The sequence below is a fragment of the Malus sylvestris genome, chromosome 13 (genome assembly GCF_916048215.2).
Source record: "Malus sylvestris chromosome 13, drMalSylv7.2, whole genome shotgun sequence".
Lineage (NCBI taxonomy): Eukaryota > Viridiplantae > Streptophyta > Magnoliopsida > Rosales > Rosaceae > Malus > Malus sylvestris.
The window spans coordinates 23061725-23128060 of NC_062272.1; the positions used below are offsets into that span (position 1 = coordinate 23061725).

At 39.3% G+C, this 66336-nt stretch overlaps 1 protein-coding gene across 1 annotated transcript; it reads right to left on the bottom strand.

Annotated features, from left to right (window-relative positions):
- Positions 1 to 556: 556 nt before the first annotated feature.
- LOC126596841 (uncharacterized) lies at positions 557 to 53347 on the bottom strand. Its single transcript, XM_050263495.1, has 3 exons — positions 53334 to 53347; positions 1067 to 1686; positions 557 to 964 (listed from the first exon to the last, which is right to left on the bottom strand). The coding sequence occupies exons 2-3, from the start codon at positions 1674 to 1676 to the stop codon at positions 768 to 770; spliced, it is 807 nt and encodes a 268-aa protein (XP_050119452.1). The 5' UTR covers positions 1677 to 1686; positions 53334 to 53347; the 3' UTR covers positions 557 to 767.
- Positions 53348 to 66336: the final 12989 nt, after the last annotated feature.

Sequence of the window (66336 nt, forward strand, 5' to 3'; positions counted from 1 at the left end):
AAAAATCTGCTAGGAAAGGGAACATTGGGCAGATTAGTGTTCGAAATCACAACATTTGGAACATTCTTACCTGAGGTGGACGGATGGGATGTCTTAGATGGCTGCGGCATGGGTGATGGTACCCTTGCCGTGGGGTAGGTGTTCTCATCTTCTTCGAGTTGTATCTTCTCATCTTCCTTGTTTCTCACCTCTTTTCCACTTCGTAATGTGATAGCCTTTGCAGATTCGAAGCCACCCTTTGGATTGACCACCGTAGTGCTTGGTAACTTACCATTTTCACGGAATTGCCCCAAAAATTCGGCCATTTGGCCCATTTGCTTCTTCAGCTCATTAACCTCCTTTGCTTGGTTCTGCATTCCCTGCGCCATGGTGGTTAGTAACTGATATGTTTTATCATCATTCATAGACGTACCTGGGTTAGTTTGGGAAGATTGTGCCTGAGGAGGTGGTTGTGGTTCCATTGGCCTTGGAAAGAAACCCGGGGGTTGTCGGAATCCACTTTGTTGGCCATATTGTGGTGCATCTCTCCATCTAAAATTGGGGTGGTCATGCCATCCCGGGTTGTATGTATTGGAGAAAGGATCATTCCTTGGTTGGTTTTGATTCCCATAACCCACAGCATTGGCCGATTCCCATCCTCCATTCTCAATTAATTGAGGGCATTGATCAGATTGGTGTCCTTGAATGGAGCATACACCACAGATTGTAGTTCCTTGCGTTTTGGGGCCTTCAACCAACTGCGATAACATAGACGTAAGGTTAGCCATTTAGGATTGTAACTCAGAAATAGAACTTACCTCATTGACATGATGTGGCCGTGGGGTGTCTCTTTGCCCAACACCTTCATATTGTTGTGCATTGAGTGCTCGATTCGCAATGAGAGTTTTGGCATCCCTAGGTGTCTTATCCACTAGAGCTCCTCCCGCGGAAGCATCCAACATTTGCCGTTCAAGTGGTAAAAGACCTTCGTAAAAGTATTGAAGAAGTAACTCCTCCTTCATTTGATGTTGTGGACAAAAAGCAACAAGTGATTTAAATCGTTCATAATAAGATGGAAAAGATTCACCTTGGCTTTGCTGAATTCCACTTATTTTTTTACGAAGAAGAATGATGCGAGAAGTTGGGAAAAACTTCTCCAGAAACGCCCTCTTCATACTCTCCCAAGATGTAACTGTACCGGGAGCCAACTCGTATAACCAATCCTTGGCTTTGTCCATTAAAGAGAATGGAAAAGCCTTCATCTTTAAAATACTTCCGTCAACGGTAACCGGAGTCATACTTGAGCACACCACTTCAAATTCCTTCAAATGTTTGCTCGGATCCTCCATGGAAAGCCCATGGAACTTTGGAATGTGGTGGAGCAAACTTGACTTTAACTCGAACTCTTCGGTTTTACCTTGAGCAGCCATGGGATATTGGATACACAATGGTGTGGCATTATCCAAACCCGAGGCGGCAAGCTCCTTGAGCGTACGGTTGTCCATGGCTATACCTTGCTCTTCTCCACCCACTTGTGTCGTGGCCTTCTCTTCAACCTCAACTTCTTGCTCTTCTAATTCAGGCTCGGGACTAGGAGGATTAGACTCTTGCAATTTCTTTTTCCTTCTCAAAGTCCTCTCAAAATCACCGTCAAAGTTGGAGATATGCTCACGAACAGGTTGTGAGCTACGGGTCATAAACTAGTACCTAAAAACAAAGAAAACAAAACAAATCAGCAACTTAAACAGAAACTTAAACAAAATACAATAATTCGAAAGAAAACAATCCAAGAGATTAGCAAAGTTGCTAATCCCCGACAACGGCGCCAAAATTTGATGTGAAAAATAAGTTAACACACAAAATTAAACCCTCTTTTTATCAAATGTAGTAAAGTATGTAAGTAGGGATCGTTCTAGGCCGGGGATTAGGAGGGATTGCTAAACACTTGAAAACTGACTTAAAAACATAAAAACAAAATTTAAAACACTAAACTAGACTCAAAGAATGCAAAACTATACTTTAAAATACTTAAACAAACATAAAACTCAAAACAGCAACCTAATGACTCAAAACTACCTAAAAACCACTTTCTGGGCAGTTTTGAGAACCTAACAAGAACTTGGACGAAGTTGGATGAAAACTTGAATCAAAACACGTAGAAACACAAATCAAAACACTTTCTAACTAATCTAAGACTTCAAAATAAAGGGGGATTTGTTTTGGACGAAAATTGAAAACAAAACAGAAACTTTAAAACAAAACAGATTGTAAAACGTTTTTGGATGAAAAGGATGGATAAAAGGCTAGTTAGGAGGTTCTTCTCCACACATGACACACTTGCAAACAAAATGATTTTCAGTTGTTCTTTCAATAAATTATGAAACTCAACACCCCAAGTTAATTAGATACGCTTAAATTAACCTTCAAGTTCTCCTTAAGTTAATGAATTGGATGGAAAAGCGCATACAACAATTCAAAGCATTCCTCAAAGGTTCCTTACGTGATGAGCACAATAAAGATACAATCAAGAATCATGAAGCACAATGAGAACTATAAGTGTTGACGAGGCATTCGTTACTATGATGAGCATGAAACTAGTGCCAAGAATTCATTCAACGCGATCGTTTTCAAGCGACCTTCACTACTTGTGATTATAAGATTGTAACTATTAGGTGAAACTCCCTCATAATCTAGCATCATATTCATGCATGAAAACTAAGCGTGCACTCTCAATCAACATACACAAATAAGTTATCAATCAAGTAGATGAACGAATTGAATCCGCAACTTATGAAATAACAACTGAATGTAATCAAATCATATTGCAAGCATGTACATGGTTTCGAATCACCCCCCAACTAAGGGGGTTTAGTTCCTCATTCTTGCAATACAAAGATACATAAAATTAGACATTAAAATCAAAGGAAAGAAAACACCTAAAATGCTCCAACTTGGAAAGCAAGTGCATCAATGGATCTCCCTTCCTCCTTGTTGCGGCATGAAGCTTGTGGACAGATTTTTGGGTGGATTTATGGTGTAGAATGGATGGGGAATGATATGGAGGGGTTTAGGGTGAGTGTGGAAGAGTGTTTGATGGTTGGAAGGTGGTGGAGAACTAGGCAAAGAGGGTGGAAGAAGGTGGAGTGGCTGTTATGTTTTCTAGGCACTAGAATGGTGTTTTTGGGGTGTTTTGCTTCCTAGGGTGTGTATAGACGAATTTCTGTGATAAAATGATGAATATGGGGGATTGTCCTTTGGCCAAGGGGTGTAAACATGTATTTATAGGCCCTAAAAACCTTAGAAAATCAGGTTAGGCTAGGGATGAAATGCATGGCAAGTTGGTGTGTGTGGTGTGCAATGGTCCAAGGGTGAAAATGAAGTGATGATGCAAAGTGTGAAGGGTAAAATGGAGTGGTGTTGCAGCTAGGGAGCATGAATGATTGTGTACATTGCATAGAGATGGAAAGGGAGGTGAAATGTGTCAACAAATGGGTCAAAGGTGCAACAACATGTGTGACACATGCCCTTGGATTCCAAATGTGAATGATGGAGCATCAATTGGTGCATGTAATGGATGTAAAGGTTGTCTAAAATCTAATGGGTGAAGGGAACAAGAGGTATCAAGCAATTGAGTGAAATAATTAAATGAATTAAAGCATGAAATCAGAAATTATGTAGGGGACAAGAGTGATCAAGCATGGCATGGGAATCCAAAGGGAATTCTATGTGTTTTGCATGGCAAGGAGTGTGCAACTTGGAGTGACAAATTTTTGGGCTGAATTCTTTATCTTTTGGACACTAATTCTTCACATTCTTGGCCTCTTTAGTTCTCAAATTCGTCCATCCACTTTGGCCCATGCATTTGCTATCCATTCCAAGCCCGAAACATGCTCCAAAGGCCTCCAAAATGCATCTTCTTGCATACTTTGTACTTGAGTCTTTCACTTTGCATGTGGGCTTCTTTGCATGTGTATGATTTGTCATTGTTTATCCTTGCAATTACACACACACACTTGCACACACATATGCCCAAAACGTCCATCCTCATGCATGCAATCCATTTGAGCCCAATATTGATCCAACATGCACCAAAATGCACTTTTCTTGCCAAGGTTGTTATTAAGACCTACAAACAAATTAAAATGGCTTTAAACACTAAAATAACTAAAGAAACACAACGTAAACGCACAAGAACAAGCCAATTAAGTCGCATAAATATGCTCCTATCACGCCCAATAGGAGAAACACGCCTTAATATGCTTAAACGCGTAACTAAAATCAATCACCATCCCTAGACCGAGATTCAACACTAGGCTCGTGTTGGATCTAATAAAAGGTTCATAGTCATCCTAAGGCCCTAAGGCAACTATATAGTCCATCAATGAATGCAAACCTTATGTTAGTAGTACCATATACTCTTGCTTTAAAAACCGTTTTACAAGCTTAGTGGGAGTATTATATACTACTAAGTCAATCACATGGACCAATAGTTGTAATAGGACCAAATTGTTTTAATAAGATTAAAATGTATATTTATATGTGATGAGACCTAAAACCCTCAACCAAACCATTATTAAGTTGATAAGCGTGAGAGTGCTTTGAACACTCTTTCGTGGCCTTCCACCGTGGTAGACTCCGATCGTTTGTGACTCGTACACCGACTTCACCCTATCATGGGGGAGTACAAAGTGCGTGCTTACACTCAGGAGGAGTTCTATATGCATACATGATGTTGTGAAGGTAGGCAACGAGAATAGCCAACATCATATCATTGTGAGGTTGTTCTTGAACCTCTACTCGAACTTGCATGGTGGGAATGACTTAACTAAGTGCAATGGAGCCAACATCATATCATTGTGAGGCTTCATTCTTTAGAGGCCAAATAAGATGGGTACTTGCAAGAGATGCAAATGAGTAAGTGTACTCTCTCATTATTATTGATGCTAGCCAACATCATATCATTGTGAGGTGGGCTTGGTAATGGTGAGTCTCCCATACCCTACTAAGAGTTTCCTCCAAAACTCTCGAATTCCAATGAGGGATATGGAATTTGCCAAAAATAGTGGGTGGTGCTATTTGATTTAAAGACCCGGATCAAATGGCTTAAAATCAATCAATTTATATTTTTATATATTTGCAAACGCTATCCAAAACTTGACAAAGAAAAGCCAAATGCTTTAGTTTCCGGACTTGGTACCACAATCCCAAAGATTGTCTTAAATGGATTGTATATGTACCTAAGTAGTCTAATCCTCACAATCTTCCTATTGATAATGTATCATTGGAAGAACATGTTAGATAAGTCTATCATAAAGAGGACAACACTTTTAATGTCATAGTTCTTCACTTACAAATCGTTGTATGAAGAAATAAGAGTTGCTTTGAACAACCCTTAGTTAATGCAAACACTAGTGCTTGTTTCTTTGTTAAATGAACGAAGAACTTGAGAAGAAAGCACAAGGGCATGGACACTTTATGTGCCATGATTCTTCACTTACAAATTGTTGTATGAAGAAATGAGAGTTGCCTTGAACAACTCTTGAAAGTTTGTAATTATGTTTAGAACATAATGGTTGGTTGACAAAAATAGTCCATCAACATGGACTTATGATGATTTTGAATCATAGAGTGTTGAAGTGTTAAACCACTTCTAGAACGGAAACTAGGCAAGGACTTCACCTTTGTGTCCCTATCCAAAAGGTTTACTAAGTTTATTGTAAACTCTATAGTGAACATTAACCACACGCTCTCCAAATCGTTTGATGTGTATAACACAATTGAAATAAGTTTCAAGAGAGATAGTGGGAGTTTAGGGACCATGACTATTGTAGTCAAAGGAGAAGTCAAATGAAGAAAGCGAAATAACTCCAAGGGAACAAACTTTCTTTATGAAAGGATGGACATTGGAAGGGGTATTTGCAAGAAATGTCTTGCAAGTGTCAAGAACACACCTTTCAAAGGTGATGTAAATTGTTCTTGAATAGTTCAAAACAGTTGGTTCTTCTACTTGAATGCTTGATTCCGTATTAGTAACTATGTTTTACAATCGTTGTAAAAGTGTGGCTAATAAGAAGTAGAAGATTAATGAGAGAAGAGAAAGTACTTCACATTCGAAACGTGAATCAAATGTAGATCTCTGCGAAAGTAGATGGTACTTACTTCCTTATATGAACTACCAAAGAAATTGGAAAAACTAAAGATTGTCTTTACATTCCAATTTTAAGGAACTTAATTCCGTCACTATAAGAGATGGATGAATGTTTTGTTTGACAAAACATTGTTCTTTATTAATGAATGATTAGATTATTGTAATCTAATTGATTGTCTCTATAGTAGAGATGATATGGTAGTGTTAACTGTTTAGAATATAACGATGCTTAAAACCCAAAAAGGTTGCAAGGTAGTGACTAATCCCAACTGAGTTGTGATACCTCTAAAACATAAATTACGAGTTGGTCATAGATGGATGCTTTGGATCGTTAGATCCGGATCCAATGCCTTCTTGTTAAAATTGTATGGAGGCAAAATGTTTGAATCTTTATTCTTTTGGAAAGTAAGAAAGAATCACAAAGTTGTTGAGGTTAATTCACTTAGATGTTAGTGGCACTTGTCCACAACATAATACTACTCATGTTGTATGACATTCACCGAAGATCGCTCTCGGTTGGACTATCATTTATTTTGAATAAACACAAGTCCGAATACTTTGCAAAAGGTTTCAAAGAATTCAAGAAATGTAAGTTGATGAGTAAGACGTCTAAAGTATTTACCTCCTTAGATTTGATCCAAGGAAAGGTAACACTTTAAAAACAGTTTCCTTGAAAGATGTCAAGGAAAGAAGCATCATATGATAATGGATTTCTCCATTAAGAGAAGAACGAACTCGAATAAGATTTAGTTCGTTGGATGTTATCAATTGCCCATATATAGGATATATACTTCTAAGACAGTATGATTGTCAATTAGAAGATCTTCCAAAATTTTCATGACTCCATAGGATGTAGTTGGAAAGAAAGACAAATCTTAATCATGTTAAGATTTGGGGTTGTGTGCTAATAAGCAATATTTGTTTGAGAATTATCTTGTGGATATCCTTAAATTAACCTTTGGATATCACTTCTATAAACCAACTAACAAATGTTGTTTTGTTGGGTCGTTCATTGTAATCCTACAATATGATTTGTCTAAGCGCAAATGAACGAGAGATAGAACTCAAAGAATGGGTTCTTTGAGAGACAAGATGATAATCAACAAATATAACAACCTAGTTCCTACACCACAAGCTCCAAGGTAGTCGAGAAGGATTTATAAACTGTCTCAGTTGAATGGTTTGAACTTTATGACTATGTCATAGAGTTACACCTCTTAATTCGAAAGAAATAAGAATGAAAATCCTTATGACTACATTGAGTGTATATACGATATATACTCAAGGAAATGGTAAAGTACCATTTGACCCGAAATAATGAAACCTTTATAGCTAATTGGTAGCTTAAGGTGACTACAATCAAAGAGATTGGTTGACTTTGAAGAAACCATCTTTGATGTAGTCTTGTTTTCAATTAATTCGAAGATTGCTAGCTACAACTAAATGGTGATTCAATGCTTGGACATAATATGGGTTTCCGAAACCATTATTAAGATAGTCTTGATAATATATGTCTAAAACTATGAATCACAAGACATGTAAGTTGTAGAGATCCATCCATCATGGATCTTAGCAAGCTAGTGGGAGCTATAAACGTCTTATGAGAGAAAGATCAAATGGTTTGATTTCTCATAAAGATGTAAATGAATCTTTTGTTTACTAGGTTTACAAAAGATTAGTGGGAGTTAATCATGTTCCTAAATTTGAATATATATATATATATATATACAAATATATGATATATTAATTTTGGAAATGAAAAGAATACTTCTTCGTTAAAGTTATGACTTTAAACATTCTATAACGATAGAATGTATATGGGAGACATAGTCTATAAACATGGGATGTAAATCTATAATGATAGATTTCAGGATATAATTGGATTATATCAAGCCCTAATGATAGACAAAAGATGCTAGGAAGTTTCTCATATGATGATAAACTTCAATCAGAAGAACAACTCTAGTAAGACTAGGAGGTAGCTCTTCTCAAAGGGAACATACCTTTTGACTCCCAAAGAAATAATGCGTATATAGAATCCTTTATGCATACGCAGAAAAGTGATTTATGTATTTCATATTATATGAAAACATTGATATGAGTTGTATCTAGAATGGTACAAGACGATATCAGTGCAAGCCCAGGATCAGAACCATGGCAATTGTCAAGTGAGTCCTTCAGTATTTAAGAAATACTAAAGGATAGATTCCTCAAACAATGAGGAATAATTAGAGTAACATAATGGAAGCGTAAATGTATTAGATTATGAATCCAATCCATCATTGGATGTTTCTTCATTATGAATGAAGAGATAATCAGATATCTCTTTATTATGACTAAAGAGATATTTGGATGGAAACATTAAAAGTAATGACTTTAGTGTGTTCCATTATGCATGCAAGATATATTGCCTTATAGAAGCTTACAACAATGTTGTTTGGATGAGAAAGTTCATTCATGAACTCTCTATTCGGTTCCAACCAGAAAGTGTCTCTAGTGTACCGACACTATGACACTAATGGGGCGATAGCTCAAGCCAAGGAATCAAGGTCTCATCAAGATCCGAATTCAAATGAGAGACTGAACCACATGATTGAGAATCATGTATAATGGTGACGTCGTTATTCTCAAGGTTGCTTCTACGGATAACATATAGATATCCATTGTCCAGGCTTACTACTTAGCCATTTTTGAAATGACTAAATAAGAGGTATCATCACTGATGACCAAGCTGATTGGCTCTAGTGCAAGTGGGAGATTGTTGGAAATGTGCCCTAAAACCAATCATGTGATGATACTTTACGGACATTTCACATGTTAAACTAATCTAGTTTAATATCAAGGGCAAAGATTATTGTTTTAAGCCCTCTCATATAAATGTTATATGCTTAAACAATAAGTCCAAGGAATATGTATTTAGGGGAATGTAATTTAAACAAGTTAGATTTATGAGACCATTCTCTTTCTTATACATATCCTAAACGTTCCTGATCATAGGATTGCCAATTGGGCATTGATAGTCCGTTAAGATCAGTATGTGCTATGTCTTCTCTCATAGAGAGTGACTGGTCTCGAGTCATTGGTGTAATTGACACCAAGACAAGCATGTAGGTGCTCAATAGCGAATGAGTCCACTGAACACGATCAACGAGGAGTTCTCATACTCATGTCACATGAGAACTCATGGTTGGGATAATGCAAAGTAGTCATTTGACCTGAGGCATCATAGTTGTCTTGTGGTTAAGTCCTTGATCTTTGACTATGTCAAAGTCACTCCATTCGAGGGTGTCCACGACATAGTTGGGGTTAAGCCACTTAGCCATGGAGCCAAGTGAATGCGCAACAAGGGATCTCTAACCTTCAAACCGTTTGAGGGAGAATACTCTTTGATATGATTAAGAATCTCTGGCGAGAGTATGAATAAGATTTAGGAAGTCATTCCAAATCACATTCAAGGTAATCATATAAGTAAATGAATCACATTGGATAGTAGACATGAATAAACTATCAAACCAAACAATGTGGTCAAGAGTATTGTATTAGAGAAAGACCGTATTGCATTGTAATCCTAAACTGAATAGGTTCTCCACCTCTTCTGATTTGCTTGGGTAACCATGACATACTGCTAGGTGTCACTCATGGTTTGTGGAAGCCCTAAACGTGTATAATCACTAAAGGGAGAATTGAAAGTAAGTTTAAATTCACAATCGATTTGAAAGAGTTCTAATCGCCCACTGCATCGCTAAAAGGAACCTAATGGATTGTACACCGTGTAAGGCAGAGATTGAAGAAACAACGGAGATGAGTAAGGATAATTAAATGGTTTAATTATTTATGGCAAGGATTAATTAATATGTTAATTAATCAAACGAATAAAGTTCATTAAAGACCTCGGGTTAGTTTTGGGCCTCAAGGCCCAATGGATTTCGAACGTCAAGCCCATTGACTTAAGTTGTATGACAACTTAATGACTAAATGTTCACAAAGGCCCAAATAGCCCAATAACACCCTATGGCCGGCCATATTGATAAAGGAGTGGGTTTTGGACTTATTACAAGTTTGCCATTCCAATGAAGGTAGGTATAAATATGACTTTATAGCCTTTTCTTCATTAGGGTTTCTTTTGGAGAAAAGATGAGAACACAAACTCTCTTTTCTCTCTAAGAGGCCGGCCACCCTAGAGGAACATAGCTAGCAATCTTACTTCCTCTAGGTCACTCATTTCTTCATCAATCTTTCCTTGGTGTGGAGACTTAAAGGTTCTCAACTTTGAGAACTTGGAGAAACCAATTCTTCCATCCAAATCCATGGAGCTAAGAAGCAAGGAATGAAGGCCCTATCTCTTGGGTGATTATCCTTCGCTTATGCAAAGAGGAATCAACAAAGGTATAATTTCTCAACTCACTTTGTTTTGAGTTGAGTCTTGGTTCACCTAACTACTAGGCTTTGAATTTAATGGGTAATGTTTTGGTTTGAGTGCACGCAAGCATGATTCCGCCTTTAATTTGTTAATTGCATGCTATAGATGTTGCTCAAATGAACATGTTTTTCACAAAATTTCCTTCAACTCTAATATCATTTGGCAACTTGCCACTCATGCCACCAACCAGGTGATGAAATGTATGACCCGTACTCTCCTTCATGCCACCAACTAGGTGATGAAATGTACAACCCGTACTCTAATATCATTTGGCAACTTGCCACTCATGCCACCAACCAGGTGAAGAAGGAACTCATCTTCATGCCACCAACCAGGTGATGAAATGTACAACCCGTACTCTCTTTCATGCCACAAACCAGGTGATGAAATGTACAACCCGTACTCTAATATCATTTGGCAACATGCCATTCATGCCACCAACCAGGTGATGAAATGTACAACCCGTACTCTAATATCATTTGGAAACTTGCCACTCATGCCACCAACCAGGTGATGAAATGTACAACCCGTACTCTAATATCATTTGACAACTTGCCATTCATGCCACCAACCAGGTGATGAAATATACAACTCGTACTCTAATATCATTTGGCAACTTGCCACTCATGCCACCAACCAGGCGAAGAAGGAACTCATCTTCATGCCACCAACCAGGTGATGAAATGTACAACCCGTACTCTAATATCATTTGGCAACTTGCCACTCATGCCACCAACCAGGGGAAGAAGGAATTTATCCTCGTGCCACCAACCAGGTGATGAAATGTGATGAAAGGTGATGAAGGAACTCACCTTCGTACCACCAACCAAGTGATGAAAGCAACTTACCATTCATTCCACATACTAGAAGACGAGTGGTACAACTTGTACATATGAACTCCTAGCATTCACAAATAATAAAAAACCATTAAGCTTGACAACTCAACTAGGGGAGCACTTATGCCCAACAAGAGTTATAGTCACCAACAAAGTCTTATTGCAAGCCAACAACAACTTCAGTGCATGGCATACGAAGATCAAGCTATTCAGCCCTCTTGCATCTGCTTCAAACATTTCCCCTCTATAACAATGCAAACACTACAACTTGTAGAAAGCTTCACACAATCTTGATCAAGACAGTGTGAAGCAAAACCAATTTATGGTGTCAACAAGAGCTTCATCAAAGGAGTTCAATCACAATTCTCAAAAGCTTCACACACTCTTGATCAAGACAATGTAAAGCAAAACCAATTTATGGTGCCAACAAGAGCTTCATCAATGGAGGGCAACCATAATTCTCAAAAGCTTCACACACTCTTGATCAAGAAAGTGTGAAGCAAAACCAATTTATGGTGCCAACAAGAGCTTCATCAATGGAGGGCAACCACAATTCTCAAAAGCTTCACACACTTTTGATCAAGACAGTGTGAAGCAAAACCAATTTATGGTGCCAAGAAGAGCTTCATCAAAGGAGTTCAACCACAATTCTCAAAAGCTTTAACTCCAAAGCTTCACCAACAAAAGCTTCATCAATGGAGGACAACTACAAATTCTCAAAAGCTTTACACTATCTTGATCAAGATAGTGTGAAGCAAAATCAATTCATGGTACCCAACAAAAGCTTCAACTCCAAAGCTTCACCTACAAAGCTTCAACTCCAAAGCTTCACCCACAAAAGCTTCAACACAAAAGCTTCACCCACAAAAGTTTCAACACAAAATCTTCACCCACAAAAGCTTCACCCACAAAACCTTCACCTACAAAAGCTTAACCCATAAAAGCTTGACCCACAAAAGTTTGACCTACAAAAGCTTCACCTACAAAAGCTTGACCCACAAAAACTTGACCCACAAAAACTTGACCCACAAAAACTTGACCCACAAAAGCTTCACCTACAAAAGCTTGACCCACAAAAGCTTGACCCACAAAAACTTGACCCACAAAAGCTTGACCCACAAAAGCTTGACCCACAAAAGCTTCACCCATAAAAGCTTCACCTACAAAGCTTCAACACAGAAGCTTCACCTATAAAAGCTTCACACTATCTTGATCAAGATAGTGTGAAGCAAAATCAATTCATGGTGCCCAACAAAGCTTCAACCTCAAAGCTTCACCTCCAAAGCTTCAACACTAAAGCTTCACCTACAAAGCTTAAATATATATATATATTTTTTTTCTTTCAGAAATTTGAAAATTAAAAAATTCGAAAATTCGAAAAAAAAAAAATTGCCTAGGCCTCCTCTTTTTTGGGCCTAACAACTTTTATAACAAATATATATGAATGATGAGTTTTAGGCTACCACTTAGAAAGGAAATGCCTCATTCGTCAACTCCTTCGACCGGAGACTTGGGGGACACCTACCATATGCTACTGCACCTTGATACTCAGAAGTCTCACGACTACTCAATGACTTGGATTTTTCAAGTCTCCAATCGAGAAGTTTTCCTCACTCGTGAAATTAAGGGAGCACTACCTCAACATACATGCTTCACTCTCAAAGCTTCAACATACAAGCTTCAACAAAAGAAAAAATTCAAATAACTTAGTGAAGAAGGCCTTGGTGTATTTAACACAATACGTTGAAATGAAGCAAAGCTTGTTTATTGATATCTCCGATAAGTTACAAATATGTACATATACATGAATCAAAATAACAAACAAGAGGGAGCCTTCACAAAGGTTGCTTATGAAAGGTCTCAGCAGTCGGCAGAGACCCAGAAAGAGTAGGCACCGAATGGTGATCATTTGGACCCTTAGTACTGGGCAGAACCCCAGAAGGAGAAGGTACCGAAGGTTGATCATTCAGAGCTTTATTACGCGGTACAGCCCTAGAAGACGAAGGCAATAAATGCCTTTGGAACAAACCCATAAACCTCTGATGATCAAGCAAAATCTGACCATCAGATTCCTGCAGCTGGTCAAGCTTCATTTTCATGTTTGTAGCATAGTCATGTACGAGCATATGCAACTGTTTATTCTCATGCTTGAGCCCTCTGATCTCTTATTTGAGACTTATCACTTCAGCCGCCAATGATTCAACTTAACAGGTTCGAGCAAATAGGCGTTGGGCCATATTAGACACAGAACCTGCACACTGAACACTGAGAGCCAGAGAATCCTTAACAGCCAATTCATCAGACCGTTTGGAAAGTAGTCTGTTATCTTTGGCAGTGAGAAGGTTCCTGGCCACCACCGCAGTGGTCATATCATTCTTCATCACAAAGCCCCCAACGGTAAGAGGACCAGTAGGGGATAAGAAGGATGGGTGCCATACGTTGTCTTGAGCAGGCATGGCTGCCTCTTCACCAAAGTTCAAGTCAAAACGACGGTCGGATGGGCCAGACATTCTTAGAAATGATGAAGGAGAAATGAGGTGCAATAAATCTCTGAAGTAAGGAGAAAATTCCTACAAGCAATAACTTTATGAATGTACTTCTTGCACATAATTGGTGCCCTTATAAATGAAAGGGCAGCATGGTCGTTGGTTCAAAAATCGAAGAGGCACCACTCTCCGGATTCCGAAGAGGCACCATTTTCCACACGCAACATCAGCTCTTCGGGTACCACAGATAACTTTGCCAAAGATCTCTGACAAAGTTTCGACACATAAATTTTGAAGGTCCAACTACCCTACTATTACCCACAAGGGTAAAGGAAAAACACCACTGCTTGATAACTAGAAAATCCCAATGTGTGTCAACCTCCGTGCTCCATGACAAGGCAGGCTGGCAAAAATGCCCAACCTTTACTCATATTCGAGAAAACACTCCCAACAAGATTGCTTGCTAAAAAATCGAAGAGGCACCGCCCTCCGAATCTCGAGAGCCAGACTCCCAACAGGATTACTTTCTCAAAAATCGAAGAGACACTGCTCTCCGAATCTCAAGAGTCAGACTCCCAACAGGATTGCTTTCTCAAAAATCGAAGAGGCACCACTATCCAAATCTCGAGAGTCAGACTCCCAATAGGATTGCTTTCTCAAAAATTGAAGAGGCACCGCTCTCCGAATCTCGAGAGCTTGACTCCCAACAGGATTACGTGCTCAAAAATCGAAGAAGCATCGCCCTCCGAATCTCGAGAGCCAGACTCCCAACAGGATTACTTTCTTAAAAATCAAAGAGATACTGCTCTCTGAATCTCGAGAGCCAGACTTCCAACAAGATTGTTTTCTCAAAAATCGAAGATGCACAGTTCTCTGAATCTCGAGAGCCAACTTCCCGACAGGATTGCTTATTCGAAAACCGAAGAGGCATCGCTCTCCGAACTTCGAGAGCCAGATTTCCTTGGATAAAGCTTATCTGCAATCTTCACATGCAACATCAGCTTTCCAGATACCACAGACCACTTTTTCAAAGTACTCTGACAAAGTTAAAACACGTGAAGCTTGCAGCTCCCACTACATTGCTATAACCAAGAAGGGTAAAGGAATAACACTACTACTTGTTGTTAGGGAGACTCCTATATATGTCGACCTCCATCTTCCACAGCCAGGCAAACGTGCAAATAAAAAAAATGCTCAACTTTTCTTCACATCCGAGAGGGCACTCTCAGTAAAGTCTCTCGAAATACTCAGCTTCTTTTCCTCCCTATAATACCTCTGCAAACAAGCCACACCAGAGAAAGAGTATCTCATATCATCAGGGTTAAAAGCAAGAGTATCCCATATCATGCTTTTTCCCTGTCTTTTCCTTTGGCCTTGTTCTTACCTGCAAGACAAGGAGAAAGAAAGCAATCAGTCAGCACTTGGAATCAAGTTTCCAGTCAGGAACTAACTGCCTGGAACCCCTTGCCTTATTACTTACCTAACATTGCTCTCGAGTACTCATCTTCAACATCTTATGCTTCCAGAGAAGATACCACATCTGCCTGAGGAATAGGTAGGGCAAGTGAGAAAGATACAAGGAAGCATGTGGAGACAAGCGTAATAGAACACATGCCGATACATCCACTACTTTGTCAACAGCAAAAGTATCCCATATCATCAGGGTCGAACGTACTCTAGATTTGATGGACATGTTTTGACCCTTAAATTCTTGAGTCGGCTTTATACTTTAGAGGAAACCAGAAAACCCTCCAGCCCAGTTCAAGAATAAGCCTGTGGAAAGTTACTTCTTCAAAAGCAAAAGTATCTCATATCATCTCTTCTCCATTTGCTTCTCCTTATCCTTGGTGCTATTTACGACACTAGGAGAAGGAGAACAATCAACCGAAAGCCGAAGTCGAACCTCTAATCTAGGTTGCTTGCTTGGAAGTTTGATTGCTTACCTTGTCTGTTACCTCCTTCGACAAATCTCCTAACTCGGCGACTTGGGGGACTCCTACTATAGGGTTTGTATCGCACTTGACCAAGCCCGAAACTACAAGTAAGCTTCAAGTGAAATTGATACATTACCTTGTGCATCTTCATCGGTTAAAGAGACCACCCCTGGATGGAGGAAAAGTACTTCCAAAGAAGATGCCACATCTACATATGAGACAGATAAGGCAAGTGAAAATGATTCCACACTTCGGTACTTAGAAGTTTTGTGATTACTCAATGGCTTGGATCTTGCAAGTCCCCAACCGAGGAGCTTCCCTCACTCGGGAACTTAAGGGAGCACTGTTTGTACCATACTTAACCAATCCCGAAACTACTGAACACCGGTCAACGTTATACCGTCAAGGACCCAGAAGAGTTTCCCTTCAACCAGGAGGCCAATCAAAGTGCGACACGTGTCGACATCAAAAGCCAATCATAGCACGACACGTGTTAACATCTGAAGCCAATCACAACACGACACGTGTCAATGTTAGAATGAAACTAGAAACTCTCTTCTATAAATAGAGATCATTCTCTCACAATATTTCCTAATGTCATTTGTACTAAATCATTCACTTGTACTCACTAAACGAGAGCTTGAACCTATGTACTTATGTAAACCCTTCACAATTAATGAGAACTCCTCTACTCCGTGGACGTAGCCAATCTGGGTGAACCACGTACATCTTGTGTTTGCTTCCCTATCTCTATCCATTTACATACTTATCCATACTAGTGACCGGAGCAATCTAGCAAATGTCACAAACTTAACACTTTCTGTTGTACCAAAGTCCTCACTGATTTTGTGCATCAACAACTTTCATTTACACCACTAATGTAACTATTCAAATTTGCTTATGGGTTTCCACAAAAAATAAAATAAAATAAAATAAAAAACTTATGGGTCCATTCTAGATTTTTTTCTATTTTTCTATTTTTTATAATATGAGTACATTTATATAATAAAATTTGAGCACATTTTACATATAAAAAATTGGTAGATTTATATAAAAATGTATATACATTTCACATACAAAAATTGGTACATTTTATACAAAACAGGGGCACGTTTTATATAAATTAAATTAGTACATTTTATATAAAAAACAAGAGGTACATTTTATATATAAAAAAAAACAATGGGTACATTTTAGATTAAAAAAAAAGATTGTACATTAAAAAAATGGGTACATTTTACATAAAAGGAATGGTACTTATAAAACAAAAACAAATTGGTACATTTTGCATGTAACAAAGTGGTACATTTTTAAATAAAAATGGATACATTAGAAATAACTTATGGGTACAAATAAAAGGTTAAAAAATTAGTACAAATAAAAGTTTAAAAAAAATGGGCACAAAAAGAAATTAATATATGGTTACAAATTAAAACTAAAAAGAAAATTGGTACAATTTATAAAAAGGGTTGCAAATTAAAAAATTGGTAGAAACTAAAAATAGAAATATATGATACAAAGTTTGGTCATAACTATAAATATACCAAATGTAAAGTTTCTAACACTAAATGAATATATTTTACTAAATGATTAAAACCTTATTTTTTTTCAATTTTTGATCAAGTTTAGATTTTAATAAATGTCATTAATTATTTGAATAATAAAATATTTTTTATTTTTAAATATATTCATCATTTAGTGTTAGAAACGTTACATTTGGTATATTTCTATTTATGGCTAATTTTTTATCATATATTTTTATTTTTAGTTTGTACCCATTTTTTTATTTGCAACCATTTTTTTAATTTATACCAATTTTCTTTTCAGTTTTAATTTGTACCCATATATTAATTTCTTTTTGTGCCCATATTTTTTTAAACTTTTATTTGCATTTGTACCCATATTTTTAAATTTATTTGTTCCCATTTTTAATTTTGCTAAATGTACCCATGCTAATTATATGTATTTATTTTATTTTTAAAATATGTTAATAATTAAGTGGATACATTATTCTTTTGTTATAGTTTTTGTGAAGAACAATAATACTCTAAAATTGATTTTTAGTATTTATTACATTTTAAAAATATAGTTTGAATTTGTTTAAATTTCATAACTGGTGGGACATTAAATGCATAAATGCATGAGTTAAATCTCTTAAATGAGGCTAAGAACCCCAATCAAAATATTTAAACAAATAAGGTTTCAATCTAACAATTAACTTGATTAGAGACTGGAACCAAAATGACCATTCTCCCTTTATATTATCATATTCTCAATCTAAATCAAGACCTTTTGTTTGGATTTTAATTTCAACAATATAAAAAATTTTCTCCAACCAAATAATGAGGAGTTTTCCAAATAATGCATGCCCAAAATGTAGATAATCCAATCTAATATTTAGTGTATGGGATAACTAATCCCATTACTTTGACCTCATAACTTCAACTTCTATGTGTAAACACAAATCACATGATGTACTATTTCTTCTATTATAAAAAGTTGGATGGCATGGTACTTGTGGAGACAAAAATAACCTCAAAAAATTGTGGAGGTAACACGTGGATTTTTGGACAAGAATGACAAAATTACTGACACACCCCGATCCTAGAATCAAGGCGTGTTGGCCGTCACGTGGGCGTGACGTAACCAAAAGTGCGACGCGAAAGCAATAGATAAAAGAAATACGAACGAATAAAAACCAACTACTAGCAATAATATCCAAGTAACATGCTAGAGTGAGTTTAAGTGTGAAACACACATATTCAAAGCATAAGTACTAGATACAATCAAGTAGGACCATAACTAAATTACAACACCCGAAGGTGAGTCCTACATTTATGTAGTCTGTCAGAAAGCCGTGGGAATTCTTGTGAGCCACCACACCACTAATTAGAACTTGGAGGGACGCAAAACAAAATTGAGTGGGTCAGTAAAACAAAGCTTTTTGAAAACATTTCATTTAACAACATTTCTAACCCCTCACTGTAAAACCTGTATACTTTCCCAGAAAATAACATAATTTGCATATAATTCTTCAAATATCTCAAATCACCAATCTTTATCAAAAACCAGAAAGTATGCCATGCTATAAGCGTCAAAAACAGAATAAGGATGCAACATTATAACAGGTGAAATAATGAATCAACTGGAGACCCTATAGTTAGTCCTGTACGGTTAGTTCTATAGGTCAATATCTAATCCAACCGGAGTTATCGCAGTGACCTGTACGGCGCTACTCTGCACATAAATCGGAACTACCTAAAGTAGTCTGTACGACAATAATGGTGTAAGAATACGCTCTAGTGCTTCTCTCATCAACAACTGTATAATAATCTAAAATCACCTACAAGTCGGAACCACCTTTCATGGTTTGTAGGACATGTCAGAACCCTCTAATGGTCTGTATGACATGCACCTACTTGGATCCAAGGTGAGTGTGTGGTGCGGGGTGAATAATATAAGCACTAACACCAGGGGTGCAAGTTTGAGCTTTCAATACAATTCACATCATAATAAATCACATGATTAACATAAAACTCACCTGTGCGTCCACAGCACCATTTCACATATATATATGCATCAATTACTAACTCAAATATTTCATAATATGCATGCATGGCATTTTAAAACATACTTTCATTTAAATTCAATTTCTGGGAAAAATCAATAGTATATAGGTAAAAACAGAAAATAACTGCCCACTCACTGGTATGTTGAAGGGTCGTAACCCCCGTGACGCCTTTGAACGCGCTCGTCCTCGGGATAGATCACTTATATGCGAAACAACTATAAAAACGCTATTTAAAGCACATAATCGACAATATGTAATAACTTCTCACACGAAGCTCAAATTGGGTATATGAATATACCACAGTGACCTACTCGACGTCACAGACGTCGAGGTATTTTCAGAAAAAATTTCCAATGCTGCACGTGCCCCCACGCGTGTCATTTTCTACCTCCAGTCGTCGGACTAGTTTCGCCGATACTGGAAAACTGGAGAGTTTTCAATCTCCTTGTTCTCCGTCATTTCTCAACCATTTCTTACGAATTTTATATCAAAATGAAGCCCTAAGCATGTAGAATCACGTTGTACTAGTTTAAGGTTCTAAAAATTATGAAATCTCACCAGAGAAACTCCAAGAAAACCGGCCAAGTTCGAACCCTACGATCCCGACGTCCAAAACCTTCAAACTAAGTACTCCGAACTTCCTTGGGACCTCACTAAGCTCACTGTGAGCTTGAAATTCCCTGAAAAACATTTCACGTGTGCATGAACAGTGCACATTTTTGGGGTTATGGTTTCACGATGATATCGAAGGCTTCCAATTCTAAAAATGGTACCATTCAACTCAAGAGGTTGTAAGGATGAAGAAACTGACCTTTTTGGCGTCGATCCGTGGAGATTTGAGGGATTTGGTGCCTTGTCTGTACGATTTCGAGAGAAAGAGAGGGAGAAGCTGAGAGGGAAGAGAGAGAGAGCACGGGATGAATGTTTGTCCCGTGTGTGTGTGGTACATCCAAAACAGTCCAATTCCTTAAGTCCCTAGCCACACAAATTGAATACCAATTTTTTTTTTAATCCAACTCTCATTTTCCAAAAACTTAGGAGTGTATGAATTAATCAATTTAAGGTCACACGTACCTTATCAACCGTCAAGGGCAGTTTTGTTAACGAATATGAAATTCCGGAATGGGCTATGACAATATTCCTCCCTTCTAGAATTTCGTCCTTGAAATTCATACAACCAATCAATCCACTTAATACTCATAAAACAACCTTGGATACATCTCTCTCATTCGATCTTCCGTCTCCCAAGTAGCTTCTTCCACTGAGTGGTTCCTCCACAGTACTTTTACCAAGCTCACTGTCTTATTCCTTAGAACCTTGTCTTTCCAATCCAAGATAGTCACTGGTTCCTCATCATACGTCGAATTCGGATTAATCTCCAAATGTTGAAAAGGAATCACATGTTAAGGATCTGAAACATAATGTTGAAGCATTGAGACATGAAATACATTATGTACCTTAGATAACTCTGGTGGCAACTCCAATCTGTAAGCAACTTCACCAATCATTTCAGTGATCTCATAAGGTCCTATGTACCTAGGACTTAACTTGTCTTTCTTTCCAAACCGCACTACACCTCTCCAAGGTGACAATTTCAAGAATACCAAATTACCCACATCATATACTCGATCAGTAGCATGTCTATTTGCTAAACTTTTTTGTCAATCCTGGGCTGCTTTCAGGTTAGACTTAATCACCTAAACATTTTGAGTAGTTTCATCCACAATCTCTGGACCCTCTAGCACTCTTTCGCCAACCTCTGACCAACACAATGGCGTATAACAAGCTCTACCATAAAGTGCCTCAAATGGTGACATACCAATGCTCGAATGAAAACTATTATTGTAGGCAAATTCCATCAAGTCTAGGCGATCATGCCAAGAATCCCCAAACTGTAACACTGAAGATCTCAGCATAACCTCTAACGTCTGAATAGTCCTCTCTAATTGTCTATCAGTCTGAGGATGATAAGCAGTGCTGTAATGCAGTTTCGTACCAAGAGCTTCCTGAAAAGCTATCCAAAACTTAGAAGTAAATCTTGGATCTCGATCAGAAATAATATTCACTGGAACTCCATGATACTTCACAATCTTCGTGATGAACAACTTAGCCAATTTATTCAGGGGATACTTTTCCCTCACTGGAATGAAGTGTGCTGACTTGGTAAGTCGATCTACAATCACCAAACACCATCAAATCCATTATGTGTACGTGGAAGCTTATACACAAAATCCATAGTTATATTTTCCCATTTCCACTGAGGAACTGGGAATGGTTGCATCCGCCCAAAAGGCTTCTTTCTTTCTGCTTTGACTTGCTGACAAACAATACACCTACTTACATATTCTGCAATTTCCCTTTTCATACCCGGCTAATAATAAAATGGTCGAATGGTATGGTACATCTTAGTCCCTCCTGGATGCATCGCATAAGCTGAACAATGTGCTTCATCCAAAATTTCCTTCTTTAATTCCTCATTATTCGGTACATACATTATGTTCTCCTGCATAAGCATGCCATCTAATTCTCGAATCCTGAGGTCTTTCTTTTTCCCTTAATTTCTTAATTGGATCATCTCTTGGATCTCTTCATCAACCATCTGAGCTTCAAGTACATGATCGACCAAAACTGGTCTGACTTGGAAACTAGCAAGAAAAGCTTATCTTCGTTCTTCTAACTCCAACTTTACTCCAGTAGCTCTCAAATCTACAAGAAGAGGAACACGACAAGCATACAAAGCATTAAGTCGACCTTGAGGTTTCCTACTCAGTGCATCAGCTACCACATTTGCACGACCCGGATGATACTCGATAGTGCAGTTATAATCACTTAGTAACTCCATCCACCTTCGTTGACGAAAATTAAGATCATGCTGAGTAAAAAGATACTGAAGACTCTTATGATCTGTGAAGATCTTACATTTCTCACCATAGAGATAATTTCTCCAAATCTTCAAAGCAAAGACAATGGCTGCCAACTCAAGATCGTGAGTAGGATAATTCTTTTCATGAATCTTCAACTGTCGAGAAGTATAGGCGATCACTCTATTATGCTGCATCAAGACACATCCCAAACCATTCAAGGAAGCGTCACTGTAAATCTCAAAGTTACCGCCGCTATCATCAGGAAGTACCAATACTGGAGCATGTGTGAGGTAATATTTCAGCTGCTGGAAACTTTGCACACAATTCTCGTCCCACTCGAACTTAACATCCTTCCTGGTTAACTTCATTAGTGGTAAAGCAATCATAGAAAAATCTTGAACAAACTGTCGATAATAACCTGCTAGACCAAGAAAATTCCACACCTCAGTGACGGTTCGTGGTTGTTCCCAATTCTCCACTGCTGTAATCTTTTGAGAATCTACTTGAATTCTTTGTGCCGATACTACATGTCCCAAAAACGCCACTTGTTTCAACCAAAACTGGCATTTGCTAAACTTGGCATACAATTGATGCTCCCTCAATTTCTTTAATACCAAGTTAAGATGTCGAATATGATCTGCTTTTGACTTAGAGTATACCAGAATATCATTGATAAAACCAATGACAAACCTATCAAGATATTGCTGGAATAGTTCATTCATTAGCCTCATGAAAGTTGCAGGTGCATTAGTCAATCCAAATGGCATCACCAAAAACTCATAATGTCCATAACGGGTCCTGAAAGCCGTTTTAGGTACATCTTCATCTTTAATCTTCAACTGATAATAGCCAGATCTCAAATCAATCTTAGAGAACACACACGCACCTTTAAGCAGATCAAATAAATTATCGATATGAGGCAATGGATAACGATTTTTAATCGTTACCCGATTCAATTGCCTGTAATCAATACATAATCTCAAAGTTCCATCTTTCTTTCTTAGAAATAACACTGGAGCTCCCCAAGGTGAAGTACTAGGTTGAATGAAACCTTTATCAGTTAATTCTTGTAACTGAATTTTCAACTCTCTTAGTTCAGCTGGAGCCATCCTATATGGAGTCAAAGATATATGATCCGTACCTGGAAGCAAATCAATCAAAAACTCCACATCTCTGTCTGGCGGCAATCCAGGCAAATCATCTGGGAATACATCAGGATAGTGCCTGACTACTCCAACTTCCTCCACACTGTTAGGAACAACATCATTTAACACCACATGTGTTAAGTATCCTTGACAACCTTTCGATAACAACTTCTTTACTCTCGTGGCAGAAATAACACCATGTCTCACCCCACTTCTTTCACCCACAAAAGTAACCTCTGGTAGTCCAAGACGATGAAAAGTAACTGATTTCCCGTAATAATCTATATGGGCACGACCCTAAAATCACATCAAAATTGACAATATCTAACGGAATAAGATTAGCTGGCATAACTACACCATCTACCATCACTGGACACCCTGGATAAACACTATCAACATAAAATTTGTCCCCTCTAGGCATAGCAAACTCTAAATCAAATCCTAGAGGTGTAGGGTGAGGTTGAGTCATTTAAGCAAACGTATGAGAAATCACAGAATGGGTAGCACCACAATCAATCAAAACTTTAGCAAAGTGACCAAGAATATTTAACGTACCCATAATCAAGTCCGGATGATTCTGAGCATCTTGCAGTGAGATATGATTAACACGTCCCTGAGCTTGTTTTCGTCCACCACGACCTCTATTACCTTGATTACCTCGCCCCTAAAGAGTACGTCCCTGTCTTGTCCGGCTAGACTCCCTGTTGGGGCTGGCCTCCCTAATACCACTAAGATCCCCTAGCTGGCATGGAAGGATATAAAGTATAACCTCCAGGATCTTGGGAATACCCAGTCTGAAAATAAGGATCCTGGGAATACTGATTCTGTTCGAAAGCATCACCCTGATAGTGGTAAGCACCATCACGAACCGTCTGACCATAACTGACTGATCCAAAATTCTGCTGAATCGGCGCTGGTGGTGGCATAGCAAACTGCTGAGACCTCTGCTGACTCTAGGGACACTGAGCAGCTTTATGTCCCATCTGTCCACAAGTGTAGCAACCACCACCACTTCTCCTACACTCTCCATGATATCTGAAATTACAACGGCGGCACAACGGAGCACCAGAACCACCAGCACCACTAAAGTCTCTCTGCCTCTGAAACCTGGGTCCGCCAGTAAATCTTCCACTTCTCCTTGGGCATGTGACACTAAATCCTCTGCTGGAAGAACTCGAGCTCGCTCCACTTTTCTTGAAATTATGTGTCTTACTGGGTCCTTGAGTGGAGATACCTTTACCCCTGTCATCTTTCCTTTGATTATCATTCTTATCTTCATCTTCCTCACTATTACTAGGGAGGTTGCCGGAATCCTCCATCCGAACCAAGATCTCAGAAAACTCATGATAAGTAGTGCAAGGAATCGCACTACCAAATGTCCACCATTTCCTCTTAGTTCCCAACTTAAAACGGCGAAGCATCTGTACCTGATTACCAGCTGTATCAGGATTATAGCGAGATAAGTCTGTAAACTTCCTGTAATACTCATGCGCCGACATATTCTTTTGCTTCAATTGTGTGAACTCCTGCTTCTTACGATCAATGTACTTCGGGGGAACAAATCTTTTCTTAAAATTCTCTTTGAATACTTCCCAATTGGCTGCCATCTCAGGTGACATAAACTGAGTTTGATTTACCCACCAAGCTGCTGGCTCTCGCCCTAAAAACCAAGTAGTGGTCTCAACCCATCTATTAGTAGGAAGATTCCATTGACTCTGCATCACCTGAAAAGTCTTCTCAACATGGTCTAACCATTTTTCTGCCCCTTCATGACCCTCATTACCTATGAAGCGGTCTAATTTCAGATTATACATAGTCTCCAGGGGTGTTCTCTAAGGAGGAGGAGGACGGATTGCATTCTGAAAGGCATGGGCCATCGCTTCCCCTAATTGGGTTATATCAGGGAAATTAGGCTCAAAAGAACGACGTGATTCCCTACGAAGCGGCATAGTTCTGACAGAAGACATCAAAAAATCATTAGAGTAATAACAATTTATACAGGACTGCAAACTTAGGCTCTGATACCAAACTAACACACCCCGATCCTAAAATCAAGGCGTGTTGGTCGTCACGTGGGCGTGACGTAACCAAAAGTGCAACGCGGAACCAATAGATAAGAGAAATACGAAGGAATAAAAACCAACTACTAGCAATAATATCCAAGTAACATGCTAAAGTGAGTTTAAGTGTGAAACACACATATTCAAAGCATAAGTACTAGGTGCAATCAAGTAGGACCATAACTAAATTACAACACCCGGAGGTGAGTCCTACATTTATGTAGTCTGTCAAAACGTCGTGGGAATCCTCGTGAGCCACCACACCGCTAACTAGAACCTGGAGGGGCGCAAAACAAAATTAAGTGGGTCAGTAAAACAAAGCTTTTCGAAAACATTTTATTTAACAACATTTCTAACCCCTCACTGTAAAACCTGTATACTTTCCCAGAAAATAACATAATATTCATATAATTCTTCAAATATCTCAAATCACCAATCTTTATAAAAAACCAGAAAGTATGCCATGCTATAAGCGTCAATAATAGAATAAGGATGCAACATTATAACAGGTGAAATAATGAATTAACCAGAGACCCTACAGTTGGTCCTGTACGGTTAGTTCTATAGCTCAATATCCAATCCAATCAGAGTCACCACAGTGACCTGTACGGCGCTACTCTACACATAAATCGGAACTACCTGAAGTAGTCTGTACGACAAGAATGGTGTAAGAATACGCTCTAGTGCTTCTCTCATCAACAACTGTATAATAATCTAAAATCACCTACAAGTCGAAACCACTTCTCATGGTCTATACGACATGTCGGAACCCTTTAATGGTCTATACGACATACACCTACTTGGATCCAAGGTGAGCGTGTGGTGCGGGGTGAATAATATAAGCACTAACACCAGAGGTGCAGGTTTGATCTTTCAATACAATTCACATCACAATAAATCACATGATTAACATAAAACTCACATGATACTCACCTGTGCGTCCACAGCACCATTTCACATATATATATGCATCAATTACTAACTCAAATATTTCATAATATGCATGCATGGCATTTTAAAACATACTTTCATTTAAATTCAATTTCTGGGAAAAATCAATAGTATATGATAGGAGCATATTTATGCGCCTTAGTTTAGCTTGTTCTTGTGCATTTATAGTGTTTTTCCTTAGTAAAGTAGTCTTTTAAGCTAGTTTTATGTGTTTTCAGGTTCTAAGGGCAAAGTATGCAAAAGGAAGCATTTTGGAGCCTTTTGGAGCAAAGAGGATGGAAAAGGAAGCTAGTTTTATGTGTTTTCAGGTTCTAAGAGCTTGGAATGGACATCATATGCTTGGAGCCAAGAGGATGGACGAAATTGAAGATTTGAAGATGATGTTTCCTACTTGAAAAAGGTTTCCTAGTCGAAGTGGGAAAACGCCTAATTAAAAGATGAAATCCTAATCAACAAAGGATTCCTAATTGAAGAAGGATTCCTAATCTACGAGGGATTCCTAGTTGAAGATGGATTCCTAGAAGAATGAAGATTCCTACTCAAACAAGGTTTCCTACTCGAAGTAGGAAAGTTAAATCCAAATGGCATCAAGTTGCAGCTACAAAGAAGATTTCCAAGTCCAAGAAGGAAAGGTTTCCAAGATGAAGTAGGAGAAGAATTCCAAGTCAAGAGAGGATTAAGACATGTTTTCCTAATGCTAGAAGGACTCCTAAGTGTTGTAGGACACAAATGAGAAGTTTCTAGAAAGTTTCCATCCTTGCCGTGGGTTTCATGCCATTCCTATCAGTTTTGGGGCTTTCTAGAAGCCCTATCCTTAATCCCTACTTTGGTGCCGCACCCTAGCTTCTAGATACCCTAATTCCTTGCCTTGCAAGGCATTCTAGAAACCTTATCACCTTATCCCTTTTCCTTGCAAAATCTGATTGTTTAGACCTATTTCCTTGTGGATTTGGGTTATCCAAGTCCATATCTGATTACCCTAGGGTTTTAAGTGCCTATATATACTCATATTAACCCCTAAATCAGATCACCACTCACCACAATTCACAATTCACTCCAGAAATTCGTCCAACCCTCTCCACACTCTTGCCGCAGCCACCAAACACCATTCCCCCTAGTTCTAAGTTCTTGCCGCACCATTCCCATCCCCTAAACACTACTACATCCATCCATAACCATGCATCCATACACCTAAGGTCCTAAACCTGTCCCTAGACCCTTTGCCGCACCAAGGAGGAGGAGAAGGAAGCTTGGAAGTTCATGCAATTCAAGTTCGCGTCGCTGGAATTTCTAGGTGTTTCTTTTCCTTTGATTTCAATGTTTAAATTCAATTCTCTTTGTTTTGTGCGTATGAGGAACTAAACCCCCCCTTGGCTAGGGGGGGATTCGAAATACATGTTTATGCTTGTGATATGATTTGATTACTTCTAATTGCGTTTCATAAGTTGTGAATTCAATTTACTTATCTATGTGAATTACATTGATTTATGTGTGCTGGTTGAGAGTGCACGTTTAATTATCATGCATAAATTGAATGCTAGGATATAAGGAAATTTCACCTAATCGTTATGGAATTATATTCACAAGTAGTAAAGGTTGATGATCTCAATCGCGTTAAGTAAATTCTTGGCATAAGTTTCATGCAATCATAGTAACAAGTGCTTCGTCAATGCTTATGGTTTTCATAGAACTTAATGATTCTTGCTTGTATCTCTATTATGCAATCATGTAGGGGACTTGTGGGGAATGTTTTGGGTTGTCGTATGCAATCATCCAATTCAATAACGTTAAGAAAATCTGAAGGTTAATTTAAGCGGACCTAATTAACTTGGGGCATTGAGAATTCATGGTTTATTGAAAAGCAATTGGAAATCGTTTTATATGCAAGTATAACATGTGTGGAGATGAACCCCTTAGCTAGCCTTCCATTCACCCATTTAAATCACATTCGTTTTTACAATCTGTTCTAATTTACAAAGTTTGTTTTGTTTTTAAATTCGTCCAAAACCAATCCCCCTTTGTTTTAAAGTGTCAAAATTAGTTAGTAAGTGTTTAGTTTGTGTTTTTAAGTGTCTTAGGTCAAGTTAAAACCAATTTTCGTCCAATTTTGTGTCTAGTGTTCAAAACTGCCCATATTGTGTTTTTAAGGCAGTTTTGAGTGTTTTGGGGCTGTTTTGAGTCTTTTGGTTTGTTTTGGTGTTTTAGAGTTTAGTTTTGCATTCTTTGAGTCTAGTTTAGTATTTTAAACTTGTTTTTACGTATTTGAGTCAATTCCAAGTGATTTTGCAATCCCTCCTAATCCCCGGTCTAGAACGATCCCTACTTACATACATTGCTACAATTGATAAAAAGAGGGTTTAATTTGAGTGCTAGTTAATACCATATCAAATTTTGGTGCCGTTGTCGGGGATTAGCAACTTTGCTAATCCCTTGGATTGTTATTTTCGTTTTTCTTATTAGATCATATTCTTATGTTATTTTGTTTCTTGTTTTAGGTACTTGTTTATGACTCCACGCGTCGGGAGGGGCACGGACCCACGCGTCCTCACGCGCGTCATCTTCTTCCTCCAGTCGCCGGACTAGTTTCACCGGCGGCTGAAAACTGAAGATTTTTCAATCTGCTTGTTCTTCGTCATTTCTCAACCATTTCTTACGAATTTTATATCAAAATGAAGCCCTAAGCATGTAGAATCATGTTGTACTAGTTTAAGGTTCTAAAAATTACGAAATCTCACCGGAGAAACTCCAAGAAAACCAGCCAAGTTCGAACCCTACGATCCCGACGTCCAAAACCTTCAAACTAAGTACTCTGTGCTTCCTTGTACCTCACTAAGCTCACTGTGAGCTTGAAATTCCCTAAAAATCAACATTTCACGTGTGCATGAACAGTGCACATTTTTGGGGTTATGGTTTCACGATGATATCGAAGGCTTCCAGTTCTAAAAATGGTACCATTCAACTTAAGAGGTTGTAAGGATGAAGAAACTCACCTTTTTGGCGTCGATTCGTGGAGATTTGACGGATTTGGTGCCTTGTCCGTGCGATTTCGAGAGGAAGAGAGAGAGAGAAACTGAGAGGGAAGAGAGAGAGTGCACGGGATAAATGTTTGTCCCGTGTGTGTGGTCCATCCAAAACAGTCCAATTAGTTAAGTCCCTAGCCACACAAATTGAATTCCAATTTTTTTTAATCCAACTCTCATTTACCAAAAACTTAGGAGTGTATGAATTAATCAATTTAAGGTCACACGTACCTTATCAACCGTCAAAGGCAGTTCTGTCATTTCATATCAATGAATATGAAATTCCGGAATGGGCTGTGACAATTACCCTCGAGGCACACCGGGATTCCTATGAGCATGCAACGAACAATAACGACTCAATCAAGGAAGCGTCAAAGGTGATCAATATGGTATTTATTCATATCCCTTATGTCACATAATATCTTGCAATTATTCTTCAATTACCACCATATATGGCCAACCACTCCTTACCCTAAAGGCCAGCCACTCCCCTGTAAATAGCCCTATTATCCCACTAAAAAGTTAAGCCATTTGCTACCCACAAACTCCTAAACACATTCTTTTCATAATTCTAACTTTGGCATCGGAGATTTTTTGGCCAAAGCCCCCCATTCATCGTGGGTGCGTGAGGATTTTGGCCTTAATCTTAGGTGTTATTATTTTACAGGTGCATTTTCGTCAAAGGAGAAAATGGTGGAAATTTGCATCCACAAATTGGTGCTTTCATTGAAAGTTTGATTCACACGCTCGAAGAAGACTCTCACATTCAATGTTTCTCATTTCTCGTTCGTTGATAAATTTTTTCATACTTTCTTATTCCTAGATTTTTTTAATTCTTTGAATAGAGGTAAGAGAAAAATACAATGACAGGAAATTTGAAAACCAAGATGAACGGAACTTCCTACGTTCAAAGATCCAGATCAAATGATGGAGCATGAGACGTAGCCCTATCACTACAATCCACAAGGCTTAATGTAATGGCAAGATGAGTAACTTTGACACCACGAAGCACCACCACTATGGCAGCCACATGGACCACCGTGGCAGTGGGGAGTGGGCTAGCTCCATGGCATCAAGCTTACAAATAGCAGGGAGCAGCTGCTCTAACAGCCCAGGAGGTTGCCCAAACGGCCCATGCTGCAAGGCAGCAGAGCCAGGCCCGTCACGAGCTAGCCCAAGTCGTTACCCCAGCAACGTAGGCCTAAGGTGCATCACAGGCCCAAGTCGCACCAACAATCCTTTCAGCCCAGGCCACAGCCTCAACGACGCAGATCCAATGAGCTCTTAGCGTCGCATCGCGCCTATGCACCCTACACATGACTCAGCCCATTTTCACAGCCCAACTTGCTCCTGTGGGTTACTTGGTGATCCCTACCGGTCTAAGACCAGTTCAACCATCCCGTCTTTAGATTTATGGATTGACGAATGAACCAAGGGCATTTTCACCCTGAGTTTCTATGGATTTAACTATCCTGGCTCAAAATTTTGCACATGGAGTCCACTACACTTCTACCACCTATGGAGAAACCTACCATCCAAATTCTTCAATCTCGCATGGTGAACAACACTTATCCCAACAAGTCATAGAGTTAACAAGCGCCCTAGCGCATTAGACGACTTTGGTGAATCATCTTTTGCAGGGTATCGAGATACAGCATGCCCTAGATGAGGTGTCTTAAAATAGGACAAAGGTAGACGATGAACCTCTTTAGCAGCGTCCCGGTAAGCAGCCCTTTAACCAGCCATGAACAGAGCGTTTTGGCAGTGTACACTCTTGCCTGGGTCTTGGGGATAACGTATACTCTCGTCTTAGTGAGCGAAGAAACGTGCACTCTCGATTAAGCCCACAAATGAGCATATATTCATGGTTGAGGCCATACTCTGATTATTAACATGGACAATCTTCTAGGTGAAGTGTTCATTCGAGGTTAGGCTCGGAAAGAGCATCATCCACCTTACATTAGAGTAGGCAGCACAACCGACAAAGAAAAGCAATCACTCAATTCGGCTCAAGTTTAACTAGCAGCTTACGAGTAACCCGTTCGACTGCCAATAACGTACCATAAGCACCGCAGTTGCGGCATTGACGAGACGAATACAGGGAAGAGTAGACTAGACCAACAGGTAAATTTAGAAAGAAGTTGAGAGATTCCCAACCAAACAATTATGCGATTTCCAGCACAACAAAGCTACTGAGGATGCGCTCCGACGAGACATGACCAACATAAGTAGGTCACATTTCATTGACTGAGCAAACGAAACCATCCCACATATACTGGTAGATACAAAGATTACTTTTGTTTTGAAAAATGAAGCAACTTAGCGTAATGGCCCGTCGGGGCAAACAAGTACCAGAAGGACACATCAGCCTAACCATATAGAACCAAGGGCAGGTTTTATTTTCCTTACTCAAGACGATTCAATACTGGAGCAACACATCACCAGTAGCGGAGTAACACAGATTTAGTGATCCAATTCCTCTTACTACACACAACCTAGCCCAAGTTGACCCTTGACTCCACTATTCCTGGCCGCCTTCAATCTGTCACCATGGCTCATAGCTGTGTCGATCTAGCACCACGGCTCCCAACCGTGCCTATCTTACCTTGAACCTCTTAACCGCACCGACCAAGCCCACGATACTTGAAACTTCAAAGCATCTAATGATGGAGTAGAATACGAGGCTTTACTAGCAACCCCTGCTAGCGAAAGACTTAGTGATGAAGAAGTTTGCAATCCATTCATATTCTTAGTTGACCACCAACCAAGCCTCAGAAGAACACATCAAAGTCTTAAGCAGATCGCCAAACAAGACATCTAAGGATTATTTCAATTATCTAGCCATCTAGCTTTCCTCAGCTGCGCTCACGAAAACGACTTCCATGCTCTCTAGTGTGAAAGGATAAACCAATCCTCTGACATCCATCTGGGTAAACTCTCCAGTGTGAGAGGGTAAAGCAATTCCCCGACACCCATCTGGTTCATTGTCCAGTGTGAGAGGATAAACTAATTGCTCTGCAGTGCGAGAGGGTAAACTAATTCCTCGACACCCATCTGGGTCTACTATCCAGTGCGAGAGGATAAACTAATTGTTCTCCAGTGCAAGAGGGTAAATTAATTATTTGACACCCATCTGGGTCTGTTATCTAGTATGAGGGGATAAACCATCTCTTCAGTGTGAGATGATAAACTAATTGCTCTCCAATACGAGAGGGTAAACTAATTCCCTAACACCCATCTGGGTCAGCTCTCTAGTGTGAGAGGAGAAACTAATTTATTTCCAGTACGAGAGGGTAAACTAATTCTCTAATAGACATCTGGGTTTGCTCTCCAATGTGAGAGGGTAAACTAATTTCCCAACACCCATCTGGGTAAGCTTTTCAGTATGAGATGGTAAACTAATTCTCCGACGCCCATCTAGGTCTACTCTTCAATGGAAGGGAGTAAACTGCCAATGATTTTCCACACAACTACTCATTTTGATGTGATTAGTTAACGATTTTCATATTCCATAGATCTTTACCATGTTGTTATGTAGGCCACATAACTTAAAAGATCAAATACTCGAAGACCAGCTAAGCAGCAAATGACTAGGGGGCATCAGCCACTTTGCATTCAACGGTTTGCTCATCTGATATTTCATCTTCAGCAACTTTGATCTTGGTAGCTCCATCCTCGATTGCTCCATCTACAGTAGCTGAGAAATCAAACTCAAGCAGCTTCGTCATTCTTGGCAAGCAGCACAGACGTGGTAGCCCAAATCGTGGCCCATGCCATACCACTTCCTCAGGCCTATGTCAAGCTAGCCTTTGGCTCCAGTCAAGCAAAGCAGCACAAGCCGTGGCCCTCGCCACACCACCTCCTCGGGTTATGCCGAGCAGACTCTTGGCTCTGCCAGCCGACGTGCTGCATCACCCCGAAGGCTGCCCCGCTGTAGCACCACCCAAGAAGGAGACAAAGCAAATTAAGTTTTTCTTACCTTGATGCGGTGTGGAGAAGACAAAGAAATCAACAGAAGACGATTCTTTGCACGAGCAAGCAAAGAAGAATGCTAGGGGGGAACAAATATCCTCTAGTTTTCTTTCTTTCTTGTAAGGATAAATAGGCTTAAATAGGCTTTGGTGGTGATTTATTTTCTTTCCTAGAAGAATCTAATTCCAAGTCCAAGTGGGAATCTACATCAAAGTTGGAGATCTCTACACCTATTGCCCTTTCTTACGAGCAGCCTAACAGGTGTGGGGGAATTTGTTGAGACAAAAATAATCCCAAAAATCATGGAGGTGACACGTGGATTTTTGGACAAGAAGGACAAAATTATCCTCGAGGAACACTAGGATTCCTACGCGCATGCAACGGACAATAACAGCTCAATCAAGGAAGAGTCAAAGATGATCAATATGGTATTTATTCAAATCCCTCATATCACTTTTCATCAATCCTTTATTGATTTTATTCAAAATGTAACTCCCAAAACTTCCTATTTAATTTAGGAATAATTGCCATGTTAATTGCAAAATATTATGTCACATAATATTGCAACTATTCTTCAATTACCACCATACATGGCCGGCCACTCCTCACCCTAAGGGTCGGCCACTCCCCTATAAATAGCCCTATTATCCCACTAAAAAGCTAAGCCATTTGCTACTCACAAACTCCTAAACACATTCTTTTTAGAATTCTAACTTTGGCATCGGAGATTCTTCGGCCAAAGCCCCCCCATTCATCGTGGGCGCCTGAGGCTTTTGACCTTAATCTTAGGTGTTATTACTTTGTAGGTGCATTTTCGTCAAAGGAGAAGATGGAGGAAATTTGCATCCACAGTAATACGCCATCCTTCTAGGATATAATAATAGAAAAAAAAAATTCAACATGCTAACAATGTGAGTGATATTGTAATGTCACGTGAACATGTTTTAAGTATATTGGTAAATTGTTTGGATTCAAGACTTATTTATTCATCCATATTCAAGACCTCAAGTCTCGAAGCATGGGAGCTTGACACAGTATAGGAAAAGACAAATAATAATCATCACATAACCTTTTTTTTTCCTCATACACACGAATGTTTAATCGTTTAGGTTGTTTTTACTGATTTATTCATATTAGTTGACAAAAGTAGTGTGTATGAGAAAAAAAAATGTTTGGAGTTACCTCTTTCCTGTGAAAACTCTACAAAAAATAACCGTAATGTTGCAGTCCTATTAGATTAGGAATGTGATTGTGAAAATCATAGTATATCTTGGAATATCTCTTATATTCCTATTTGGAGTAGATTACCTATTAAATGTTGTAATCCTAAAAGGAAAGGAATTAACCCTTCCTACTACTATAAATAAAGGCACAATGGGGTGAAATAGCACACACCCACAATTACACATCTCTCTCTTCTTCTCTCTATGCCGCGCCTTCCCTCTCTCTCTGGCCTCCATAATTGTTCAGTAAATTATGCCTACAACACGTTATCAGCACGTTCTTGACGCTGCACTAAAGAAAGTTTATTCTTCAATCAGGGGAGTATTACGTTTTAATCATTCTTTTTGTGATTAATTTATTATTTTGAATTGATCTACATGCTATTAATTCAATTTAATTTTTCTATGTTGAAAGTGATACAACGCATTGGAGATGCAATTCCGGCTTTCTGAGAAAGAACTTCTACAAATCAGGCTTTTATGGTCTCCAGGCCATGTTCTTGGATTCAAGTTTGGTGTATGTTTTACTTATGGATAATCTTATTGATATTGTCCTCGAATATGAGTTAATTGAATCTTGTTTCTTAATACATGTGACCCAATTCAATTAACCATGTGATTAGGTAGGAATGTGGGAAAGTTAGTTGTCTAGATGAATGCGTACTACACACACTAACTTTACACCTAAATCACATCTCTAACAACGACTTTAAGTCTATCCAACCTAATTAAGAGCATTGGCACGCTCCTCGTTGTATGAATGGTACTGAATCACCATTTAAGGGACCTTAAATTCTCCCTGACGTTGAGTTTTTAAGGATATTCGAGATGACAATGATCATAAATGAAACCATTGAAGAAAATAGAGTGAATATCTTTGCACCACCTCCAAAAATGATCTTGAAGCTTTGATTTGGGGCCAATGGGTTGGCTCCTAATTGGAAACATGCCACATGTGGCTGGCTTAGAGTCGGGTGATTAAGCAGTTTACTTGTTTTGGCACGACCTTTTTGGACACTTAGGTCGAACAATGATGTTACAACGCATCTCTTTACCCGAAGTAAAGATGTTGTGCCTACAAGCACACTTTGCCAAGCTTGCTCATTAGGGAAATTGATTTTCTAAATCATCCCTCGCAAAGATACGAAATCATTCTTTTTCATAAGTGGATTCAAGGGAATATATGTGGACTAATCCAACCAAAACGCGGACCATATAAATACTTATGGTTTTGGTTGATGAATCGACAAACTGGTCACATTTTTGTCCACACACATTACTGCTAAACCTCTTGGCCGATTAAAGGCTCACCACCATACTTATCCCTTAAGGTCCAGGAAACTGGATAATGCCGGAGAGTTTATATCGATGGTTTTCGATAAAGTATTGCATGTCATTTTGGGTTTATAATTGAACATCGAATTCCCATGATTCACCCCAAATAGCCTCGCCTAGTGATCATAAAGCACAATTTAAATGATCACCCAAATTTTCGTAAACGTACCAAGTTTTCGGTTTTTGCCTAGTGCTATGCAATCCTTGTACGCAGTTATGTTGGTTTGCCTTGAGGCCCATTGCCACCCAACCTATATGACGTTATAGTTAGTTACTGGGTACGAACCTGATGATTTTCGTATTTACGCATTTGGGTGTGCATTCCATCTGCCAAGTTGAGCCGCTGCAACGTACCACCATGGGTCCTCAAAGAAGGATGTGTATCTTTTGTCGATCATGATTCTCCTTTACACTAGCTCTCTTCGAGCCCTTGCACACAATCTCTTTATCGCTCATTTGCGGGTTGTCACTTTAATGAGACAGTCTTCTCGCCGTTAGGGGGAGATAAGAACGCCAATGTTCCTGGAGAACGGTACGAATTTGCATGGACGTTGCCCACTATGTCTCATCTCGATCCCCATACCGCACATGTGTGATAAGTAAGTACGATGACTTCTATATTTCAGAATGTTGCTCCAGACGCATTCCTCTGATCTAGCTAAAGTGACGAGATCATATACCAGTTGCAAATATGTCTGTAAGGATAGACGTACTTAACGGACGTCGAGTCAACATCCCTGGAGGGTGTGCCACCTCTGTTGGACGGTTTGGACACCTTTGTACGGTCCAGTACACTGGCGGATAGCCAATCAATCTGTCTTGGCCTGGAGCACGACAAATCATTCGGTTCGTAAGATTTACTTCCCTGGAGAGGAAGACATGACACAATAATGAATCTAAACTTGATCACTGTCTCAAATCATTTCCATCTCATGAGATTAATCGGAATTACTCCCGACACTTAAAGTTCTTGGTCCAGTATACTAGTTTGGATGAGCTAAATGGAATTGAAATGAGATTATCATCAATGATGTTTTCACTTATATGGTAGCTACCGACATAAATGAAAAGCGACGATATCGAACCGTGTTCCGTTGATTAAGTGACAACATAGAACTGATTGGACAACTAAAGTTACAATCCAGGTAAAATTCCTTACCAAAATGTGTATTGGACCTGTTGTTCCTACACTGCCCAAGGTAACCATGTTGTGTTACAAATGGAAAAATAAGTGTTATGAGATGAATGAAATAGTGTGATATGATGCACGCTTTACGGCGCAAGGTTTCTCTCAAAACGTCATGTGATTGATAGTAGCATCATGAAATGTGGTTAGTGTTTTCTCCATGGGGATATAGATACGGAGATTTACATGTAAGTTCTCGAAGAATTACATGGACTGGTTCAAATAGTTCCAAAACCACGGAATACCCTCTTAACGTGTTTTGAGGCGTTCACTACAATCTAACGGATGTGGTATACCCATCTGCGTGATTATTTGATCAGTTAGGGATATGAATTATGCCCTTGCTTGTTAAACTATGAAGTTTTATTCCAAATTGCTAGAGTTACAGTTTATGTCGTTAACACGAATCTTATTAAGACTCTGGAAGAGCTTAAGAAAACTGCCTCGTACTTGAAGTTGGAATTTGAGATGAAAGATCTTGGGAAAACTCGTTTATGCTTTGACCTGAAGTTCAAGTGTTGTTCTGACGATATTTTGGTCTACCAGTCGAACTACACCCTGAATGTGTTACCTTTGAGTATACCTATGATCATCCATACGTTATATGCAAATGAGACCCTTGAAGAGGTTATGGAATCCGAAATTCCATATCTAAGTTCAACTTTGTGCTTTGTTGTACTTAGCTCATTGTATTTAGACAGGACATCTTCTTCACTGTTGATCTTGGTAAAAATGCAGCACCGCACCTACATGCAACCACTGAATTGGTATTAAAGACGTACCTTGAAGGTACTACATGGGCAAATCCCAGCGCATCTCAGCGGATCCAACCCCCTTGATCATCAGAATGATGCTTGCCTTGTTCTTATGCTGACGCAGGTTACTTATCAAACCCGCACAAGGCAAAATCTCCAAATGGTTATGTCTTTACTATTAGGGATGTCGTAATATCTTGGAGGTCCATGATATGACCTTACTTGTGAAATCTTCGAATCGTTCCAAGACTCACCTCACTTCACTATGCCATAAGTGAGACATGGTTTGAAGTTCTTGTTGAGCATATTCGAAGTACTTGCTGTGTTTTCATCCATCGTTAAGTCCTAATGACGATCCATGAAGATTATGCTGCATGTATCCACCCGACTAAACCATGATACATCAACAAAGTCAACACCAAGACATATTGCGTCTACATCTACATCAGCAAAGCATCAGGAGATTGAAGTCATGCAAACTGATCCCAAACAACCTTGCCGACTTTACTTGACGTCACTGCCGATGTCAACCTTCCAGAAGCTTGTCTGAGGAATTGGTATGCCTAACTATCATATGCAAATGCTTGTAGTTCTCATTTGGAAGTTATGTTAAACTCAAGGGGAGTATCTAGAAGTATACTCACTTGATCTTAATGTACTCTTTTTCCTTACGATTATAAGCATTTTTCCCATTGGGTTTTTGCTACCTAACTAGGTTTTAACGAGGCACCCATCCTGGGCTGATCATACCCTTGTGAGCTCTTCTACTTGCGTCCAAAGGGCGTATAGTTTTGACTTAATGCAACTTCTCACTTTTCTCCTTAAACTATGGGTTTTTCTCCCACTTTGAGTTTTACCATAGCAAGGTTTTGTGAGTTTTACTTTTTATGCATTCTTCTGTTGATCTGAGACTTGCATTCGCTCATTATGCCGACGACTTCATCAACTATACTTGCTTCATCACTGAAGACTTGATGCGCCATTTACTTGGGTATTTACACACTCAAGGGGGAGTGTTGCAGTCCTATTAGATTAGGAATGTGATTGTGTAAATCCTAGTATATCTTGGAATATCTCTTATATTCCTATTTGGAGTAGATTACCTATTAAATGTTGTAATCCTAAAGGGAAAGGAATTAACCCTTCCTACTACTATAAATAAAGGCGCAATGGGGTGAAATAACACACACCCACAATTACACATCTCTCTCTTCTTCTCTCTATGCCGCACCTTCCCTCTCTTTCTAACCTCCATAATTGTTCGGTAAATTATGCCTACAATACGTAACTTTAATTCTTTTTTTATTTTTGGGAATTGTTATTGACACTCCAAAAATCTCATTCTATACTCCAAACTTTCTATATTTGGAAAGAAAAATACACTTGTGAGGAGTATAGAATGAGACTTTTAGAGTGAATAACATTTCCTTTTTTTTTTTTGTTTTTGTTATAAGCGATTCCATACTAATCTACACTAATTCCTCATTCGCAGTTCAGTGTTTTAATCCTTCTATCCTTTATTACGTACATGCTACTAAAATTATTTTATCCGAATCAAATCATACAAATCAAGTGAGGTAGCCAATGAAAGGTTTGCAATCAACAACAACAACAAAAACAAAGCCTTTTCCCACTAAGTGGGGTCGGCTATATGAATCCTAGACCGCCATTGCGCTCGGTTTTGTGTCATGTCCTCCGTTAGATCCAAGTACTCTAAGTCTTTTCTTAGGGTCTCTTCCAAAGTTTTCCTAGGTCTTCCTCTACCCCTTCGACCCTGAACCTCTGTCCCGTGGTCACATCTTCGAACCGGAGCCTCAGTAGGCCTTCTTTGCACATGTCCAAACCACCGTAACCGATTTTCTCTCCTCTTTCCTTCAATTTCGGCTACTCCTACTTTACCTCGAATATCCTCATTCCTAATCTTATCCTTTCTCGTGTGACCACACATCTAACGAAGCATCCTCATCTCCACTACACCTACGTGTTGATGCTTCATCGTCCAACATTCTATGCCATACAGCATTGTCGGCCTTATTGCCGTCCTATAAAATTTTTTCTTGAGCTTCAGTGGCCTACGACGGTCACACAACACGCCGGATGCACTCTTCCACTTCATCCATCCAGCTTGTATTCTATGGGTGAGATCTCCATCAAATTCTCCGTTCTTTTGCAAGATAGATCCTAGGCAGCGAAAACGGTCGCTCTTTGGTATTTCCTGATCTCCGATCCTCACCCCTAACTTATTTTGGCCTCCGTATGCACTAAACTTGCACTCCATATATTCTGTCTTTGATCGGCTTAGGCGAGGACCTTTAGATTCCAACACTTCTCTCCAAAGGTTAATCTTCGCGTTTACCCCTTCCTGCGTTTTAATCTATCAACACTATATCGTTTGCGAAAAGCATACACCAAAGAATATTATCTTAAATATTAGGTTTGTGATCTTCGCTAGATTGCTCCGGTCATTAGTGTGGATAAGTATGTAAATGGATAGAGACAGGAAGCAAACACAAGATGTATGTGGTTCACCCAGATTGGCTACGTCCACGGAGTAAAGGAGTTCTCATTAATTGTGAAGGGTTTACACAATATATAGGTTCAAGCTCTCCTTTAGTGAGTACAAGTGAATGATTTAGTACAAATGACATTAGGAAATATTGTGGAAGAATGATCTCGTAATCACGAAACTTTTAAGTACCGAAGTGTGGTATCGTCTTCACTTGCCTTATCTGTCTCATAGGTAGATGTGGCATCTTATTTGGAAGTACTCTTCCTCCCTCCAGGGGTGGTATCTTTAACTGGTAGAGATGCACAAGGTAATGTATCAATTTCACTTGACGCTTACTTGTAGTTTCAGGCTTGGTCAAGCGCGATACAAACCATGTAGTATGAGTCCCCCAAGTCGACGAGCTAGGGGATCTGCTGAAAGAGGTGACAGACAAGGTAAGCAATCAGAGCTCCAAGCAATCAGTCCCAGATCAGAAGTTTGATTTCGAGTTCCAGCTGATTGTTATCCTTCTCCTTATCTTGCAGGTAGCATGAAGGATAAAGAGAAGAAAAGGAGAAAATGTGATATGAGATACTTTTGCTTTTGAAGAAGTAACTTTCCACAGGCTTATTCTTGAACTGGGCTGGAGGGTTTTCTTGTTTCCGCCAGAGTATAAGGCTTACTGAAGAATTTGAGGGTCAAAACAAGTCCATCAAATCTAGAGTAAGTTCGACCCTGCTGATATGGGATACTTTTGCTGTTGACAAAGTAGTGGATGTATCGGCATGTGTTCTGTTGCGCTTGTCTCCACATGCTTCCTTGTATCCTTCTCACTTGCCCTATTTTGTTCCTCAGGCAGATGTGGTATCTTCTCGGGAAACATAAGATGTTGAAGATGAGTACTCGAGAGCAATGGGGTTCTAGGCAGTCAGTTCCGGACTAGAAGCTTGATTCCAAGTGCTGACTGATTGCTCTCTTTCTCCTTGTCTTGCAGGTAAGAACAAGGCCAAAGGAAAAGACAGGGAAAAAACATGATATGGGATACTCTTGCTTTTAACCCTGATGATATGAGATATTCTTGCTCTAGTGTAGCTTGTTTGCAGAGGTATTCTCGGGGGGAAAGAAAGCTGAGTATTTCGAGAGGCTTCGTTGGGAGTGCCTTCTCAGATATGAGGAAGGGTTGAGCATTTTTGCAGGTCTGCCTGTCCGTTGAGGATGGAGGTCAACATATATAGGAGTCTCCCTAATAGGAGTAATACTATTCTTTTACCCTGCTTGGTCATAGCACAGTAGTGGGAGCTGCCAGCTTCACGTGTTTTAACTCTGTCAGAGCACTTTGAAAAAGTGGTCTGTGGTATCTGGAAAGCTGATGTTACGTGTGAAGATTACAGACAAGCTTTATCCAAGGAGATCTAGCTCTCGAAGTTGAGAAAGCGGTGTGAGGATTACAGACAAGCTTTATCTAAGGGGCTCTCGAAGTTGAGAAAGCGTACCTCTTCGGTTTTCGAACAAGCAATCCTGTCGGGGATCTGTCTCTCGAGATTCGGAGAACGGTGCCTCTTCGATTTTTGAGAAAGCAATCCTGCTAGGAGTCTGGCTCTCGAGATTCGGAGAGCGGTGTCTCGTCGTTTTTTAAGAAAGTAATCATGTTGGGAGTCTGGCTCTCGAGATTCGGAGGACGGTGCCTCTTCGATCTTGAAGCAAGCAATCTTGTTGGGAGTGTTTTCTCGAATGTGAGTAAAGGTTAGGCCTGTTTGCTAGTCTACCTTGCCACGGAGCACAGAGGTTGACCCACAGGGACTTTCCAATTATCCAGCAATTGTCCTATTCCTTTACCCTTGTGGGTAATAATATGGTAGCTAGACCTTCAAAATTTATGTGTCTAAACTTTGTTAGTGCTGTTTCTTTGTTATTCTTTTACCCTTCTTGGTCATAGCGATGTAATGGGAGCTGCAAGCTTCACATGTCTAAACTTTGTCAGAGATTTTTGGCAAAGTTATCTGTGGTACCCGTGAGCTGATGTTGCGTGTGGAAAGTGAATGATTAAACAGTAACATTCACGTGCTTTCTACTTCACTAGAAATCTTCGACAGAATGCCCGTAATTTCCGCAAAGTTGAGTGTGCATGTGACAGGTGCTGACAAGGCTGAAAAAGCAGGTGCCTCTTCGAATTCTGAGATCGGCCCTCGTGGTCTCTGAGCAACCCAGCTTTTGAGAAAGCAAGCGCCTCTTCGATTTCTGCGATCGACCTTCGTGGTCTTTGAGCCGCCCAGCTTTTGAGAAAGCAAACGCCTCTTCGATTCCTGAGATCGGCCCTCGTGGTTTCTAAGCAGCCCAGCTTTTGAGAGAGCAAACACCTTTTTGATTTCTGAGCAAGCGCCTCTTCGATTTCTGAAGCTCCATCGAGTGCGGATTTTTATAGAGGCTGGTATTAAGTTTCAAAGCACACTTGAATCTCCACCAGTAGAAGCTCCCTTCTTGCATTTCTAAGATCTTGATTTGTCCGACCTCTTTTCTCTTCAACACCTTTGAAAATGTCTGGCCCCTCCGACCGTCGTTTTGACTTGAACCTTGTTGAAGAGGCAGCCACGCCTTCTCCAGACAACATATGGCGCCCATCCTTCTTATCCCCTACTGGTCCTCTTACCGTTGGGGATTCCGTGATGAAGAATTATATGACCGCTGCGGTGGTGGCCACGAACCTTCTCACTCCCAAAGATAACAGACTACTTTCCAAACGGTCTGATGAGTTGGCTGTTAAGGATTCTCTGGCTCTAAGTGTTCAGTGTGCAGGTTCTGTGTCTAATATGGCCCAACGCCTATTTGCTCGAACCCGCCAAGTTGAATCATTAGCGGCTGAAGTGATGAGTCTCAAACAGGAGATTAGAAGGCTCAAGCATGAGAATAAATAGTTGCACCGGCTCGCTCATGACTATGCTACAAACATGAAGAGGAAGCTTGACCAGATGAAGGAATCTGATGGTCAGATTTTACATGATCATCAGAGGTTTGTGGGTTTGTTCCAAAGGCATTTATTGCCTTCGTCTTCTGGGGCTGTACCGCGTAATGAAGCTCCAAATGATCAACCTCCGATGCCTCCTCCTTCTAGGGTGATGTCCAGTACTGAGGCTCCGAATGATCCCCCTCCAGTGCCTTCTCTTTTTGGGGCTCTACCGACTGCTGAGACTTCTCCTAAGCAACCTTTGTGAAGGCTCCCTCTTGTTTGTTTATTTTGCCTCGTGTATATGTACATATTTGTAACTTCTTAAAGATATCAATAAATAAGCTTTGTTTCATTTCAACGTATTGTGTTAAATACACCAAAGCCTTCTTCACTAAGTTCTTTGAATTTTTCTTTTGTTGAAGCTTGTATGTTGAAGCTTTGTGAGTGGAGCATGTAGGTTGAGGTAGTGTTCCCTTAATTTCCCGAGTGGGGAAAACTTCTCGATTGGAGACTTGAAAAATCTAAGTCACTGAGTCGGGTCAGCTATATGAATCTTAGAACGCCATTGTGCTCGATCCTGTGTCATGTCCTCCGTTAGATCCAAGTACTCTAAGTCTTTTCTTAGAGTCTCTTCCAAAGTTTTCCTAGGTCTTCCTCTACCCCTTCGGCCCTGAACCTCTGTCCCGTAGTCGCATCTTCTAACCGAAACGTCAGTAGGCCTTCTTTGCACATGTCCAAACCACCGTAACCGATTTTCTCTCAGTTTTCCTTCAATTTCGGCTACTCCTACTTTACCTCGGATATCCTCATTCCTAATCTTATCCTTTCTCGTGTGCCCACACATCCAACGAAGCATCCTCATCTCCGCTACACCCATTTTGTGTACGTGTTGGTGCTTCACCGCCCAACATTCTGTGCCATACAGCATCGCCGGCCTTATTGCCGTCCTATAAAATTTTCCCTTAAGTTTCTGTGGCATACGACGATCACACAACACGCCAGATGCACTCTTCCACTTCATCCATCCAGCTTGTATTCTATGGTTGAGATCTCCATCTAATTCTCCGTTCTTTTGCAAGATAGATCCTAGGTAGCGAAAACGGTCGCTCTTTGGTATTTCCTGATCTTCGATCCTCACCCCTAACTCATTTTGGCCTCCATTTGCACTGAACTTGCACTCCATATATTCTGTCTTTGATCGGCTTAGGCGAAGACCTTTAGATTCCAACACTTCTCTCCAAAGGTTAAGCTTCGCATTTACCCCTTCCTGAGTTTCATCTATCAACACTATATCGTCTGCGAAAAGCATACACCAAGGAATATCATCTTGAATATGTCCTGTTAACTCATCCATTACCAACGTAAAAAGGTAAGGACTTAAGGATGAGCCTTGATGTAATCCTACAGTTATGGGGAAGCTTTCGGTTTGTCCTTCATGAGTTCTTACGGCAGTCTTTGCTCCTTCATACATATCTTTTATAGCTTGGATATATGCTACTCGTACTCCTTTCTTCTCTAAAATCCTCCAAAGAATGTCTCTTGGGACCCTATCATACGCTTTTTCCAAATCTATAAAGACCATGTGTAAATCCTTTTTCCCATCTCTATATCTTTCCATCAATCTTCGTAAAAGATAGATTGCCTCCATGGTTGAGCGCCCTGGCATGAATCCGAATTGGTTGTCCGAAACCCGTGTCTCTTGCCTCAATCTATGCTCAATGACTCTCTCCCAGAGCTTCATTATATGACTCATTAGCTTAATACCCCTATAGTTCATGCAATTTTGTACGTCGCCCTTATTCTTGTAACTAGGCACCAAGGTGCTCTTTCGCCACTCGTTTGGCATCTTCTTCGTTTTCAAAATCCTATTGAAAAGGTCAGTGAGCCATGCTATACCTGTCTCTCCCAAGGCTTTCCACACTTCAATCGGTATATCGTCTGGGCCCACTGCTTTTCTATGCTTCATCTTCTTCAAAGCTACAACCACTTCTTCCTTCTTGATTCGACGATAAAAGGAGTAGTTTCTACACTCTTCTGAGTTACTCAACTCCCCTAAAGGAGTACTCCTTTCATGTCCTTCATTGAAAAGATTATGAAAATAACCTCTCCATCTGTCTTTGACCGCGTTCTCTGTAGCAAGAACCTTTCCATCCTCATCCTTGATGCACCTCACTTGGTTTAGGTCCCTTGTCTTCTTTTCCCTTGCTCTAGCTAGTTTATAGATATCCAACTCTCCTTCTTTGGTATCTAGTCGCTTATACATATCGTCATAAGCCACTAACTTAGCTTCTCTCACAGCTTTCTTCGCCTCTTGCTTCGCTCTTCTATACCTTTCACCATTTTCATCGGTCCTATCCTTGTATAAGGCTTTACAACATTCCTTCTTAGCCTTCACCTTTGTTTGTACCTCCTCATTCCACCACCAAGATTCCTTTTGGTGTGGAGCAAAGCCCTTGGACTTTCCTAATACCTCTTTTGCTACTTTTCGGATACAGCTAGCCATGGAATCCCACATTTGGCTAGCTTCCCCCTCTCTATCCCACACACACTGGGTGATTACTTGCTCTTTGAAAATGACTTGTTTTTCTCCTTTTAGATTCCACCATCTAGTCTTTGGGCACTTCCAAGTCTTGTTCTTTTTTTCTCACTCTTTTGATATGTACATCCATCACCAACAAGCGATGTTGATTAGCCAAGCTCTCCCCCGGTATAACTTTGCAATCCTTACAAGTTATACGATCCCCTTTCCTCATTAGAAGAAAATCTATTTGTGTTTTTGACGACCCACTCTTGTAGGTGATCACATGTTCTTCTCTCTTCTTAAAGAAAGTGTTGGCTAAGAAGAGATCATATGCCATTGCAAAATCCAAGATAGCTTCCCCATCCTCATTTCTCTCCCCAATACCATGGCCACCATGAAAACCTCCATAGTTGCCTGTCTCCCTGCCCACGTGTCCATTTAAATCTCCTCCTATAAATAACTTCTCCGTCTGAGCAATTCCTTGCACCAAGTCTCCAAGGTCTTCCCAAAATTTCTCCTTCGAACTCGTATCCAACCCTACTTGAGGTGCGTACGCACTAATCACATTGATGAGTTCTTGTCCTATTACAATCTTGATTGCCATGACTCTATCTCCTACCCTCTTGACATCTACAACATCTTGTGTCAAGGTCTTGTCCACAATGATGCCAACACCGTTTCTCGTTCTATTTGTGCCCGAATACCAAAGCTTAAACCCTGAGTTTTCTAGATCCTTTGCCTTAAGACCAACCCACTTAGTTTCTTGTAGGAACATAATATTTATCCTTCTCCTCACCATAACTTCCACTACTTCCATAGATTTTCCCGTTAAGGTTCCTATATTCCACGTTCCTAAACGCATTCTACTCTCTTGAACTCTACCCTTCTGTCCTAGCTTCTTCACCATCCCCCGTCTAATAGGATCAAAGTACTTCTTCCAATAGAAAACTTTCCGAAAAGGTATATAATTGTACTATTAGGTGTACAATTTCCACTTGTAGAATATAGAGTTTTTACTAATGCTGAAACACTTCCCTTATTTATTTTTCCTCCCTCCCCTATAAATGCAGTGGTAATGCTAACCAATTTTCGATAAGTATTCCAATCGAAGTTGAAGCTTGAAACTACTGAATAAACAAGAACACCAACCTGTCCCCATGGCCATCTCTTGCATTCGGTTTGCTCTCCTTGTTTTTGCATCAGGTATATTAATATCTTGTTGACATTCATATAGGACTCGTCGATGTTTCTGTTAGGACTCATATTTAATACCTCTAATTGTCGACACATTTTGTAACGACGTTAATGTGTGCATGCATGCAGTTGCAATATTGGGAATGTTGGTGAAAGCGGAAGTAAAATTGCAGGCGAAGAATATCGGTTCATGTGACAACATGGATTGCAAGACAAACATTCTAGCTGAAAAGACATGCAATGCGGGTTTGGGTCGTTGCACTGAGAGTTGCAATAACGATTGTTGTAATTCAAATTGTGCAAAACAACATTCTGGAGGTGTGGGATATTGTGATGATAGTCTTGGCGGTTCAAATTCATTGTGCCAATGCAACCATCCGTGTTAGAATTTCACGTTAATTTCTAATTAATTGCATATTTTGCAAGAATATAAAGAATAAGAGTATTCAGTCACATTTATCTATAATAAAAGGGAAACCTCCTAGATCACTAATAAGAATTATATGATTAGTGAGCATTGTGTTCCAAATTGAATTGTTCAATTACTAAGCACTTGCTACTTCCTTTATAATTGTGGAGTTTATGCATGTAAATGATACACAATAGAAGTTCGAAAAACGTGTGGCGGTATCATGATTTCGCATAGAATTCAATTAATCCTTCAAATATTATTGCCGAAATTATAATATTTATTTTTTGGTTCACAACGGGAGTTTGATTATGTTGGTTTTCATTTAATTTATTTAATTCGATTGATACAAATAAAAAGAAGTGTGTATGAGAAGAAATAAATGTTTGTAGTTATCAATTTCCTATGAAAATTCTACACAAAATAACCGTAATTATAATTCTTTTTTTTTATTTTTTGTCATAAGCTAATCTACACTAATCCACCATTTGCAGTTTAGTTTTAATCCTTTACTAGAAGACAAAAGCTTATGTTATTTCCCACATACGATGGAGCATGTTATTTCCTTACCATTGTCGACGACTTCACGCGATGTAAGTGGGTTTACTTGATGAACCACAAATTTAACACATATCACCACCTTACCAATTTCATAAACCTTGTGGAAACACAATACTCAACAAAAATCAAGGTCATTCGCAGCGACAAAACGGCCCTAAATTCACCATGTCCAAATACTATTCCAATAAAGGTATTATTCATCAAACTAGTTGTGTTGCCACCTCCCAACAAAACAGAGTTATGGAAAGAAAACATCGCCACTTGCTCAATACTGCTAGAGCACTCCTCTTTCAAGCTCATCTTCTTAAACATATTTGGGGGGACGCTATTTTGACAGCCACATACCTCATCAACCACACACCCACACCTTTGCTTCAAGGAAAAACACCATATGAACTTCTTTACAACAAACAGCCAGCCTATGATCATTTACGAGTTTTCGGTTGCCTATGTTTTGCATCCACAAACGATAAACAATCCACCAAATTTGATGCCCATGCCTCGAAATGCATTTTCCTTGGATACCCTCACGGTCGAAAATGGTATCGTCTATATGATATGTAAGCTGGGAAAACATTTGTTTCCCGAGATGTCACCTTCCGTGAGCATCTTTTCCCTTCCACTCCATCTCCCTTAGACACATTCATTGTTTTACCAAATACCACCACTTCCGTTGAACCAAATAACACCACTTCCCCTGAAAAAAAAAAAATTAATCTGGAAACAGCAACTAACACAACTCCACCTTCCCCCGTTGAACCCACCTTAACCCAGCCATTGCCACGCACCCCAGTTGACAACCACCTCACTACTGGCAACCGAGACGTCCTTTCCCACACCCAATTCCGCCCATGAACCTGCTGCCACCACAAGCACTCAAACAAATGTGCGCTCACTGCGAAACTTATAAGCACCTCCTCGCTTCAAAGATTACCATACTGAGGTACCTTTTCCTTCTCGTTCCTCTCATTCATCAACCCCAGCAAAGGTCCCCACAGCAGGTAGTCCATATCTTTTGGCTAATGTAATTTCCTATGACAAGTTATCACCTCACCATCGTGCGTTCACTAAATCCATGTCCATGGAAGTCAGAACCTCGATCTTTTTCGTAGGCTATGCAGCATTTTCATTGTCGACTTGCCATGCGTCAAGAAATTGATGCTCTCGAAGCTAACCACTCATGGACCATCCAATGGTTACCCCCCGACAAAAAGCCTGTCGGTTGCAAGTTGGTGTACAAGGTCAAGTTTAAACATGATGGTTCCGTGGAACGTTACAAGGTCCGTTAGTGGCCAAAGGGTGCAATCATATCGAAGGCTTGGACTACAAAGAGACCTTTGCCTTCATTGCCAAGCTCGTTACCGTCCGCCTCTTACTTGCCTATGCTACTAGGCAACGTTAGCATCTTCACCAACTTGATGTCAACCACGCCTTCCTCCATGGCGACCTTAACAAAGATGTATGTATGACTCTCCCACCTGGGTTCGGACGAAAGGGGGAGACCCGTGTTTGCAAACTACACAAGTCCTTGTATGGCCTTAAGCAATACTCTAGGCTATGGTTCATCAAGCTCTCGGTTGCGTTCAAACACATGGGATTCAAGCAATCTAAGGCTGACTATTCATCATTCGTCCGCACCCAAGGTAATCTAATCACTATTATGTTAGTTTATGCGGATGACATCATTCTAGCGTGAAATAATCTAAAAGAAATTGAAGCCACTAAATCCCTGCTCAAGCAACAATTCAAATTGAAGGACATTGGGGCCATTGAAATGTTTCTTAGGCATCGAGGTGGCTCGATCAAATAAGAGTATTACGATTTCAGAAAGGAAATAAGCGTTGGAAATACTTAAAGATGCCTGGCATCTTGGACCTAAGCCAACATCATGTCCTATAGAAGAAAATTTATCCCTCAACAAGAATGAAGGAGGATACATTCCCAATCCTTCTACATATCGACAACTTGTGGGTAGGTTGATTTATTTGATCATTACACGACCTGACTTGGTATATCCGGTTCATATATTAATTAGGTTCCTGGACAAGCCTTGATCAATATCACACATGAAAACAGCCTATCATGTTCAACGCTATGTAAAGAAAATGCCAGGGCAAGGCTTATTTCTTCCTGCAAGCAACTCCATTCAATTAAATGCTTATTGTGACGCATATTGGGCGAGGTGCCCCGATACTTGACGATCTGTTAATGGGTACTGCATATTCCTTGGAAACTCAATAGTCTCTTGGAAAACCATGAAACAAGCCACCGTGTCACGATCACGTGTAGAAGCTAAATATCAATCCATGGCTGCATCATGCTGTAAAATAACTTGGTTAAAGGCTATCTTGCATTACTTGGGCATTTCACATTTACAACCTGTTGCTTTATATTGTGATAGCCAAGCCGCACTTCACTTCGCATCAAACCCGGTGTTCCATGAACGAACTAAGCACATAGAAATTGCTTGCCACCATGTCCGAGGGAAAGTTCAAAATGGAACAGTTAAGACAGCTCATGTGTCCACTCAAAGACAACTTGCTGATATGTTCACGAAACCGCTTGGCCTCTCACAGTTCTCAACTTTACTTGGCAAGTTGGGAATCATCAATATACATTCCAACTTGAAGGGGAATGTTAAGGAAAGTAAAGTAGATTTGTAATCAAGGGTTGTGATAGTCTGCCTTTTGTGTTTTTATCACAATCCCTAAACTATAGGACTGTAGAAAAATGTAATATTATGTATAGCCTTGATTATTGGATCTAGATTGATCCTCAAGCTGTATATAACCTATGTATCACTTCATGGTTTACATAATACAATTCAATCTTTTCCAACACCAAAAAGAGGCAAGAGCTTCATCGAAATAAACACGATAAACTCACGTAAGTCAGTCCATCATCCACAATATGTAACATTTTTAAAGAACGTTTCTTCCCAAACTAACCCACACCCACCATTGTGTACAAACATTTATAAATATTCAAAGGGGCCAAATGTGATGGGTCAAATGAGTTTTGTCCTTATAGCTAAGCAATGTTATTAGATTTTTTTTTGGTTAAACTACAAATTGTGAAGCCTTTTTTATTATTTTTTTCAAAAAAAAAAAAATTGTATGCAAGAGAATAGTATTATTATAAAATATTGTACAAATTGTTATAAACATTGTATTAAAGTGTGATTGTGTAAATCTTAGATTAGATTTGATATTAGTTATTCTTCCCTATTATGATATGAATTCCTTGAAGGAGAATAATTATTCCCTCCCTTATTACTATAAATAAAGGCACTGTGCAGAGGGAAAAATACATCCTCACTACACACCCTACAAACACATCTGTCTCTCTACTCTCTCTCTCTCTCTGCCGCACCCCCTTCTCTCCCATGTCAGATTAAATAAGCCACAACACATTATCAGCACGCTCCTACCACTGCGCTTAAGAATCTGACTTGGAATTTTCTGCATCAAACCAGTTCATCAATATCATCACACAATCAGGTTCTTCCGAAACAACGGTTTTTATCTCGATATTTTTTAACCTTGATAACATTCACCATAATGCATGATCCAACTTTACATTTTACGAATTTTAGATTCTACATAAATTGTGTATGCATTATATTCATTATTGTTGAATTATGTGAATTGATATTGCAATGAATTGTATCAAATATATGTTCATGCATTGAATTATTTGTCAAATATGCACGTTTAATAATCTGGAATTGAATTAAAACCGAAAAAAAATTATTAGGGATTTTCGTGAAACCTTAGTGAGCCGCAGCTGTCCAGTCGCTGTGCCCAGCCTGCCAGGCCAGCAGCCTATGTCGCTGGAGATGAGCCCACACGCGAGCTTTTGAGCTATGATGCACTGGAGCCCAGCTCGGTGCTCCATCTGAGAATACGATCATTTTTTGCATTAAACTCATGAACCCCAGCGCAGTCTGCAATCGATTATCGCCTCACCATTTTTTTTCCTGGGAAACCATTACCTGTTGTCGTGTTTTGGGACCTAACCATCGTCGGTGATGATGGATTTCTCAAAAAATCTAATGCATATCATTGAATTTTCAAAGGATTCTTTGAATCCTTATGTTTTCTTAGACCCCTGACGTCGAAACCTTGCTTTCCGTCCAAAAAATAAGGTTCCAGCTAAACCCCTGTGCATCACTGTGCCATGACTGACTGAAGGAAGCCTTCTGAAACGGCGCCAGAGATTTTTCTTGTTCGATACCCACACCTAACACCACTGGGGTGTCATGGGTTCTCTACCTGAGCCTCAGTGGGCCCTAGATCTGATGTGAAAATTAACTTGACACACAAATTAAACCCTATTGATGACAATTGTAGTAATGATGCAAGTAGGGATCGTTCTAGACCGGGGATTAACTAGGGATGCTAATCAACAAATATAAGATTCAATAAACACTAAACTAGACTCTATAAACTCAAAACTAACTTAAAACACTCAAAACAGCAAATAACAATCACAAAGACTCAATTCTTGACCTAACAAGTGATTTGGACGAAAATAGAACTTCAAAGACTCAAAAGACTAGGGAACAAGTTTTGACTCTAAAAACTAGACTTAAAAGCAAGGGGTTTGGTTTTGACGAAATTGAACTTTTAAAACATAAACTTTGTAAACAAACTTAAAGACTCACGAAATTGATGAAATAGAATGGTGAAAGGCTAGTTAGAGGGTTCCTTCTCCACACATGAAACATATGCATACAACTCGATTTCCAGTTACTCTTTCAACAAACCATGAATGACAATGCCCCAAATTAACTAGATTGCACCAATTAATCCTCAGATTTCCCTAGATTCATTGAATTGAATGGAATACGCATTACAACCAAATTATTCTTATCAAGGACCCTAACTATGGAATACGCATGATAGAGACACATATCAAAGATCATTAAGTTCAATGGAAATCATAAGCATTGACGAGGCATTCATAACTATGGAATACGCATGTTACTCTTGCCAAGGATTTACTTAACACAATCGTGACTAGCGACTTTTACTACTTACGAATATAAGTTAATAACGATTAGGTGAAATTCCCTTATACTCTAGCATCAAATTCATGCATGCAAACTAAGTGTCGACCCTCAATCAACATACATAAACATGTTATCAATCAAATAGATAAGTAAACAACATTTACGATTTATGAAATCATAACTGGAGGAAATCAAGTCATATAAAACATATGATCATGGCTTTGAATTCCCCTCTAACTACAAAGAAATTAGTTTCTCATGTTCGCAAATAAACAAAGATAATTAAATTTAAACATTGACATAAAGATAGAAAATACCTAGAAACGCTCCAACAATCCAAGCTCCTTGAATGGCATGCACGGCTCCAAGAGTCTCATTCCTTCTCCTTTGCAAACTCACGGCACAAGAGGGATGTTTGGGTGAATGGTGTAGTGAAAATATGGTAGAGGGTGGTGACTAAATGGTGCAGCAAAGGATGGTATTTATAGGCTGAAATTCGCAGCCCCTATGTAGCAAAGGAAAAGGATTTAAAGGCCTAATTTGTATAGGATAATAACACACAATCCTTGAAGGAAAAGGTTAAGGCTTTTAGAAACCAAGGGGGAAAGGAATAATCAGGTTTCTAGAAGTTCTAGAAAGGTTTGGGGCGTCACTTTTGTAGGACAAGGGATAAGGCCTTCTAGAAAGGTTGTTTTGTGGCTGATTTCTAGAAAAAACAAGGGATAATGTAGCACCTTTGTAGGAAAGGATAAGGCTTATAGAAATCAGGTTTTAAGCATCCTAATATAGCTAGGAATCCTCCCAAGTAGCTGAAATATAGGTGGATTAGGATTAGGATAAGATAGGATAGGATTGGATAGGATAGGGTTTGGATAATGTTTTGGATAAGGTTTCTTCACTTGAGCTGATTCTTTGGCTTCAACTTCCCTTCTTCAAGTAGGAAACCTTGTTTGAGTAGGAAACTTCAATCTTCTAGGAATCCAACTTCAACTAGGAGTCCATCTTCAACTAGGAATCCATGTTTGACTAGGATTTCATCTTCAATTAAGCACTTTCCCACTTCAATTAGGAAACTTTGCATCTTCAAGTCTTCAACTTTGAAACACAATCCTAGCTCTTCAATCCTTCAAATTCGTCCATTCTTTGTGCTCCATATGCATCAGCTCCATTCTAGCTCAATTTTGCTCCAAAATGCTCCAAATTGCATCTTTTTGCTTACTTTGTCCTTAAAACCTGAAAACACATAAAAATAGCTTAAAAGACTAACTTAACTAAGAAAACACAACATAAATGCATAAGAACTAACTAACTAAGGCGCATAAATATGCTCCTATCAAGATCCTCTGGCCTGTAACACCTATCACCTTTTTGGGGGGGGGCTTACTGGTTGCCTTTGCTGCCTCGGACCAATTCAATAGCCCTATGAGATGAATTGAATCCTTCGCCCGCGAATGACACTAGCCCAAGAGGGCTTCAGTGTCTCCCTGCACCGTATAGTAGCGGATCCAGCCGTCATGACTGAGGCATTATCTCTGTGTCACGTCGTAACAACCTATGCGTTGATACATCCGTGTCCGCGTATTACTAGATCAGAGCCCATTTCGGCCTCTGTCCTTGGGCATGGACCTGCAACATATTTCCTTGTGATGTTGGGCCTGTCTGCAGCTAAGCCCGTGCCTACCCCAGCGTAGATTTGGGCCTGGACCTCACAATACTAGTTTACTCAGCCCACCCATAGGTTTTGGTCCACTGTTTTGGGCCTCCAAGTTTTAAAACGCCTATTTTTTTAGGCATTTTGGGTTTACAATTTTTCACCCAACCTTTATTTTTGGCCCAAAGTCCAAATAATTATTTCAATTATAATCATAGGTCCCTGAAGACCTATGTGCATATTTTTGTTGCATATTTCTGTGTATATATTTGTGTTTGTTTGCAGGAACTTATGAACCTAAAGTTCATACTTCTTTCGAAACCCGAAGTTTTTTTAAACATGCCTTGTTTGAAAACTTGAAGTTTTTCTGAAAACATCACCCATGAAAGCCCAAAGCTTTTTCATGTAAATTTAAACTAATAAATGTGTATTAGAACTTGAACGTTCTACTCCTATGTGAATGGATTGATTTATCTCGCCCATTTATTTTTATGACAAGGACATGTCGAATTTGAACAAACTCGACTTTACCGCTTTAGAGGCCTCCAAAAGAAACTACCTTAAATGGGTCCAAGACATGAAGCTTCACCTTCGGATAACTCAGTTGACGAAGCAGAGAAAGCCACTGCTATGATCTTCATTCGAAGGCATATTCATGATGCATTGCAAACCAAGTACCTTGTTGAGGAAGATCCATGAGCACTTTGGGTCGCATTGGCCAATCATTTCAATCACCAAAATGACATCTTCTTGCCTAAAGTAAGACACAACTGACAATATCTGCACTTCTAAGACTTCAAGTCTGTGAATGAATATAATTCTGAAGTTTGTCAAATCCGATCACTTCTCAAGTTCTGTAACGAGGACTTGACCAAAGAGGATCTCTTGGAGATGGCCTATTCAACCTTCTCTGTGACAATATTGTCCTGCAGCAACAATATAGGGCTAAGAAGTTCACTAAGTTTTCCTATTTGATCTCTATTTACTTTTTGCTGAAAAGCTGAATCAACTATTGATGAAGAATCTTCAAGCTCAACCTACTAGGGCTACGCTGTGCTTGAGCATACCATAGCGAAAATCGACCCAAAACACTATTTTAGGTGTGGTAGGGGCGGCCATAACCCACCCCATCAAGCTTAATACAACCAAGGCCTATCTAGGGGAAGAAAGTGAGCCCATAAGCGTTCTAACCTCAATCATAAGGCCTCAAACTTCAAGAATAAGGGTAAAGCACCCGACACCATGGATGCAGATATATGCTACTGCTGTGGTTTTAAGGACCATTGGTCCCGTGTTTGCCGTGCTCCCCTGAAGGTTGTAGCTGAATATCATTCTCATCATAAGAAGTTTAAATCAAACTTTATGCAAGTGGATGAACCGGAGAATACCAAGATGGAGGTTTTTCATTTTCAAGAGGCTGTTACCTCTATGGAAGATTAGAATCTTAGACATGGACCATTTTTTTAGTTGAATTTTAGACCCCTAGGGCCGAATTCCACTAAGTGGCCGAACCCCCCTTTTGTTTTTTGGTTTAAGTTATTTATTGATGATTTATTTTAATTTTGGATATTAAGTTTATGAATTATCATCCATGAGTACTTAAAATTGTTTTGAATAGATATATTTTTTTAGAACTTTTATGCATTTGACCTATTCAAATTAATTTTATTTCTAGGTATGACTAGTGGGAAAATTAGTTGTTTGGCAGATAGTACAACCACACACACCCTTTTGCGTGAACGCAACTGTTTCACTAACTTCGTACCTAAGAGTGCACTTTTGACAACCCTCTCAAGGCCAGCCATCCAACCTGATCGAAGGATACAGTAAGGCCCGTATATTGTTGTCCAATGATACAATCTTGACATTGATGTGGCACTTTATTCTCCATGTTTTGAAAGAACGTTGTTGAGCTTTAAAGACATTAGAGACAATAATTAGACAATAACCATCACACTGAAACCTATGTAGAAAATGGTGTTGAATTTATGTGCATTACTTCCTACGAATATGGCTAGAAGTGCATTCTAGAGAAGATAGAGCGTATCTCGAGTGGTCTATAGACTACAACCACACACCCTATAGAGAGCCACTGTGTGGCTAGCCCTACCTCAGGGACTGCGTATGAAATTACACTTTGGCATGATCGTTTGGGTCACCTTGGACGAACAGCGATACATCGTATCCTCATATCTTCACACTGGCATCCACTAAATTGAAGTTTAGGTTCTATTCAGGTAATCGCATGTTAAACTTGCTCTATGGGAAAACTTATTATTAAGCCTTCTTATGACAAGATTCGTTCGAATCCTTCTACTTTTCTACAAAGGATTTAGGGGGACATTTGTTGACCGATTCACCTTTCATGCGAACCATTTAGATACTTTGGTATTGGTTGACATTTTCACACATTGGTCACATGTGTGCTTGTTGTCTACAAGGAACGTGTCTTCTCCAAACTGTTGGCTTAGGTTATCAAGCTTAAGGCTCACCACCTTGATTATCCGATCTAATCTATTCGATTGGATAATATTAGAGAATTCACATCTAAAACTTTTGATAACTATTGCATGTCGGTTGGGGTTAAAGTTGAACATCCAGTACCTCATGTTCACACCCCAAACGGCCTGGTAAAGGCATTCATTAAGTGCTTACAAATGATTGCTCAATCGTTGATCATACGTACCAAGTTCCCAATCACTGCTTAGGGCCATACAATATTGCACGCAACCATGTTGGTCTGCTTGAGACCCGTCGCAACTTAACCATATAGCACCTTTTAGTTGGTTACCGAATACGAACTCGACATATCGCATATGTGCGTTTTTGGTTATGCGGTCTATGTATCGATTGTGCCATACCTACATACAAAAATTGGTCCTCAGAGAATAATGGGAATCTATGTGGGATATGATTCTCCTTCTATTATTCGTTACTTAGAACCTTTGACAGGCAATCTTTTTACCGTTCGTTTCGTGAATTGTCACTTCTATGAGACATTATTCCCATTGTTAGGGAGAGATAAAAATGTCTTCGTTCCAGAAGAACAATCCCGTTCCTGAAGAATGACACAAATTATCGTGGACAACTTCCACTTGGTCTCATTTAGATCCCTGCACCGCTCAGTTTAAAACGGAAATGCAATGCATAATAGATCTTCAAAGTAAGCCAAATGCTTTCACAGATCTTGCGAGAGTGACAGGATCACATATACCAGCTGCAAACATGCCTACAAAGATGGATGTACTGAATGTACGACGGACTTCCCTTTTGGCATCCCGGGACGCCGATTCGATTTATCCATGTACATTTACGGCTAGCCAATCCTCTGCTCCTACATAAAAGCATGGAAGGCCTATTGGTTCAAATGATTCATAACCTTAGAAGAGGAAACCCACAACACAGGCTTACCTTGAATCTAACCATCGCTTACTTATTTTATCCAACTCATTAGGAAATTCTAGATTACGAAAGCGTCCTAGAAGAGACGAATCCACCTCTTGAGAATCACGAGATTTCGATCCATTATGCTAGGTTAGATGATGTTAGGTGTAAAAATGAGATGATAATTGACGATGCATTAGTGTATGCAGTAGCTACTGAGATCATGCTGAGTGATGACAATGAACCGCGTTCCATTGATGAATGTCAAAGTAAAACTGATTCGTCAAACTGGAAACAAGTAACCCAAGTCGAATTTGATTTGCTTGTGAAACATAAGGTGTTTGGACTTGTAGCTCTTATTCTCCACATGTGAAGCCCGTTGGCTACAAATGGGTTTTCGCTCGGAAGCATAATGAGAAGAATAAAATTATGCATTACAAAGCTCATCTTGTTATACAAGGCTTCTCACAATGCCTCGAGATTAAATGTGACAAAACTTATTCACCCGTCATGGATGTGATTACTTTTCACTACCTTATCAGTTTGGTAGTTTCTGAAAAACTGAGTATGCAACTTATGGACATAGTAATTGTGTATGTGTATAGGGATCTTGATACGAAAATTTATATGAAGGTTCCACGAGGACTTACATTATTTGGATGAAATAGTTCACGACCTTAGAACACGCTTTCAATTCGAAAGAATGTGGTATAACCGTTTGAGTGAATATTTGACTAGTCAGGGATATGTGAACAACGAACTATGACCTTGCGTGTTCATTAAGAAGTCACATTCCTGTTTTTCGATTGTTGCAGTTTATGTCGATGACGTGAATCTCATCGAAACTTTTGAAGAGCTGAAGAGAATTGCCGCGCACTTAAAGTCAAAATTTGAGATGAAAGATCTAGGGAAAACTCGATACTGCCTCAATCTTGAGATAGAGCGTCGTTAAGATGGAATCCTAGTACATTAATTGAACTATACCCATAAGGTGTTGGGCCACTTTAACGAGGATAAAGAGAAGCCGTTCAGTACTTCTATGATCGTTCGATCGTAGATGCACAACGAGATCCCTTTTGTCCGAAAGAGGATGAAGAAGAGATTTTGGAACCTGAAGTTCTTTATCGAAGTGCAATAAGCGCTTTATTTTACTTAGCTCAATGCATTAGACCCGACATCTCATTTTCTATTAATCTTTTGGTAAGATATAGTAAGGCACCGACACGCAGGCACTAGGCTGGTGTTAAAGACATCTTCTGCTACCTTAAAGGTACTACGAATCTGAGCCTATTTTATCCTTACGGATCCTCGAGTCATGCTGCAACCCCTCTCTGTTCTCGAGTTGATTCCCACCTTGTTGGTTATGCCGACACTAATTACTTATTTGACCCGCATAAGGCGCACTCTTAAAAGGGTTATGTCTTTGCCTTTGGAGGCACCACAATATCTTGGAGCTCATCCAAACAGAACTTAGTTGCCACTTCGTCTAACCATGCAAAAATACTCACCTTATATGAAGCTACTCGGGAATGCTTCTGGATGAGAGTTGTTTTGGGCCATATTCGAAGCTCCTGCAATCTTTACCTTGTTGTTGACGTCCCTATGATGATCTATGAAGATAACACAATATGCACCGAATAACTCAAAAAGGTTACATCAAAGGAGAGAACACCAAGCACATTGCACCAAAGTTCTTCTTCTCACATCTGCAACAAGGACATCAGAAGATTGAAGTCACACAAATCCTTTCACAAGACAACCTAGTGGACCTTTTCACCAGATCACTACCGAAGGCGATGTTTCAAAAGATTGTTCAAGGAATAGGTATGCATAAACTTTCTGAGTTGTAACATTATTAGTTCTCTTGGGAATTATGTCAAACTCATGGGGAGTATCTTGAAGTATACTTGCTTGATCTTAATTTACTCTTTTTCCCTATGATTAGGAGCATTTTTTCATTTGGATTTTTGCTACCTAACGAGGCACCTACCTTGGTTTGATTGTATCTCTGATGATGTCACGTAGACGTTTCATTTGATTTTGTATTTTCTCACGTACTTTTCCTTAGACTATGGGTTTTGTCCCTACTCGGTTTTTACCATAGCCATTGGGTTTTTTGTGAGACTTAGTTCTATATGCAATTTCCTTGTTTGTTTAGGATTAGCGTGTTCCCAAAATTAGTACTAATGAGTCGACTTCCTCAACTCTATATGGTGCCGAATCTATTGAGTATTTACACACTCAAGGGGGAGTGTTATAAATATTGTATTAAAGTTTGACTGTAAATCCTAAATTAGATTTGATACTAGTTATTATTCCCAATTAGGGCTTGCATTTCTTGGAGGAGAATGATTGTTCTCTTCTTTATTACTATAAACAAAGACACTGTGTAGGAGGAATAACACATCCTCACTACACACCCCACAAACTCATCTCTATTTGTACTCTCTCTCTCTCTCTCTCTGCCACACCCCTCTCTCTCCCTTGTTAGATTAAATAAGCCACAACAAAAATAAATTGAACCAAGCTAAAATTATTGTACTCTTGTGTGTTACCAGTAATAGTGTAATATGTGTGAAAAAATTCTTTCAAATCATTTTGGGTGAATCCTTCATTCATCCTAAATACAAATTGATTGCTTAGTTGTCAAGGATGTGCGTTCGTATCCCAAATATTTCATGTGATATCAACTTGATATTAAAACCTCAATTATCTTGGTCATATCGATTAAATTAAAAAGAAAACTAGTAAAAAGGCCTGAAAATTTTGAGTTTTAATCAAAAGCCATGTAATACTTTTATTTAATGGTTAGTACAAAGTCTAATATTAAACAAGTCCAATTAAAATTAACCATGTTAACATATTGATTTCTCGATTTTGCCACTGATGTTTTTAGGTTCTATTAGTTTTGTTTTTTGTTAGTTTAGTCTTGTCGAAGAAAACCAGAGCACCTTCAATTTGAGAGATGATGAAAAATCTAAGATGACAAGAAGACGACAAAGACGAAGCATGAGAAGATGGTGGGATCCAAGTTTTGGGTGCGTCAGTGATTTTAATGGTGATGCAATGAGGCGGTGGTGTGGTGCAGTGGTGAATCACACGTATGAAATTAAATTGGGATTAATTTGAATATCAATGAAAGAACTCCCTCCATATTTTGCCACCCAAATTATTTTGAGTATCAATTAAACTGGGATTATTCTAGGTGTGATTTCATCATGGGTGATGTAAAGTGAGGGCGTGGCCAGGGTCCAAAGCGGACAATATCGTGCTACGGCGGAGCCGAGACTGAGATGTGACATAGTGGTATTAGAGCCACCCTGCCATGTGGTGTGAGTGTGCCGATGAGGACGTCGGGCCCCTAAGGGGGGTGGATTGTAACATCCCATGTCGACCAACGGAGAGGGGATGATATGCCTTATATGTACATGCCCACCTCTTATAACACGAGGCCTTTTGGGAACTCACTGACTTCGGATTCCATCGAAACTTCGAAGTTAAGCGAGTTCAGGCGAGAGCATTCCCAGGATAGTTGACACACTAGGAAGTTCTCGTGTGAGTTCCCAGAAACAAAACCGTGAGGGCGTGGCCGGGGCCCAAAGCGAACAATATCGTGCTACTGCGGAGCCGAGATTGGGATGTGACATATGCTTGTATTATCAAGACTTATACCTTTATTTATTTGTTTTGTGGCACCTATTTTGCTTATATTATCAAGATAGATGACATGTACAATGATTTCCATGAGACTCACTTGGATGACAAATCTGCCTTAAGCATTTCTCATTTTAAAATATAGAATTAATAGTAGAATTTAGAAGTTTGTCAAACTGAATAAAGTGTAGCATTTAATTAAGCATTATACTTAGATTTTGACACACATGTTGAGAGAGAGCAAGAGAGAAGTCACCCTTTCAAGTGGAGTTCTCATGCTCCGATACAAAACTTAAAAAAAAAAATTGAATATTTATATGGTATTTGTTGAACATAAGTCCAAATGTGTGATTACATATTCTTGTTTGTGATTTGGTGAACGTAATTTTGTATTATTTATGGAACTTCTCAAAACTAAACTAAAATAATTCACACTATTTATGGAACTACTGCAAAATAATGCATACTAATTTTGAAATTACAGCGAAATAATGCACGCTATTTGTGAAAAATTTAGGTTTGATATTTACCCTTGTTTTAAGAGGACAACTATACTTCAAGAACATGTGATATATGTATTTTGAGGATTATACTATTGGAGAGAAACTTGGTCAAAGTAAATTTTTAGATGGGGAAGGGAAAGCTAAAATGTCTTAAACAATTCCAAACACAAGTCATGTGCAAGACACATGTTATTTTGGATATAAAACCCTAACAGAGTTAAAGACTTATGACAAATTAACAATATTAGAAGGCTGATATGACAAACTGCTTAAAATTTTAATTCATATGCAAATTGATAAAAGTGTACAAGTTCAAATGACATTTTTTTTCTTCTATTAATAGGTAATTTATGGGTAAATTACACTTTATCCCTCAGGTTTGGGGTCTATTGCAACCTCATACAACATCTTTAAAATATTTCACTCTCATACATTATGTAATATTTCATTTCAAGATAATACCTTCCTTAGATTCTCTATCCATTGGTTCGTTAAAGGCTGACGTGGCAATTATGGACCCCATACCACGTCATTCAACTCCCTCCAAAACTTGCACACGTATACATCCATTTGCCACGTCATGCCAACTCAGCAAAAATTGCCACGTGACCAAAAATTCAAATCTTCAGCTGAAATTTGATTTTTTTTCAAAATTTTGAAATAAAAGTTTCCCGCCCAATTTTATTTTATTTTTTTTTTGTTTTGTGTGTATTCCTATTTGTTTATAGGTTTTGGTGGCTAATTATGAAAAAATGCACCAGAAATGCATTCCAATATGCAGAAATGCATATTCCCACATAATTCAACCTGGTAATCAATGAATAGTCACAAATGCATTCCAATATCCAAATAGGAAACCATATCATAAAAGTTCAATTTCAAATAACAAGCATGTTCCATATATTGGCAACCAAAGCTAACATCTAGTACTTCAACTGAAATAACATCTCCTAACAAGATAGCATGTTCCCAAAAAAATATCCAGCCACTAGCTAAGTATCCCTAAATATCAGTTCCTAAGCAAAATATCCAGCCACTATCAAATTTCTAGCAACTGCCAATATTCAGAAAAATTCCAACCACTAGGTGAGCAAAATAACAGTTCCTAGCTGCTGCTTACATTCACACAAAAAATCCAACCACTAGCTAAGCAAAATAACAGTTCCTAGCGGCTGCCATCATTCACAACAAATTCAATTTATTCTTGTATGCCAACACTTTTCACTTTTTTGGTAGCATTGTTTTTCTTTTCTTCATTCCATCTGTTGGAACCTCTGAATTACCTCATCCAGTTGTGCTTGATGCTTACCAATGTTAAGTACAACAATATCCATATCAACAACAACAACATGCAATGTTCAACAAAATAATCCCTAAGTCATCATGAGGCCACAAGTTCATTTACAAACCCTAACTCAATAAAACAAGTGGAACAATTATTACCTTGAGTTTCCTTCCTTTTTTCCTTGGTACACCACCTGGATTACTGGATGTAGCTCCATGTGTAGAACTTGAGCCTAAAACATATAAATCATAAAACTTTGCAAAGGGTTATATTTCACCTCTTGTCTTGTAAGAAGATGCATGTGATGAGTCTGGTATTGTGGTCCTTTTTTTTACATATCCCACATTTGAGGTCCCTCGACCTTTTCTTGAGAGTTGTTGTGGCTGTGGAATATCTCCCATTTTGTTAGTAGCATCAGTTTGTCTTCGATCAACTTTTTTCTCCCAACTGCAGCCTCTTTGTTTCTCTTTGTCTTGAATCATCCAAGTTGTCTAGGATACAGGGGAGGCTGGATCAGTGGATTCTCAGTGACCTCTCATATAGACATCTCATTCATTGGCTAAAGTAAGAATATATTTCCAAGTACATGGCCTTGGAATAACAAACATCCACATATGCCTCTGGCTGCTCATTCTTGTAACTCATGGCAGCACTGACATGGTTGCATGGTATGCCTGTGAGGTCATATTTTCAACATGAACATGTACGGTCAATCAAATGAACAACATATTTGTCACCTCCTTCAACATCCATTTGGAATTTAATCTCACTAGACCATTGAGTAATGCATCGACCACTCTCATTCTTTGCATCCTCTAACTTCTTCTTAATCTTCGGGCACAAATCTCCATGTTGTTTCCCCATAATTTCTCCCATCATCTGAATTCTTTTCATCAACATTGTATGAATGATCTGTGTTGATGCACAAAATCAGTGAGGACTTTGGTACAACAGAAAGTGTCAGGTTTTGTGACCTTCGCTTGGTTGCTTCGGTCACTAGTGAGGATAAGTATGTAAATGAATAGAGACAGAGAAGCAAACACAAGATATACGTGGTTCACCCAAATTGGCTACGTCCACAGAGTAGGGGAGTTCTCATTAATTGTGAAGGGTTTACACAAATACATAGGTTCAAGCTCTCATTTTGTGAGTTCTAGTGAATAGTTTAGTACAAAATGACATTAGAGATTATTGTGGGAGAATGATCCCTATTTATAGAAGAGAGTTTCTAGTTTTGTTCTGACATTGACACGTGTCGTGTTATGATTGGCTTCTGATGTTGACACGTGTCGCGTTGTGATTGGCTTCTAATGTCAACACGTGTCGCATTGTGATTGGCCTCCTGGTTGAAGGGAAGCTCTTCTGGGTCCTTGACGATATAATGTTGACCGATGCTCAGTAGTTTCGGGATTGGTCAAGTATGGTACAAACAGTACTTCCCTAAGTTCCCGAGTGAGGGAAGCTCCTTGGTTAGGGACTTGCAAGATCAAAGCCGCTGAGTAATCACGAAACTTTTAAGTACCGAGGTGTGGTATCGTCTTCACTTGCCTTATCTTTCTCATAGGTAGATGTGGCATCTTCTCTGGAAGTACGCTTCCTCCATTCAGGGGTGGTGTCTTTAACCGGTGGAGATGCACAAGGTAATGTATCATTTTCACTTGAAGCTTACTTGTAGTTTTAGGCTTGGTCAAACGCGATACAAACCATGTAGTAGGAGTCCCCCAAGTCGCCAAGCTAGGAGATCTGCCGAAAGAGGTGACAGACAAGGTAAGCAATCAGAGCTCCAAGCAATCAGTCACAGATCAGATATGTGATTTCGAGTTCCGGCTGATTGTTCTCATTCTCCATATCTTGCAGGCAACATGAAGGATAAAGGGAAGAAAAATGAGAAAATATGATATAAGATACTTTTGCTTTTGAAGAAGTAACTTTCCACAGGTTTATTCTTGAACTGGATTTGATTGAGGGTGGTGGACACTTGATCTTGAATCGGGCTTGTGATATCTTCAAGGACCGTTGGTGGCTTGATTTTTAAGGATTTTATTCAAGAGTGGTAAATTGGCACGTGCAGTTCACGATGCCTTAGTGAGTCGACTCAAGAATTTGAGGGTCAAAACAAGTCCATCAAATCTAGAGTATGATCAACCCTGATGATATGGGATACTTTTGCTGTTGACAGAATAGTGAATGTGGTATGGAAAGGTGTCGTGCTGTAGTGATCTGTTTCAGCTCATCGTTAAACCTTCTGCTTCAATCTTTTGCATGGCAGAAGTGGTGTGCAACCTTTGCATTTAAATGGTCCTTCAGAACATTCCTTCATAGTAACTCATCCACGCTTGGTAGCTTCAGTGTAAAGAGCCAATATCTGATCAACTGTCATGAGGTATTTGCCGGAGGAATTCATGACCTTGACAATAGTTAAGGATGAGTACTCGAGAGCAATGCTAAGTAAGCAACCAGGTAAAGGTCCCAAGCAGTCAGTTCCAGATTGGAGGTTTGATTTCAGGTTCCGACTGACTGCTCTCTTTCTCCTTGTCCTGCAGGTGTGGACAAGGACAAAGACAAGGACAGGGAGAAAGCATGATATGGGATACTCTTGCTTTTGACCCTGATGATATGAGATACTCTTGTTCTTGGTGTGGCTTATTTGCTGAGGTATTATCGGGGGGAAATGAAGCTGAGTATTTCGAGAGGTTATGTTGAGGGTGCCTTCTCGAATGCGAGAAAGGGTTGAACATTTTTGCAGGTTTGCCTGTCCGTGGAGGAGGGAGGTCGACATATATAGGGATTTCCCAATAGCAAGTAGTAATGCTATTCCTTTACCCTTCTTGGTCACAACAATG

Excerpts from the sequence above, each read along its gene's own strand:
- LOC126596841 (XM_050263495.1), bottom strand. The coding sequence starts at position 1,676 with ATGACCCGTAGCTCACAACCTGTTCGTGAGCATATCTCCAACTTTGAC. Across the intron at positions 965-1,066 it reads TGGAATTCAGCAAAGCCAAG|GTCTTTTACCACTTGAACGG; the intron begins GTGAATCTTTTC and ends ACTTTTACGAAG.